Source organism: Oncorhynchus mykiss, chromosome 6, assembly GCF_013265735.2.
Source record: "Oncorhynchus mykiss isolate Arlee chromosome 6, USDA_OmykA_1.1, whole genome shotgun sequence".
NCBI classification, from domain to species: domain Eukaryota; kingdom Metazoa; phylum Chordata; class Actinopteri; order Salmoniformes; family Salmonidae; genus Oncorhynchus; species Oncorhynchus mykiss.
The window spans coordinates 16,321-88,409 of NC_048570.1; the positions used below are offsets into that span (position 1 = coordinate 16,321).

Below are 72,089 nucleotides of genomic sequence, written 5' to 3' on the forward strand. Positions count from 1 at the left end.
ACCAGCTAGATCTACTGTCTCTATTATATTATGACAGACCAGCTAGATCTACTGTCTCTATTATATTATGACAGACCAGCTAGATCTACTGTCTCTATTATATTATGACAGACCAGCTAGATCCACTGTCTCAATTATATTATGACAGACCAGCTAGATCTACAGTCTGTATTATATTATGACAGACCAGCTAGATCTACTGTCTCTATTATATTATGACAGACCGGCTAGATCTACTGTCTCTATTATATTATGACAGACCAGCTACATCTACTGTCTCTTATAGTATGACATACCAGCTAGATCTACTGTCTCTATTATAATATGACATACCAGCTAGATCTACTGTCTCTATTATATTATGACAGACCAGCTAGATCTACTGTCTCAATTATATTATGACAGACCAGCTAGATCTACAGTCTGTATTATTGTATGACAGACCAGCTAGATCTACTGTCTCTATTATATTATGACAGACCGGCTAGATCTACTGTCTCTAATATATTATGACAGACCAGCTACATCTACTGTCTCTATTATATTATGACATACCAGCTAGATCTACTGTCTCTATTATACTATGACAGACCAGCTAGATCTAATGTCTCTATTATATTATGACAGACCAGCTAGATTTACTGTCTCTATCTCTCTTTTATATTATGACAGACCAGCTAGATCTACTGTCTCTATTATATTATGACAGACCAGCTAGATCTACTGTCTCTATTATATTATGACAGACCAGCTAGATCTACTGTCTCTATTATATTATGACATACCAGCTAGATCTACTGTCTCTATTATATTATGACAGACCAGCTAAATCTACTGTCTCTATTATATTATGTCAGACCAGCTAGATCTACTGTCTCTATTATATTATGACAGACCAGCTAGATCTACTGTCTCTATTATATTATGACAGACCAGCTAGATCTACTGTCTTTATTATATTATGACAGATCAGCTAAATCTACTGTCTCTATTATATTATGACAGACCAGCTAGATCTACTGTCTCTATTATATTATGACAGACCAGCTAGATCTACTGTCTCTATTATATTATGACAGACCAGCTAGATCTACTGTCTTTATTATATTATGACAGATCAGCTAAATCTACTGTCTCTATTATATTATGACAGACCAGCTAGATCTACTGTCTCCATTATATTATGACAGACCAGCTAGATCTACTGTCTTTATTATATTATGACAGATCAGCTAAATCTACTGTCTCTATTATATTATGACAGACCAGCTAGATCTACTGTCTCCATTATATTATGACATACCAGCTAGATCTACTGTCTCTATTATATTATGACAGACCAGCTAAATCTACTGTCTCTATTATATTATGTCAGACCAGCTAGATCTACTGTCTCTATTATATTATGACAGACCAGCTAGATCTACTGTCTCTATTATATTATGAAAGACCAGCTAGATCTACAGTCTGTATTATTGTATGACAGACCAGCTAGATCTACTGTCTCTATTATATTATGACAGACCGGCTAGATCTACTGTCTCTAATATATTATGACAGACCAGCTACATCTACTGTCTCTATTATATTATGACATACCAGCTAGATCTACTGTCTCTATTATACTATGACAGACCAGCTAGATCTAATGTCTCTATTATATTATGACAGACCAGCTAGATTTACTGTCTCTATCTCTCTTTTATATTATGACAGACCAGCTAGATCTACTGACTCTATTATATTATGACAGACCAGCTAGATCTACTGTCTCTATTATATTATGACAGACCAGCTACATCTACTGTCTCTTATAGTATGACATACCAGCTAGATCTACTGTCTCTATTATAATATGACATACCAGCTAGATCTACTGTCTCTATTATATTATGACAGACCAGCTAGATCTACTGTCTCAATTATATTATGACAGACCAGCTAGATCTACAGTCTGTATTATTGTATGACAGACCAGCTAGATCTACTGTCTCTATTATATTATGACAGACCGGCTAGATCTACTGTCTCTAATATATTATGACAGACCAGCTACATCTACTGTCTCTATTATATTATGACATACCAGCTAGATCTACTGTCTCTATTATACTATGACAGACCAGCTAGATCTAATGTCTCTATTATATTATGACAGACCAGCTAGATTTACTGTCTCTATCTCTCTTTTATATTATGACAGACCAGCTAGATCTACTGTCTCTATTATATTATGACAGACCAGCGAGATCTACTGTCTCTATTATATTATGACATACCAGCTAGATCTACTGTCTCTATTATATTATGACAGACCAGCTAAATCTACTGTCTCTATTATATTATGTCAGACCAGCTAGATCTACTGTCTCTATTATATTATGACAGACCAGCTAGATCTACTGTCTTTATTATATTATGACAGATCAGCTAAATCTACTGTCTCTATTATATTATGACAGACCAGCTAGATCTACTGTCTCTATTATATTATGACAGACCAGCTAGATCTACTGTCTCTATTATATTATGACATACCAGCTAGATCTACTGTCTCTATTATATTATGACAGACCAGCTAAATCTACTGTCTCTATTATATTATGACAGACCGGCTAGATCTACTGTCTCTATTATATTATGACAGACCAGCTACATCTACTGTCTCTTATAGTATGACATACCAGCTAGATCTACTGTCTCTATTATAATATGACATACCAGCTAGATCTACTGTCTCTATTATATTATGACAGACCAGCTAGATCTACTGTCTCTATTATATTATGACAGACCAGCTAGATCTACTGTCTCTATTATATTATGACAGACCAGCTAGATCTACTGTCTCAATTATATTATGACAGACCAGCTAGATCTACAGTCTGTATTATATTATGACAGACCAGCTAGATCTACTGTCTCTATTATATTATGACAGACCGGCTAGATCTACTGTCTCTATTATATTATGACAGACCAGCTACATCTACTGTCTCTTATAGTATGACATACCAGCTAGATCTACTGTCTCTATTATAATATGACATACCAGCTAGATCTACTGTCTCTATTATATTATGACAGACCAGCTAGATCTACTGTCTCAATTATATTATGACAGACCAGCTAGATCTACAGTCTGTATTATTGTATGACAGACCAGCTAGATCTACTGTCTCTATTATATTATGACAGACCGGCTAGATCTACTGTCTCTAATATATTATGACAGACCAGCTACATCTACTGTCTCTATTATATTATGACATACCAGCTAGATCTACTGTCTCTATTATACTATGACAGACCAGCTAGATCTAATGTCTCTATTATATTATGACAGACCAGCTAGATTTACTGTCTCTATCTCTCTTTTATATTATGACAGACCAGCTAGATCTACTGTCTCTATTATATTATGACAGACCAGCTAGATCTACTGTCTCTATTATATTATGACAGACCAGCTAGATCTACTGTCTCTATTATATTATGACATACCAGCTAGATCTACTGTCTCTATTATATTATGACAGACCAGCTAAATCTACTGTCTCTATTATATTATGTCAGACCAGCTAGATCTACTGTCTCTATTATATTATGACAGACCAGCTAGATCTACTGTCTCTATTATATTATGACAGACCAGCTAGATCTACTGTCTTTATTATATTATGACAGATCAGCTAAATCTACTGTCTCTATTATATTATGACAGACCAGCTAGATCTACTGTCTCTATTATATTATGACAGACCAGCTAGATCTACTGTCTCTATTATATTATGACAGACCAGCTAGATCTACTGTCTTTATTATATTTTGACAGATCAGCTAAATCTACTGTCTCTATTATATTATGACAGACCAGCTAGATCTACTGTCTCCATTATATTATGACAGACCAGCTAGATCTACTGTCTTTATTATATTATGACAGATCAGCTAAATCTACTGTCTCTATTATATTATGACAGACCAGCTAGATCTACTGTCTCCATTATATTATGACATACCAGCTAGATCTACTGTCTCTATTATATTATGACAGACCAGCTAAATCTACTGTCTCTATTATATTATGTAAGACCAGCTAGATCTACTGTCTCTATTATATTATGACAGACCAGCTAGATCTACTGTCTCTATTATATTATGAAAGACCAGCTAGATCTACAGTCTGTATTATTGTATGACAGACCAGCTAGATCTACTGTCTCTATTATATTATGACAGACCGGCTAGATCTACTGTCTCTAATATATTATGACAGACCAGCTACATCTACTGTCTCTATTATATTATGACATACCAGCTAGATCTACTGTCTCTATTATACTATGACAGACCAGCTAGATCTAATGTCTCTATTATATTATGACAGACCAGCTAGATTTACTGTCTCTATCTCTCTTTTATATTATGACAGACCAGCTAGATCTACTGACTCTATTATATTATGACAGACCAGCTAGATCTACTGTCTCTATTATATTATGACAGACCAGCTAGATCTACTGTCTCTATTATATTATGACATACCAGTTAGATCTACTGTCTCTATTATATTATGACAGACCAGCTAAATCTACTGTCTCTATTATATTATGTCAGACCAGCTAGATCTACTGTCTCTATTATATTATGACAGACCAGCTAGATCTACTGTCTCTATTATATTATGACAGACCAGCTAGATCTACTGTCTTTATTATATTATGACAGATCAGCTAAATCTACTGTCTCTATTATATTATGACAGACCAGCTAGATCTACTGTCTCTATTATATTATGACAGACCAGCTAGATCTACTGTCTCTATTATATTATGACAGACCAGCTAGATCTACTGTCTTTATTATATTATGACAGATCAGCTAAATCTACTGTCTCTATTATATTATGACAGACCAGCTAGATCTACTGTCTCCATTATATTATGACAGACCAGCTAGATCTACTGTCTCTATTATAATATGTCAGACCAGCTAAATATACTGTCTCTATCTCTCTTTTATATTAAGACAGACCAGCTAGATCTGCTGTCTCTATTATATTATGACAGACCAGCTAGATCTAATGTCTCTATTATATTATGACAGACCAGCTAGATTTACTGTCTCTATCTCTCTTTTATATTATGACAGACCAGCGAGATCTACTGTCTCTATTATATTATGACAGACCAGCTATAACTACTGTTTCTATTGTATTATGACAGACCAGCGAGATCTACTGTCTCTATTGTATTATGACAGACCAGCTATATCTACTGTCTCTATTATATTATGACAGACCAGCTAGATCTATTGTATCTATTATATTATGACAGACCAGCTATATCTATTGTCTCTATTATATTATGACAGACCAAATAGAACTACTGTCTCTATTATATTGTGACAGACCAGCTATATCTACTGTCTCTATTATATTATGACAGACCAGCTAGATCTACTGTCTCTATTATATTATGACAGACCAGCTAGATCTACTGTCTCTATTATATTATGACAGACCAGCTAGATCTACTGTCTCTATTATATTAGGACATACCATCTAGATCTACTGTCTCTATAATATTATGAAAGACCAGCTAGATCTACTGTCTCTATTATATTATGACAGACCAGCTAGATTTACTGTCTCTATAATTTTATGACAGACCAGCTAGATCTACTGTCTCTATTATATTATGACAGACCAGCTAGATTTACTGCCTCTATTATATTATGAAGGACCAGCTAGATCTAGTGTCTCTATTATATTATGACAGACCAGCTAGAGCTACTGTCTCTATTATATTATGAAGGACCAGCTAGATCTACTGTCTCTATTATATTATGACAGACCAGCTAGATTTACTGTCTCTATTATATTATGAAGGACCAGCTAGATCTACTGTCTCTATTATATTTTGACATACCAGCTAGATCTACTGTCTCTATGTCTCAATTATATTATGACAGACAAGCTAGATCTTCTTTCTCTTTTATAATATGACGGACCAGCCTGAACTACTGTCTCTATTATATTATGACAGATCAGCTAGAGCTACTGTCTCTATTACAATATGACAGACCAGCTACATCTACTGTCTCTATTATATTATGACAGACCAGTTAGATCTACTGTCTCTATTATCTTATGTCAGACCAGGTAGATCTACTATCTCTATTATATTATGAAAGACCAGCTAGATCTACTGTCTCTATTAAATTATGACACACCAGCTATATCTACTGTCTCTATTACAATATGACAGACCAGCTAGATCTACTGTCTATATTATATTATGACAGACCAGCTAGATCTACTCTCTTTATTATATTATGACAGACCAGCTACATCTACTGTCTCTATAATATTATGAAGGACCAGCTAGATCTATTGTCTCTATTATATTATGACAGACCAGCTAGAGCTACTGTCTCTATTACAATATGACAGAGCAGCTAGATCTACTGTCTCTATTATATTATGAAGTACCAGCTAGATCTACTGTCTCTATTATATTATGACAGACCAGCTAGATCTACTGTCTCTATTATATTTTGACAGACCAGCTAGATTTACTGTCTCTATTATATTAGGACATACCAGCTAGATCTACTGTCTCTATGTCTCCATTATATTATGACAGACAAGCTAGATCTTCTTTCTCTTTTATAATATGACAGACCAGCCTGAACTACTGTCTCTATTATATTATGACAGATCAGCTAGAGCTACTGTCTCTATTACAATATGACAGACCAGCTAGATCTATTGTCTCTATTATATTTTGACAGACAAGCTAGATCTACTGTCTCTATTATATTAAGACATACCAGCTAGATCTACTGTCTCTATTATATTATGACAGACCAGCTAGATCTAATGTCTCTATTATATTATGACAGACCAGCTAGATCTGCTGTCTCTATTATATTATGACAGACCAGCTAGATCTAATGTCTCTATTATATTATGACAGACCAGCTAGATTTACTGTCTCTATCTCTCTTTTATATTATGACAGACCAGCGAGATCTACTGTCTCTATTATATTATGACAGACCAGCTATAACTACTGTTTCTATTGTATTATGACAGACCAGCTATATCTACTGTCTCTATTATATTATGACAGACCAGCTAGATCTATTGTATCTATTATATTATGACAGACCAGCTATATCTATTGTCTCTATTATATTATGACAGACCAAATAGAACTACTGTCTCTATTATATTGTGACAGACCAGCTATATCTACTGTCTCTATTATATTATGACAGACCAGCTAGATCTACTGTCTCTATTATATTATGACAGACCAGCTAGATCTACTGTCTCTATTATATTATGACAGACCAGCTAGATCTACTGTCTCTATTATATTAGGACATACCATCTAGATCTACTGTCTCTATAATATTATGAAAGACCAGCTAGATCTACTGTCTCTATTATATTAAGACAGACCAGCTAGATTTACTGTCTCTATAATTTTATGACAGACCAGCTAGATCTACTGTCTCTATTATATTATGACAGACCAGCTAGATTTACTGCCTCTATTATATTATGAAGGACCAGCTAGATCTAGTGTCTCTATTATATTATGACAGACCAGCTAGAGCTACTGTCTCTATTATATTATGAAGGACCAGCTAGATCTACTGTCTCTATTATATTATGACAGACCAGCTAGATTTACTGTCTCTATTATATTATGAAGGACCAGCTAGATCTACTGTCTCTATTATATTTTGACATACCAGCTAGATCTACTGTCTCTATGTCTCAATTATATTATGACAGACAAGCTAGATCTTCTTTCTCTTTTATAATATGACAGACCAGCCTGAACTACTGTCTCTATTATATTATGACAGATCAGCTAGAGCTACTGTCTCTATTACAATATGACAGACCAGCTACATCTACTGTCTCTATTATATTATGACAGACCAGTTAGATCTACTGTCTCTATTATCTTATGTCAGACCAGGTAGATCTACTATCTCTATTATATTATGAAAGACCAGCTATATCTACTGTCTCTATTATATTATGACAGACCAGCTAGAGCTACTGTCTCTATTACAATATGACAGAGCAGCTAGATCTACTGTCTCTATTATATTATGACAGACCAGCTAGATTTACTGTCTCTATTATATTATGAAGGACCAGCTAGATCTACTGTCTCTATTATATTTTGACATACCAGCTAGATCTACTGTCTCTATGTCTCAATTATATTATGACAGACAAGCTAGATCTTCTTTCTCTTTTATAATATGACAGACCAGCCTGAACTACTGTCTCTATTATATTATGACAGATCAGCTAGAGCTACTGTCTCTATTACAATATGACAGACCAGCTAGATCTATTGTCTCTATTATATTTTGACAGACAAGCTAGATCTACTGTCTCTATTATATTAAGACATACCAGCTAGATCTACTGTCTCTATGTCTCCATTATATTATGACAGACAAGCTAGATCTTCTTTCTCTTTTATAATTTGACAGACCAGCCTGAACTACTGTCTCTATTATATTATGACACACCAGCTATATCGACTGTCTCTATTACAATATCACAGACCAGCTAGATCTACTGTCTCTATTATATTATGACAGACCAGCTAGATTTGCTGTCTCTATTATATTATGAAGGACCAGCTAGATCTACTGTCTCTATTATATTTTGACAGACCAGCTAGATTTACTGTCTCTATTATATTAGGACATACCAGCTAGATCTACTGTCTCTATGTCTCCATTATATTATGACAGACGAGCTAGATCTTCTTTCTCTTTTATAATATGACAGACCAGCCTGAACTACTGTCTCTATTATATTATGACAGATCAGCTAGAGCTACTGTCTCTAATACAATATGACAGACCAGCTACATCTACTGTCTCTATTATATTATGACAGACCAGTTAGATCTACTGTCTCTATTATCTTATGTCAGACCAGGTAGATCTACTATCTCTATTATATTATGACAGACCAGCTAGAACTACTGTCTCTATTATATTATGACAGACCAGCTAGATCTACTCTCTTTATTATATTATGACAGACCAGCTACATCTACTGTCTCTATAATATTATGAAGGACCAGCTAAGTCTATTGTCTCTATTATATTATGACAGACCAGCTAGAGCTACTGTCTCTATTACAATATGACAGAGCAGCTAGATCTACTGTCGCTATTATATTATGAAGTACCAGCTAGATCTACTGTCTGCATTATATTATGACAGACCAGCTAGATCTACTGTCTCTATTATATTATGAAGTACCAGCTAGATCTACTGTCTCTATTATATTATGACAGACCAGCTAGATTTACTGTCTCTATTATATTATGAAGGACCAGCTAGATCTATTGTCTCTATTATATTATGACAGACCAGCTAGAGATACTTTCTCTATTACAATATGACAGACCAACTAGATCTACTGTCTCTATTATATTAGGACATACCAGATAGATCTACTGTCTCTATGTCTCCATTCTATTATGACAGACCAGCTAGATCTTCTTTCTCTTTTATAATATGACAGACCAGCCTGAACTACTGTCTCTATTAAATTATGACAGACCATCTAGAGCTACTGTCTCTATTACAATATGACAGACCAGCTAGATCTACTGTCTCTATTATATTATGACAGACCAGCTAGATCTACTGTCTCTATTATATTAGGACATACCAGCTAGATCTACTGTCTCTATTATATTATGACAGACCAGCTAGATCTACTGTCTCTATTATATTAGGACATACCAGCTAGATCTACTGTCTCTATTATATTATGACAGACCAGCTAGATCTACTGTCTCTATTATATTGTGACAGACCAGCTAGATCTACTGTCTCTATTATATTATGAAGTATCAGCTAGATCTACTGTCTCTATTATATTATGACAGACCAGCTAGATCTACTGTATTTATTATATTATAACAGACAAGCTAGATCTACTGTCTTTATTATATTATGACAGACCAGCTAGATCTACTGTCTCTATTATATTATGACAGACCAGTTAGATCTACTGTCTCTATTATCTTATGTCAGACCAGCTAGATCTACTGTCTCTATTATATTATGACAGACCAGCTAGATCTACTGTCTCTATTATATTATGAAGGACCAGCTAGATCTATTGTCTCTATTATATTATGACAGACCAGCTAGAGCTACTGTCTTTATAACAATATGACAGACCAGCTAGATCTACTGTCTCTATTATATTATGACAGACCAGCTAGATCTACTGTCTTTATTATATTTTGACAGACCAGCTAGATCTACTGTCTCTATTATATTTTGACAGACCAGCTAGATCTACTGTCTCTATTATATTATGACAGACCAGCTAGATCTACTGTCTCTATGTCTCCATTATATTATGACAGACCAGCTAGATCTTCTTTCTCTTTGATAATATGACAGACCAGCCTGAACTACTGTCTCTATTATATTATGACAGACCAGATAGAGCTACTGTCTCTATTACAATATGACAGACCAGCTAGATCTACTGTCTCTATTATATTATGACAGTCGAGCTAGATCTACTCTCTTTAATATATTATGACAGACCAGCTAGATCTACTGTCTCTGTTATATTATGACAGACCAGCTAGATCTACTGTCTCTATTATATTATGACAGAACAGCTAGATCTACTGTCTCTATTATATTATGACAGACCAGCTAGATTTACAGTCTCTATTATATTATGAAGGACCAGCTTGATCTATTGTCTCTATTATATTATGACAAACCAGCTAGAGCTACTGTCTCTATTACAATATGACAGACGTGCTAGATCTACTGTCTCTATTATATTATGACAGACCAGCTAGATCTACTGTCTCTATTATATTATGACAGACCAGCTAGATCTACTCTCTTTATTATATTATGACAGACCAGCTACATCTACTGTCTCTATGTCTCCATTATATTATGACAGACAAGCTAGATCTTCTTTCTCTTTTATAATATGACAGACCAGCCTGAACTACTGTCTCTATTATATTATGACAGATCAGCTAGAGCTACTGTCTCTATTACAATATGACAGACCAGCTACATCTACTGTCTCTATTATATTATGACAGACCAGTTAGATCTACTATCTCAATTATATTATGAAAGACCAGCTAGAACTACTGTCTCTATTATATTATGACAGACCAGCTAGATCTACTGTCTCTATTATATTATGACAGACCAGCTAGATCTACTCTCTTTATTATATTAGGACAGACCAGCTACATCTACTGTCTCTATAATATTATGAAGGACCAGCTAGATCTATTGTCTCTATTATATTATGACAGACCAGCTAGAGCTACTGTCTCTATTACAATATGACAGAGCAGCTAGATCTACTGTCGCTATTATATTATGAAGTACCAGCTAGATCTACTGTCTGTATTATATTATGACAGACCAGCTAGATCTACTGTCTCTATTATATTATGAAGTACCAGCTAGATCTACTGTCTCTATTATATTATGACAGACCAGCTAGATTTACTGTCTCTATTATATTATGAAGGACCAGCTAGATCTATTGTCTCTATTATATTATGACAGACCAGCTAGAGCTACTTTCTCTATTACAATATGACAGACCAACTAGATCTACTGTCTCTATTATATTATGACAGACCAGCTAGATCTACTGTCTCTATGTCTCCATTCTATTATGACAGACCAGCTAGATCTTCTTTCTCTTTTATAATATGACAGACCAGCCTGAACTACTGTCTCTATTAAATTATGACAGACCAGCTAGAGCTACTGTCTCCATTATATTATGACAGACCAGCTAGATCTTCTTTCTCTTTGATAATATGACAGACCAGCCTGAACTACTGTCTCTATTATATTATGACAGACCAGATAGAGCTACTGTCTCTATTACAATATGACAGACCAGCTAGATCTACTGTCTCTATTATATTATGACAGTCGAGCTAGATCTACTCTCTTTAATATATTATGACAGACCAGCTAGATCTACTGTCTCTGTTATATTATGACAGACCAGCTAGATCTACTGTCTCTATTATATTATGACAGACCAGCTAGATCTACTGTCTCTATTATATTATGACAGACCAGCTAGATTTACAGTCTCTATTATATTATGAAGGACCAGCTTGATCTATTGTCTCTATTATATTATGACAAACCAGCTAGAGCTACTGTCTCTATTACAATATGACAGACGAGCTAGATCTACTGTCTCTATTATATTATGACAGACCAGCTAGATCTACTGTCTCTATTATATTATGACAGACCAGCTAGATCTACTCTCTTTATTATATTATGACAGACCAGCTACATCTACTGTCTCTATGTCTCCATTATATTATGACAGACAAGCTAGATCTTCTTTCTCTTTTATAATATGACAGACCAGCCTGAACTACTGTCTCTATTATATTATGACAGATCAGCTAGAGCTACTGTCTCTATTACAATATGACAGACCAGCTACATCTACTGTCTCTATTATATTATGACAGACCAGTTAGATCTACTGTCTCTATTATCTTATGTCAGACCAGGTAGATCTACTATCTCTATTATATTATGAAAGACCAGCTAGAACTACTGTCTCTATTATATTATGACAGACCAGCTAGATCTACTGTCTCTATTATATTATGACAGACCAGCTAGATCTACTCTCTTTATTATATTATGACAGACCAGCTACATCTACTGTCTCTATAATATTATGAAGGACCAGCTAGATCTATTGTCTCTATTATATTATGACAGACCAGCTAGAGCTACTGTCTCTATTACAATATGACAGAGCAGCTAGATCTACTGTCGCTATTATATTATGAAGTACCAGCTAGATCTACTGTCTGTATTATATTATGACAGACCAGCTAGATCTACTGTCTCTATTATATTATGAAGTACCAGCTAGATCTACTGTCTCTATTATATTATGACAGACCAGCTAGATTTACTGTCTCTATTATATTATGAAGGACCAGCTAGATCTATTGTCTCTATTATATTATGACAGACCAGCTAGAGCTACTTTCTCTATTACAATATGACAGACCAACTAGATCTACTGTCTCTATTATATTATGACAGACCAGCTAGATCTACTGTCTCTATGTCTCCATTCTATTATGACAGACCAGCTAGATCTTCTTTCTCTTTTATAATATGACAGACCAGCCTGAACTACTGTCTCTATTAAATTATGACAGACCAGCTAGAGCTACTGTCTCTATTACAATATGACAGACCAGCTAGATCTACTGTCTCTATTATATTATGACAGACCAGCTAGATCTACTGTCTCTATTATATTAGGACATACCAGCTAGATCTACTGTCTCTATTATATTATGACAGACCAGCTAGTTCTACTGTCTCTATTATATTAGGACATACCAGCTAAATCTACTGTCTCTATTATATTATGACAGACCAGCTAGATCTACTGTCTCTATTATATTATGACAGACCAGGTAGATCTACTATCTCTATTATATTATGACAGACCTGCTAGATCTACTGTCTCTATTATATTATGACACACCAGCTATATCTACTGTCTGTATTATATTATGTCAGACCAGCTACATATACTGTCTCTATTATATTATGACAAACCAGCTAGATCTACTGTCTCTATTATATTATGACAGACCAGTTAGATCTACTGTCTCTATTATCTTATGTCAGACCAGCTAGATCTACTGTCTCTATTATATTATGACAGACCAGCTAGATCTACTGTCTCTATTATATTATGACAGACCAGCTAGAATTACAGTCTCTATTATATTATGAAGGACCAGCTTGATCTATTGTCTCTATTATATTATGACAAACCAGCTAGAGCTACTGTCTCTATTACAATATGACAGACGAGCTAGATCTACTGTCTCTATTATATTATGACACACCAGCTATATCTACTGTCTCTATTATATTATGTCAGACCAGCTACATCTACTGTCTCTATTATATTATGACAAACCAGCTAGATCTACTGTCTCTATTATATTATGACAGACCAGCTACATCTACTGTCTCTATAATATTATGACAGACCAGCTAGATCTACTGTCTCTGTGTCTCTATTATTTTATGAGAGACCAGCTAGATCTTATTTCTCTTTTATAATATGGCCGACCAGCCTGAACTGAGCCTCTACTGTCTCTATTATATTATGACATACCAGCTAGATCTACTGTCTCTAAAATATTATGACAGACCAGCTATATCTACTGTCTCTATTATATTATGAAGGACCAGCTAGATCTACTGTCTATATGTCTCCATTATATTATGACAGACCAGCTAGATCTACTGTCTCCATTACAATATGACAGACCAGCTAGATCTACTGTCTCTATTATATTATGACAGACCAGCTAGATCTACTCTCTTTCTTATATTATGACAGACCAGCTACATCTACTGTCTCTATAATATTATGAAGGACCAGCTAGATCTATTGTCTCTATTATATTATGACAGACCAGCTAGAGCTACTGTCTCTATTACAATATGACAGAGCAGCTAGATCTACTGTCTCTATTATATTATGAAGTACCAGCTAGATCTACTGTCTCTATTATATTATGACAGACCAGCTAGATCTACTGTCTCTATTATATTATGAAGTACCAGCTAGATCTACTGTCTCTATTATATTATGACAGACCAGCTAGATTTACTGTCTCTATTATATTATGAAGGACCAGCTAGATCTATTGTCTCTATTATATTATGACAGACTAGCTAGAGCTACTGTCTCTATTACAATATGACAGACCAACTAGATCTACTGTCTCTATTATATTATGACAGACCAGCTAGATCTACTGTATTTATTATATTATGACAGACCAGCTAGATCTACTGTCTCTATTACATTTTGACAGACCAGCTAGATCTACTGTCTCTATTATATTAGGACATACCAGCTAGATCTACTGTCTCTATGTCTCCATTCTATTATGACAGACCAGCTAGATCTTCTTTCTCTTTTATAATATGACAGACCAGCCTGAACTACTGTCTCTATTAAATTATGACAGACCAGCTAGAGCTACTGTCTCTATTATATTATGAAGGACCAGCTAGATCTACTGTCTCTATTATATTATGACAGACCAGCTAGATTTACTGTCTCTATTATATTATGAAGGACCAGCTAGATCTACTGTCTCTATTATATTTTGACAGACCAGCTAGATCTACTGTCTATATGTCTCCATTATATTATGACAGACAAGCTAGATCTTCTGTCTCTTTTTTAATATGACAGACCAGCCTGAACTACTGTCTCTATTATATTATGACAGATCAGCTAGAGCTACTGTCTCTATTACAATATAACAGACCAGCTACATCTACTGTCTCTATTATATTATGACAGACCAGTTAGATCTACTGTCTCTATTATCTTATGTCAGACCAGGTAGATCTACTATCTCTATTATATTATGACAAACCAGCTAGAGCTACTGTCTCTATTACAATATGACAGACGAGCTAGATCTACTGTCTCTATTATATTATGACACACCAGCTATATCTACTGTCTCTATTATATTATGTCAGACCAGCTACATCTACTGTCTCTATTATATTATGACAAACCAGCTAGATCTACTGTCTCTATTATATTATGACAGACCAGCTACATCTACTGTCTCTATAATATTATGACAGACCAGCTAGATCTACTGTCTCTGTGTCTCCATTATTTTATGAGAGACCAGCTAGATCTTATTTCTCTTTTATAATATGGCCGACCAGCCTGAACTGAGCCTCTACTGTCTCTATTATATTATGACATACCAGCTAGATCTACTGTCTCTAAAATATTATGACAGACCAGCTATATCTACTGTCTCTATTATATTATGAAGGACCAGCTAGATCTACTGTCTATATGTCTCCATTATATTATGACAGACCAGCTAGATCTACTGTCTCTATTACAATATGACAGACCAGCTAGATCTACTGTCTCTATTATATTATGACAGACCAGCTAGATCTACTCTCTTTCTTATATTATGACAGACCAGCTACATCTACTGTCTCTATAATATTATGAAGGACCAGCTAGATCTATTGTCTCTATTATATTATGACAGACCAGCTAGAGCTACTGTCTCTATTACAATATGACAGAGCAGCTAGATCTACTGTCTCTATTATATTATGAAGTACCAGCTAGATCTACTGTCTCTATTATATTATGACAGACCAGCTAGATCTACTGTCTCTATTATATTATGAAGTACCAGCTAGATCTACTGTCTCTATTATATTATGTCAGACCAGCCACATCTACTGTCTCTATTATATTATGACAAACCAGCTAGATCTACTGTCTCTATTATATTATGACAGACCAGCTAGTTCTACTGTCTCTATTATATTAGGACATACCAGCTAGATCTACTGTCTCTATTATATTATGACAGACCAGCTAGATCTACTGTCTCTATTATATTATGACAGACCAGGTAGATCTACTATCTCTATTATATTATGACAGACCTGCTAGATCTACTGTCTCTATTATATTATGACACACCAGCTATATCTACTGTCTGTATTATATTATGTCAGACCAGCTACATATACTGTCTCTATTATATTATGACAAACCAGCTAGATCTACTGTCTCTATTATATTATGACAGACCAGTTAGATCTACTGTCTCTATTATCTTATGTCAGACCAGCTAGATCTACTGTCTCTATTATATTATGACAGACCAGCTAGATCTACTGTCTCTATTATATTATGACAGACCAGCTAGAATTACAGTCTCTATTATATTATGAAGGACCAGCTTGATCTATTGTCTCTATTATATTATGACAAACCAGCTAGAGCTACTGTCTCTATTACAATATGACAGACGAGCTAGATCTACTGTCTCTATTATATTATGACACACCAGCTATATCTACTGTCTCTATTATATTATGTCAGACCAGCTACATCTACTGTCTCTATTATATTATGACAAACCAGCTAGATCTACTGTCTCTATTATATTATGACAGACCAGCTACATCTACTGTCTCTATAATATTATGACAGACCAGCTAGATCTACTGTCTCTGTGTCTCCATTATTTTATGAGAGACCAGCTAGATCTTATTTCTCTTTTATAATATGGCCGACCAGCCTGAACTGAGCCTCTACTGTCTCTATTATATTATGACATACCAGCTAGATCTACTGTCTCTAAAATATTATGACAGACCAGCTATATCTACTGTCTCTATTATATTATGAAGGACCAGCTAGATCTACTGTCTATATGTCTCCATTATATTATGACAGACCAGCTAGATCTACTGTCTCTATTACAATATGACAGACCAGCTAGATCTACTGTCTCTATTATATTATGACAGACCAGCTAGATCTACTCTCTTTCTTATATTATGACAGACCAGCTACATCTACTGTCTCTATAATATTATGAAGGACCAGCTAGATCTATTGTCTCTATTATATTATGACAGACCAGCTAGAGCTACTGTCTCTATTACAATATGACAGAGCAGCTAGATCTACTGTCTCTATTATATTATGAAGTACCAGCTAGATCTACTGTCTCTATTATATTATGACAGACCAGCTAGATCTACTGTCTCCATTATATTATGAAGTACCAGCTAGATCTACTGTCTCTATTATATTATGACAGATCAGCTAGATTTACTGTCTCTATTATATTATGAAGGACCAGCTAGATCTATTGTCTCTATTATATTATGACAGACTAGCTAGAGCTACTGTCTCTATTACAATATGACAGACCAACTAGATCTACTGTCTCTATTATATTATGACAGACCAGCTAGATCTACTGTATTTATTATATTATGACAGACCAGCTAGATCTACTGTCTCTATTACATTTTGACAGACCAGCTAGATCTACTGTCTCTATTATATTAGGACATACCAGCTAGATCTACTGTCTCTATGTCTCCATTCTATTATGACAGACCAGCTAGATCTTCTTTCTCTTTTATAATATGACAGACCAGCCTGAACTACTGTCTCTATTAAATTATGACAGACCAGCTAGAGCTACTGTCTCTATTATATTATGAAGGAACAGCTAGATCTACTGTCTCTATTATATTATGACAGACCAGCTAGATTTACTGTCTCTATTATATTATGAAGGACCAGCTAGATCTACTGTCTCTATTATATTTTGACAGACCAGCTAGATCTACTGTCTATATGTCTCCATTATATTATGACAGACAAGCTAGATCTTCTGTCTCTTTTTTAATATGACAGACCAGCCTGAACTACTGTCTCTATTATATTATGACAGATCAGCTAGAGCTACTGTCTCTATTACAATATAACAGACCAGCTACATCTACTGTCTCTATTATATTATGACAGACCAGTTAGATCTACTGTCTCTATTATCTTATGTCAGACCAGGTAGATCTACTATCTCTATTATATTATGAAAGACCAGCTAGAACTACTGTCTCTATTATATTATGACAGACCAGCTAGATCTACTGTCTCTATTATATTATGACACACCAGCTATATCTACTGTCTGTATTATATTATGTCAGACCAGCTACATATACTGTCTCTATTATATTATGACAAACCAGCTAGATCTACTGTCTCTATTATATTATGACAGACCAGCTAGATCTACAGCCTCTATTATATTATGACAGACCAGCTAGATCTACTGTCTCTATTATATTGTGACAGACCAGCTAGATCTACTGTCTCTATTATATTATGAAGTATCAGCTAGATCTACTGTCTCTATTATATTATGACAGACCAGCTAGATCTACTATCTTTATTATATTATAACAGACCAGCTAGATCTACTGTCTCTATTATATTATGACAGACCAGCTAGATCTACTGTCTCTATTATATTATGACAGACCAGCTAGATCTACAGCCTCTATTATATTATGACAGACCAGCTAGATCTACTCTCTCTATTATATTATGACACACCAGCTATATCTACTGTCTCTATTATATTATGTCAGACCAGCTACATCTACTGTCTCTATTATATTATGACAAACCAGCTAGATCTACTGTCTCTATTATATTATGACAGACCAGCTACATCTACTGTCTCTATAATATTATGACAGACCAGCTAGATCTACTGTCTCTGTGTCTCCATTATTTTATGAGAGACCAGCTAGATCTTATTTCTCTTTTATAATATGGCCGACCAGCCTGAACTGAGCCTCTACTGTCTCTATTATATTATCACATACCAGCTAGATCTACTGTCTCTAAAATATTATGACAGACCAGCTATATCTACTGTCTCTATTATATTATGAAGGACCAGCTAGATCTACTGTCTATATGTCTCCATTATATTATGACAGACCAGCTAGATCTACTGTCTCTATTACAATATGACAGACCAGCTAGATCTACTGTCTCTATTATATTATGACAGACCAGCTAGATCTACTGTCTCTATTACAATATGACAGACCAGCTACATCTACTGTCTCTATAATATTATGAAGGACCAGCTAGATCTATTGTCTCTATTATATTATGACAGACCAGCTAGAGCTACTGTCTCTATTACAATATGACAGAGCAGCTAGATCTACTGTCTCTATTATATTATGAAGTACCAGCTAGATCTACTGTCTCTATTATATTATGACAGACCAGCTAGATCTACTGTCTCCATTATATTATGAAGTACCAGCTAGATCTACTGTCTCTATTATATTATGACAGACCAGCTAGATTTACTGTCTCTATTATATTATGAAGGACCAGCTAGATCTATTGTCTCTATTATATTATGACAGACTAGCTAGAGCTACTGTCTCTATTACAATATGACAGACCAACTAGATCTACTGTCTCTATTATATTATGACAGACCAGCTAGATCTACTGTATTTATTATATTATGACAGACCAGCTAGATCTACTGTCTCTATTACATTTTGACAGACCAGCTAGATCTACTGTCTCTATTATATTAGGACATACCAGCTAGATCTACTGTCTCTATGTCTCCATTCTATTATGACAGACCAGCTAGATCTTCTTTCTCTTTTATAATATGACAGACCAGCCTGAACTACTGTCTCTATTAAATTATGACAGACCAGCTAGAGCTACTGTCTCTATTATATTATGAAGGAACAGCTAGATCTACTGTCTCTATTATATTATGACAGACCAGCTAGATTTACTGTCTCTATTATATTATGAAGGACCAGCTAGATCTACTGTCTCTATTATATTTTGACAGACCAGCTAGATCTACTGTCTATATGTCTCCATTATATTATGACAGACAAGCTAGATCTTCTGTCTCTTTTTTAATATGACAGACCAGCCTGAACTACTGTCTCTATTATATTATGACAGATCAGCTAGAGCTACTGTCTCTATTACAATATAACAGACCAGCTACATCTACTGTCTCTATTATATTATGACAGACCAGTTAGATCTACTGTCTCTATTATCTTATGTCAGACCAGGTAGATCTACTATCTCTATTATATTATGAAAGACCAGCTAGAACTACTGTCTCTATTATATTATGACAGACCAGCTAGATCTACTGTCTCTATTATATTATGACACACCAGCTATATCTACTGTCTGTATTATATTATGTCAGACCAGCTACATATACTGTCTCTATTATATTATGACAAACCAGCTAGATCTACTGTCTCTATTATATTATGACAGACCAGCTAGATCTACAGCCTCTATTATATTATGACAGACCAGCTAGATCTACTGTCTCTATTATATTGTGACAGACCAGCTAGATCTACTGTCTCTATTATATTATGAAGTATCAGCTAGATCTACTGTCTCTATTATATTATGACAGACCAGCTAGATCTACTATCTTTATTATATTATAACAGACCAGCTAGATCTACTGTCTCTATTATATTATGACAGACCAGCTAGATCTACTGTCTCTATTATATTATGACAGACCAGCTAGATCTACAGCCTCTATTATATTATGACAGACCAGCTAGATCTACTGTCTCTATTATATTGTGACAGACCAGCTAGATCTACTGTCTCTATTGTATTATGAAGGACCAGCTAGATCTATTGTCTCTATTATATTATGACAGACCAGCTAGAGCTACTGTCTCTATAACAATATGACAGACCAGCTAGATCTACTGTCTCTATTATATTATGACAGACCAGCTAGATCTACTGTCTTTATTATATTATGACAGACCAGCTAGATCTACTGTCTCTATTATATTTTGACAGACCAGCTAGATCTGCTGTCTCTATTATATTATGACAGACCAGCTAGATCTACTGTCTCTATGTCTCCATTATATTATGACAGACAAGCTAGATCTTCTTTCTCTTTGATAATATGACAGACCAGCCTGAACTACTGTCTCTATTATATTATGACAGACCAGCTAGAGCTACTGTCTCTATTACAATATGACAGACCAGCTAGATCTACTGTCTCTTTTATATTATGACAGACGAGCTAGATCTACTCTCTTTAATATATTATGACAGACCAGCTAGAGCTACTGTCTCTGTTATATTATGACAGACCAGCTAGATCTACTGTCTCTATTATATTATGACAGACCAGATAGATTTACTGTCTCTATTACATTATGAAGGACCAGCTAGATCTATTGTCTCTATTATATTATGACAAACCAGCTAGAGCTACTGTCTCTATTACAATATGACAGACCAGCTAGATCTACTGTCTCTATTATATTATGACACACCAGCTATATCTACTGACTCTATTATATTATGTCAGACCAGCTACATCTACTGTCTCTATTATATTATGTCAGACCAGCTACATCTACTGTCTCTATTATATTATGACAAACCAGCTAGATCTACTGTCTCTATTATATTATGACAGACCAGCTACATCTACTGTCTCTATAATATTATGACAGACCAGCTAGATCTACTGTCTCTGTGTCTCCATTATTTTATGACAGACCAGCTAGATCTTATTTCTCTTTTATAATATGGCCAACCAGCCTGAACTACTGTCTCTATTATATTATGACATACCAGCTAGATCTACTGTCTCTATTATATTATGACAGACCAGCTAGATCTACTGTCTCTATTATATTTTGACAGACCAGCTAGATCTACTGTCTTTATTATATTATGACAAACCAGCTAGATCTACTGTCTCTATTATATTATGACAGACCAGCTAGATCTACTGTCTCTATTATATTATGACAGACCAGCTAGATCTACCGTCTCAATGTCTCCATTATATTATGACAGACCAGCTAGATCTTATTTCTCTTTTATAATATGACCGACCAGCCTGAACTACTGTCTCTATTATATTATGACATACCAGCTAGATCTACTGTCTCTATTATATTATGACAGACCAGCTAGATCTACTGTCTCTATTATATTATGACAGACCATCAAGATCAATTAAAATCAAATCAAATGTATTTATATAGCCCTTTGTACATCAGCTGATATCTCAAAGTGCTGTACAGAAACCCAGCCTAAAACCCCAAACAGCAAGCAATGCAGGTGTAGAAGCATGGTGGCTAGGAAAATCTCCCTAGAAAGGCCAAAACCTAGGAAGAAACCTAGAGCGGAACCAGGCTATGAGGGGTGGCCAGTCCTCTTCTGGCTGTGCCGGGTGGAGATTATAACAGAACATGGCCAAGATGTTCAAATGTTCATAAATGACCAGCATGGTCGAATAATAATAAGGCAGAACAGTTGAAACTGGAGCAGCAGCACGGCCAGGTGGACTGGGGACAGCAAGGAGTCATCATGCCAGGTTGTCCTGAGGCATGGTCCTAGGGCTCAGGTCCTCCGAGAGAGAGAAAGAAAGAGAGAATTAGAGAGAGCATACTTAAATTCACACAGGACACTGGATAAGACAGGAGAAGTACTCCAGATATAACAAACTGACCCTAGCCCCCTGACACATAAACTACTGCAGCATAAATACTGGAGGCTGAGACAGGAGGGGTCAGGAGACACTGTGGCCCCATCCGAGGACACCCCCGGACAGGGCCAAACAGGAAGGATACAACCCCACCCACTTTGCCAAAGCACAGCCCCCACACCACTAGAGGGATATCTTCAACCACCAACTTACCATCCTGAGACAAGGCCGAGTATAGCCCACAAAGATCTCCGCCACGGCACAACCCAAGGGGGGGGCGCCAACCCAGACAGGAAGATCACATCAGTGACTCAACACACTCAAGTGACGCACCCCTCCTAGGGATGGCATGAAAGAGCACCAGTAAGCCAGTGACTCAGCCCCTGTAATAGGGTTAGAGGCAGAGAATCCCAGTGGAAAGAGGGTTAACCGGCCAGGCAGAGACAGCAAGGGCGGTTCGTTGCTCCAGAGCCTTTCTGTTCACCTTCACAATCCTGGGCCAGACTACACTCAATCATATGACCCACTGAAGAGATAAGTCTTCAGTAAAGACTTAAAGGTTGAGACCGAGTTTGCATCTCTCACAAGGGTAGGCAGACCATTCCTTAAAAATGGAGCTCTATAGGAGAAAGTCCTGCCTCCAGCTGTTTGCTTAGAAATTCTAGGGACAATTAGGAGGCCTGCGCAATGTGACCGTAGCGTATGTGTAGGTATGTACGGCAGGACCAACTCAGAGAGATAGGTAGGAGCAAGCCCATGTAATGCTTTGTAGGTTAGCAGTACAACCTTGAAATCAGTCCTTGCCTTGACAGTAAGCCAGTGTAGGGAGGCTAGCACTGGAGTAATATGATCAAATTTGTTGGTTCTAGTCAGGATTCTAGCAGCCGTATTTAGCACTAACCAAAGTTTATTTAGTGCTTTATCCGTGTAGCCGGAAAGTAGAGCATTGCAGTAGTCTAACCTAGAAGTAACAAAAGCATGGATTAATTTTTCTGCATCATTTTTGGACAGAACGTTTCTGATTTTTGCAATGTAGATGGCAAAAAGCTGTCCTCTAAACAGTCTTGATATGTTCGTCAAAAGAGAGATCAGGGTCCAGAGTAACGCCAAGGTCCTTCACAGTTTTATTTGAGACGACTGTACAACCATTAAGATTAATTGTCAGATTCAACAGAAGATCTCTTTGTTTCTTGGGACCTAGAACAAGCATCTCTGTTTTTTCCGAGTTTAAAAGTAGAAAGTTTGCAGCCATCCACTTCCTTATGTCTGAAACACAGGCTTCTAGCGAGGGCAATTTTGGGTCTTCAACATGTTTCATTGAAATGTACAGCTGTGTGTCATCCGCATAGCAGTGAAAGTTAACATTATGTTTTCGAATGACATCCCCAAGAGGTAAAATATCTAGTGAAAACAATAGTGGTCCTAAAACGGAACCTTGAGGAACACCGACATTTACAGTTGATTTGTCAGAGGACAAACCATTCACAGGGACAAACTGATATCTTTCCGACAGATAAGATCTAAACCAGGCCAGAACTTGTCCGTGTAGACCAATTTGGATTTCCAATCTCTCCAAAAGAATGTGGTGATCGATGGTATCAAAAGCAGCACTAAGGTCTAGGAGCACGAGGACAGATGCAAAGCCTCGGTCTGATGCCATTAACATGAGTCTTCAATATTCCCAGTTAAGAAGTTTTAGGTTGTAGTTATTATAAGAATTATAGGACTATTTCTCTCTATACCATTTGTATTTCATTTACCTTTGACTAATGGATGTTCTAATAGGCACTATAGTATTGCTAACCTAATCTCGGGAGTTGATAGGCGTGAAGTCATAAACAGCGCTGTGCTTCAAGAATTGCGAAGAGCTGCTGGCAAACGGAGGAAAGTGAGGTTTCAAATCAAATCAAATCAAATCAAATGTATTTATATAGCCCTTCGTACATCAGCTGATATCTCAAAGTGCTGTACAGAAACCCAGCCTAAAACCCCAAACAGCAAGCAATGCAGGTGTAGAAGCACGGTGGCTAGGAAAAACTCCCTAGAAAGGCCAAAACCTAGGAAGAAACCTAGAGAGGAACCAGGATATGTGGGGTGGCCAGTCCTCTTCTGGCTGTGCTGGGTGGAGATTATAACAGAACATGGCCAAGATGTTCAAATGTTCATAAATGACCAGCATGGTCCAATAATAATAAGGCAGAACAGTTGAAACTGGAGCAGCAGCACGGCCAGGTGGACTGGGGACAGCAAGGAGTCATCATGTCAGGTAGTCCTGATGCATGGTCCTAGGGCTCAGGTCCTCCAAGAGAGAGAAAGAAAGAGAGAAAGAGAGAATTAGAGAGAGCACACTTAAATTCATACAGGACACCGAATAGGACAGGAGAAGTACTCCAGATATAACAAACTGACCCTAGCCCCCCAACACATAAACTACTGCAGCATAAATACTGGAGGCTGAGACAGGAGGGGTCAGGAGACACTGTGGCCCCATCCGAGGACACCCCCGGACAGGGCCAAACAGGAAGGATACAACCCCACCCACTTTGCCAAAGCACAGCCCCCACACCACTAGAGGGATATCTTCAACCACCAACTTACCACCAAGGTTTGAATGAATGCTTACGAGCCTGCTGCTGCCTCCCACTGCTCAGACTGCTCTATCAAATATCAAATCATAGACTTAATTATAATATAATAACACACAGAAATATGAGCCTTAGGTCATTAATATGGTCAAATCCGGAAACTATTTTTTCGAAAACAAAACGCTTATTATTTCAGTGAAATACAGAAGCGTTCCGTATTTTATATAACGGATGGCATCCATAAGTCTAAATCTTGCTGTTACATTGTACAACCTTCAATGTTATGTCATAATTATTTACAATTCTTGCAAATTAATTACGGTCTTTGTTAGGAAGAAATGGTCTTCACACAGTTCGCAACGAGCCAGGCAGCCCAAACTGCTGCATATACCCTGACTCTGCTTACACAGAGCGTAACAGAAGTGACACAATTTCAGGTACCACATTGATTATTTGCAACGCAGGACAAGTTAGTTAAACTAGTAATATCATCAACCATGTGTAGTTAACTAGTGATTATGTTAAGATTGATTGTTTATTATAAGATAAGTTTGATGCTAGCTAACAACTTACCAACTTACCGGGGCGGCAGCGTAGCCTAGTGGTTAGAGCGTTGGACTAGTAACCGGAAGGTTGCGAGTTCAAACCCCCGAGCTGACAAGGTACAAATCTGTCGTTCTGCCCCTGAACAGGCAGTTAACCCACTGTTCCCAGGCCGTCATTGAAAATAAGAATTTGTTCTTAACTGACTTGCCTGGTTAAATAAAGGTAAAATAAAAAATAAAAAAACCATGTCTCCTTGCTGCCTGCACTCGCGTAACAGGTGGTCAACCTGCCACGCAGTCTCCTGGTGGATTGCAATATAATCGGCCATAATCGGCGCCCAAAAATGACGATTACCGGTTTGTTATGAAAACTTGAAATTATTATTTCGTTTTTAACCTGGATTTTAGAATTGTCCCTGAAACAAATTGGGACTATTGATAATGATTGACAGCTTGTATTAAAATTTCCCTAAATGCCATAACATCCAAAGATGGTAACTAGCTGGAGCCTTCCTGCCCCCTCTTAACACATTGTGTTTGTAGTGCTGTCATTGCAGTGACTATTTGGGCAGAGTCATATACTGAAAATGTGTCTCTGTATCTGGGGTTGCCTGGGGTTGCCTGGGGTTGCCTGGGGTTGCCTGGGGTTGCCTGTACCTAAATGGACCACTAACTCCCATGTGTGTAGATCTGAGAGGATTGGACAGCTGTAGTAATATGGTGAAACATTAAATTCCACTTATATTGCTTATGCGTACCAAATTAATTATCCTTATCACTCTACACTCTCGAACACTGGAAAAGGGATCGGGCTGAGGGTTGATTTGGGGTTCTGCTTACATCGGTGAAGTATTTGGGGTGGTGTGGGGGGGTTGATGGAAAACGGGAAATATGCTTTTGTTAATGCGTTTCATGGCCAGTGCCTTGGATTGGTGAGACTGTTTGCTGTAATGTGAAGGTCTGCCCCCCTGCCCCCCTGCCCTGGGCTAATGCTAATGTTCATTAAAGTGAATTAATGTCCAGATATTTTGGGGGGTTAATATCTTTCTGTCATTAGTTTAGAAAATAAACCCTCACACTGGCTTTCTTTTGGAATGACTCAATTTTAGGTTGAATCTCATTTCTATGTAGCCTCCTCAAATTGTATACTGGCAGCCCCCAGTGCTTGTACAGTTTGTACTCAAGCAGCATTTCTGCTGAGACTATTCACTCGGTGTAGCTACATACATAAAAGGGGGTACTACAATGTTATGGTTTTAAATGACCTTGTGTCTCTGTTGTGTTGCTCATGTTTTTGGAGGTTTCATAACTGTACTTTGTCTATTGGCTGAACTGCCTGTCAACTAATAAAAATCCTCCTATCGTGGCTCTGTATCTGATATCGGCCCCTTTCGCACGCATGCGCAGACAGGTGTTTTCATGTTAGCTAACGGGGCTACATTTAATGTTTCTGTTGACTGCTGAACATGTCTGCCTCAATGGTGGCGAGAGCGACAGTCAGAGCTGTCAGTAAAAGAAAGATATTAGCTACAAGAGCTGCTTTAACTCTGGTAAGTGTGTAGAAGTATTCGACATTGCTATTTTCCTCTCTAAACTGACGGTTTGTGGTATGACCGCTAGCTCCGAAGGTACATTAAAGTGAGCTAGCTAGCTAATGTTACGCCGCTCCGGCTAACGGGGGTCCTAGTTGTTGTTGTCTGTAGTTTTAAAGATGTCGTTGTTCTCTGGTGAATCTCATAACGTGTGGTATGCATGTTTCCTAATGATTTTGACGAACAGTGATTGAGTTGCGTGTGAGAGTTAGCTAAACTAGCTAATATCGTTAACGATTAGGAATACACTAGCTTTAGCTAGTTACAGATATGTTGTGATATAATCAAATATTTTTTGGTATCATTTACTGGTAGACTGGACATTTCTAAAAAATAAATACATCTGATTAAAATTAGTATATTGCATCCGCCATGGAGCCCACTTTCATAATATTACTGTGTCCAATCTGCTTGCCTTTAGTTTATGTAATCGCCGAAAAACCCAGGCCTCATTTTAGTGCATTTTTTCACCCTGCCAGTTTCTGTTGTTTTGAGCACCAACTCGCCTTCCGGAAGTTCTATTCCCAGACCACTGTTCTGATTAACAATGCCATCTTCACTATGCTGGCAATGAGATTAACCTTGAAGATTTACCTCCGGTAATTTCATATTAACATGGTTATGCTACTTAGTGAGCGATATCACTATTCGCCTGGGTACACGTTGTGGTGACCCACGGTGCCAGAGATGGCTTGCGCCTACCTTTCAAAAGTTACACATGTTCTGGTCATTGACCAGGGCCTAAAATTAATAACACTTGCCACCTGCCAAATGTGGGTAGGTTTTTGAATTCGCGGGTAAAACCGCTGCTTGGTCAATCCGGTGTTTGCATTGGCCGTGCAGCATTTACGGTGATACAGTGCCTTGCGAAAGTATTCGGCCCCCTTGAACTTTACGACCTTTTGCCACATTTCAGGCTTCAAACATAAAGATATAAAACTGTATTTTTTTGTGAAGAATCAACAACAAGTGGGACGCAATCATGAAGTGGAACGACATTTATTGGATATTTCAAACTTTTTTAACAAATCAAAAACTGAAAATTGGGCGTGCAAAATTATTCAGCCCCCTTAAGTTAATACTTTGTAGCGCCACCTTTTGCTGCGATTACAGCTGTAAGTCGCTTGGGGTATGTCTCTGGTTAAAGCCAGCGGTGGGGATGCAGGGTGGTATGCTGCTGGTTAAAGCCAGCGGTGGGATGCAGGGTGGTATGCTGCTGGTTAAAGCCAGCGGTGGGATGCAGGGTGGTATGCTGCTGGTTAATGCCAGCGGTGGGATGCAGGGTGGTACGCTGCTGGAAGACTGCCATTGACTGCACTGTCATAACTGTTGTGAATGATCATTAACTCCTTTCCTCTGTTTGTTCTTCCAGACTCCTCCTGCTGTGAATAGGATCCGGACCCTCCTGGAGAACAAGCCAGAATATGTAAGTATCCTTCTAACTTACCCTCCTCTATCCCCCTGAGATAATATGTAACCCTCCTCTATCCCCCTGAGATAATATGTAACCCTCCTCTATCCCCCTGAGATAATATGTAACCCTCCTCTATCCCCCTGAGATAATATGTAACCCTCCTCTATCCCCCTGAGATAATATGTAACCCTCCTCTATCCCCCTGAGATAATATGTAACCCTCCTCTATCCCCCTGAGATAATATGTAACCCTCCTCTATCCCCCTGAGATAATATGTAACCCTCCTCTATCCCCCTGAGATAATATGTAACCCTCCTCTATCCCCCTGAGATAATATGTAACCCTCCTCTATCCCCCTGAGATAATATGTAACCCTCCTCTATCCCCCTGAGATAATATGTAACCCTCCTCTATCCCCCTGAGATAATGTAACCCCCCTCTATCCCCCTGAGATAATATGTAACCCCCCTCTATCCCCCTGAGATAATATGTAACCCTCCTCTATCCCCCTGAGATAATATGTAACCCTCCTCTATCCCCCTGAGATAATATGTAACCCTCCTCTATCCCCCTGAGATAATATGTAACCCTCCTCTATCCCCCCGAGGAGATAATATGTAACCCTCCTCTATCCCCCCGAGGAGATAATGTAACCCTCCTCTATCCCCCTGAGATAATATGTAACCCTCCTCTATCCCCCTGAGATAATATGTAACCCTCCTCTAATCCCCCTGAGATAATATGTAACCCTCCTCTATCCCCCTGAGATTATATGTAACCCTCCTCTCTCCCCCTGAGGAGATAATGGTGTTTGTGTTCCAGATTGGTCTGAAGGTGGGTGTGAGGACACGGGGCTGTAACGGTATGACCTACACTCTGGACTTCACCAAGCAGAAGGATCAGGCTGATGAGGAGGTGCTGCAGGATGGTGAGCAACGTTATCGTCTTCCTTCCTTATCACTGAAATGTTTTCCTCAGAATGATGTATGTAATTGATTGTCTGTCGTTGAATTGTGTAACTTTACCATCAACATCTCCCCGATGTAATGTTGAATTTTTTTTTTCAAAACATGATATGTATTAAGAGATATGTATATGGAGTGATTTCAGTGAGAATAAAACATGTATTCAATATTTTTGCATTTTTAATGCTCAAATTGGATCTTATTTTTTGCCATTTAAAATGGTCCTTCGTCTGGTTGTGGACTGGGTACACTGGTCCTTGGTCTGGTTGCGGACTGGGTACACTGGTCCTTGGTCTGGTTGTGGACTGGGTACACTGGTCCTTGGTCTGGTTGCGGACTGGGTACACTGGTCCTTGGTCTGGTTGCGGACTGGGTACACTGGTCCTTGGTCTGGTTGCGGACTGGGTACACTGGTCCTTGGTCTGGTTGCGGACTGGGTACACTGGTCCTTGGTCTGGTTGCGGACTGGGTACACTGGTCCTTGGTCTGGTTGCGGACTGGGTACACTGGTCCTTGGTCTGGTTGCGGACTGGGTACACTGGTCCTTGGTCTGGTTGCGGACTGGGTACACTGGTCCTTGGTCTGGTTGCGGACTGGGTACACTGGTCCTTGGTCTGGTTGCGGACTGGGTACACTGGTCCTTGGTCTGGTTGCGGACTGGGTACACTGGTCTGGTTGCGGACTGGGTCCTTGGTCTGGTCTGGTTGCGGACTGGGTCCTTGGTCTGGTCTGGTTGCGGACTGGGTCCTTGGTTTGGTTGTGGACTGGTGCAAACATTGTAGAGTATTGTGATACATGGCCAGCAAGGGGCTCTATTCCCTCCAAGAGTGACTTGACGTCAGGCCCAAACTCACTCAACTTCATTGGCTCACACTAGCCATGACGTTTACGATATCAATTTAATTTATTATGCATTTAAAGATCTTTGTGTATAGCTGCTGTACACCAAGTTTCTGAGAAATCCATTTAGCAGTGTCTGAGGAGATGCTGTTTAAAAATGTTGGAAGAATTTACACTATTTTCAAAATGGCTGATCTATCAAGTTTGTAGCGCCACCGTTTGGCCGGGTTGCACCACGTGTAAGTTTGGTCTCTGTTGGTCGTACCATTTCAGGGCTATTGCTCTCCAAAATAACCCTAACAATTAGAATAGGTTTCCAGCCCCTACAAGAGGGGTTCACCAGTCCCTAATGATAAGGAACCACAACAAATTCAAATTAATTATAATTCATTCTTAATACCAAATATTATGGAATTAAAATACAATTTCTGTTTGCTCTGAAATCACTCCATATGTGTTAAGTGATATTGTGTGTTTAATACTGAGTGGTGGGTGGGGTTGGATGGTGTATAATACTGGATGGTTGGTGGGGTTGGATGGTGTATAATACGGAATGGTGGGTGGGGTTGGGTGGTGTATAATACGGAATGGTGGGTGGGGTTGGGTGGTGTATAATACGGAGTGGTGGGTGGGGTTGGGTGGTGTATAATACGGAGTGGTGGGTGGGGTTGGGTGGTGTATAATACTGAGTGGAGGGTGGGGTTGGGTGGTGTATAATACTGAGTGGTGGGTGGGGTTGGGTGGTGTATAATACTGAGTGGAGGGTGGGGTTGGGTGGTGTATAATACTGAGTGGAGGGTGGGGTTGGGTGGTGTATAATACTGAGTGGAGGGTGGGGTTGGGTGGTGTATAATACTGAGTGGAGGGTGGGGTTGGGTGGTGTATAATACTGAGTGGTGGGTTGGGTGGTGTATAATACTGAGTGGTGGGTGGGGTTGGGTGGTGTATAATACAGAGTGGTGGGTGGGGTTGGGTGGTGTATAATACTGAGTGGTGGGGTTGGATGGTGTATAATACTGAGTGGTGGGTGGGGTTGGATGGTGTATAATACGGAATGGTGGGTGGGGTTGGATGGTGTATAATGTTGGGTGGTGTATAATGTTGGGTGGTGTATAATACTGAATGATGGGATTGGGTGGTCCTGCAGGTGTCCGTGTATTTATAGAGAAGAAGGCCCAGCTCACTCTGCTGGGGACAGAGATGGACTTTGTGGAGTCCAAGCTGTCCAGTGAGTTTGTCTTCAACAACCCCAATATCAAGGGCACCTGTGGCTGTGGAGAGAGCTTCAACATCTGACAGGGCTTCCTGCTGTGGAGAGGGCTTCAACATCTGACAGGGCTTCCTGCTGTGGAGAGAGCTTCAACATCTGAGAGGGCTTCAGCATCTGAGAGGGCTTCCTGCTGTGGAGAGGGCTTCAACATCTGAGAGGGCTTCCTGCTGTGGTGGCCTCCCAACACACACACACCGCCCAACCCCGCCTCCTTCCCTCTCTCACACAGCCCATCTCTTCCCTCCCTCCCTCTCTCTCAATTCAATTCAAGGGCTTTATTGGCATGGGAAACATGTGTTAACATTGCCAAATCAAGTGAGGTAGATAATATATAAAGTGAATATGTAAAGTGAAATAAACAATAAAAATTAACAGTAAACATCACACATACAGAAGTTTCAAAACAATAAAGACATTCTCTCTCACAGCCCGTCTCTTCCCCGCCTCCCTCCCTCTCTCACACAGCCCATCTCTTCCCCCCCTCCCTCTCTCTCTCTCAAAGCCCGTCTCTTCCCCGCCTTCCTCTCTCTCCCTCTCACAGCCCGTCTCTTCCCCGCCTCCCTCTCACAGCCCGTCTCTTCCCCGCCTCCCTCTCACAGCCCGTCTCTTCCCCGCCTCCCTCTCACAGCCCGTCTCTTCCCCGCCTCCCTCTCACAGCCCGTCTCTTCCCCGCCTCCCTCTCTCTCTCTCTCTCTCACAGCCCGTCTCTTCCCCGCCTCCCTCTCTCTCTCTCTCCCACAGCCCGTCTCTTCCCCGCCTCCCTCCCTCTCTCTCTCTCCCACAGCCCGTCTCTTCCCCGCCTCCCTCTCACAGCCCATCTCTTCCCCGCCTCCCTCTCTCTCTCTCCCACAGCCCGTCTCTTCCCCGCCTCCCTCTCTCTCTCTCCCACAGCCCATCTCTTCCCAGCCTCCCTCTCTCTCTCTCTCTCCCACAGCCCGTCTCTTCCCCGCCTCCCTCTCACAGCCCATCTCTTCCCCGCCTCCCTCCCTCTCTCTCTCTCCCACAGCCCGTCTCTTCCCCGCCTCCCTCTCACAGCCCATCTCTTCCCCGCCTCCCTCTCTCTCTCTCCCACAGCCCGTCTCTTCCCCGCCTCCCTCTCTCTCTCTCCCACAGCCCATCTCTTCCCAGCCTCCCTCTCTCTCCCTCTCACAGCCCGTCTCTTCCCGGCCTCCCTCCCTCTCTCTCTCTCTCCCACAGCCCATCTCTTCCCCGCCTCCCTCCCTCTCTCTCTCTCCCACAGCCCGTCTCTTCCCCGCCTCCCTCTCACAGCCCGTCTCTTCCCCGCCTCCCTCTCTCTCTCTCCCACAGCCCATCTCTTCCCCGCCTCCCTCCCTCTCTCTCTCTCCCACAGCCCGTCTCTTCCCCGCCTCCCTCTCACAGCCCGTCTCTTCCCCGCCTCCCTCTCTCTCTCTCCCACAGCCCATCTCTTCCCAGCCTCCCTCTCTCTCCCTCTCACAGCCCGTCTCTTCCCGGCCTCCCTCCCTCTCTCTCTCTCTCTCCCACAGCCCGTTTCTTCCCCGCCTCCCTCTCTCTCTCTCACAGCCCGTCTCTTCCCCGCCTCCCTCCCTCTCCCTCTCTCTCTCTCTCACAACCCATCTCTTCCCTAGCCAGAGGCCTGTGAGGTGAATAAAGAAGTGGAGAGCAGGACAGTAAAGCTGTGGGCCTTGAAGCATGGTGCAGTCCTTAGACCTTGTAGCTAAACACTGAGCAATAGACTTCCCCCTGAAGTCCTGTCTGCCCTCTTCTTAGACTAAAGAGCACATAGACACACCAGGGTTCTGACAGGCTATACTGTATCAGTACCCAGAAGACTTGGACAGCTAGGCTGAAAATACAGTAGACAGCAAAGGAAATGTTGGTTAGCCAATGGAACGCAGCACAGGAAATAGTTATCCATCCACATGATGGGGGGGGTGCAACATTTACACAACATTCTGATAGAAATGTGTTTTATAGAACATGTATGATTTGTCTTTCAATCATAGAAGAATATACAGTAGAGTAATGTCTGCTCTATTTGTTACATTTCTGTCTGCAACGCTGAGAACGTTTCACCTTACTGAATACACCCCTGGGGTTGAAGAGTTCCCGACCGACTGTTTTTGAAACTTGATTTTGCAGTTTGTAAATTATTTTAGTTTTACTTGGTTGTTTTTGTGTGTGTGTGTGTGTGTGTGAATAAGAATGTACAAAACCCTGTAAACTGTATAAACGCACAAAACCATATTCCTCACCCACAGGGGGTTCGTTCTGCTCCATGCCAGAACACGTGTTTGAAATGTATGTACAGTGCCTTGCGAAAGTATTCAGCCCCCTTGAACTTTGCGACCTTTTGCCACATTTCAGGCTTCAAACATAAAGATATAAAACTGTATTTTTTTGTGAAGAATCAACAACAAGTGGGACACAACCATGAAGTGGAATGACATTTATTGGATATTTCAAACTTTTTTAACAAATCAAAAACTGAAAAATTGGGCGTGCAAAATTATTCAGCCCCCTTAAGTTAATACTTTGTAGCGCCACCTTTTGCTGCGATTACAGCTGTAAGTCGCTTGGGGTATGTCTCTCAGTTTTGCACATCGAGAGACTGACATTTTTTTCCCATTCCTCCTTGCAAAACAGCTCGAGCTCAGTGAGGTTGGATGGAGAGCATTTGTGGACAGCAGTTTTCAGTTATTTCCACAGATTCTCGATTGGATTCAGGTCTGGACTTTGACTTGGCCATTCCATTGTAGATTTTGCTTTAGGTTTTGGATCATTGTCTTGTTGGAAGACAAATCTCCGTCCCAGTCTCAGGTCTTTTGCAGACTCCATCAGGTTTTCTTCCAGAATGGTCCTGTATTTGGCTCCATCCATCTTCCCATCAATTTTAACCATCTTCCCTGTCCCTGCTGAAGAAAAGCAGGCCCAAACCATGATGCTGCCACCACCATGTTTGACAGTGGGGATGGTGTGTTCAGCTGTGTTGCTTTTACGCCAAACATAACGTTTTGCATTGTTGCCAAAAAGTTCAATTTTGGTTTCATCTGACCAGAGCACCTTCTTCCACATGTTTGGTGTGTCTCCCAGGTGGCTTGTGGCAAACTTTAAACAACACTTTTTATGGATATCTTTAAGAAATGGCTTTCTTCTTGCCACTCTTCCATAAAGGCCAGATTTGTGCAATATACAACTGATTGTTGTCCTATGGACAGAGTCTCCCACCTCAGCTGTAGATCTCTGCAGTTCATCCAGAGTGATCATGGGCCTCTTGGCTGCATCTCTGATCAGTCTTCTCCTTGTATGAGCTGAAAGTTTAGAGGGACGGCCAGGTCTTGGTAGATTTGCAGTGGTCTGATACTCCTTCCATTTCAATATTATCGCTTGCACAGTGCTCCTTGGGATGTTTAAAGCTTGGGAAATCTTTTTGTATCCAAATCCGGCTTTAAACTTCTTCACAACAGTATCTCGGACCTGCCTGGTGTGTTCCTTGTTCTTCATGATGCTCTCTGCGCTTTTAACGGACCTCTGAGACTATCACAGTGCAGGTGCATTTATACGGAGACTTGATTACACACAGGTGGATTGTATTTATCATCATTAGTCATTTAGGTCAACATTGGATCATTCAGAGATCCTCACTGAACTTCTGGAGAGAGTTTGCTGCACTGAAAGTAAAGGGGCTGAATAATTTTGAACGCCCAATTTTTCAGTTTTTGATTTGTTAAAAAAGTTAAAATGTTGTTCCACTTCATGATTGTGTCCCACTTGTTGATTCTTCACAAAAAAATACAGTTTTATATCTTTATGTTTGAAGGCTGAAAGGTCGCAAAGTTCAAGGGGGCCGAATACTTTCGCAAGGCACTGTAACTAGTGCAATACGTCTATGTACAGTTGGTGTGATGTGTCTCAACTAGAATAAATAGGAAATATAAAGTGTTTTGTCTTCTTTTAACCAGGTCAGTTGGCTGACAACACATTCTCATTTACACTAACAGCCTGGGGGAATAGTTACAGGGGAGAGGATAGGGGATGAATGAACCATTTGGAAGCTGGGGATGATTAGGTGACAGGTTGGTAATTTAGTCAGGACACCAGGGTTAACACCCCTACACTTACGATAAACACCATGGGATCTTTAGTGACCATAGAGATTCAAGACACCCGTTTAACGTCCCATCCGAAAAACGGCACCCTACACAGGGCAATGTCCCCAGTCACTGCCATGGGGCACTGGGCTATTCCTGCTCCAATACCTCTTCCAGCCACATCTGGTCTCCCATCCAAGGACCGAACAGGACCAACCCTGCTTAGCTTAAGAAGCAAGCCAGCAGTGGGATGCAGGGTGGTATGCTGCTGGTATTAGGGCTGCTGGAGGGAGAGATGCAGGGTGGTATGCTGGTGGTATTAGGGCTGCTGGAGGGAGAGAGAGATGTAGGGTGGTATGCTGCTGGTATTAGGGCTGCTGGAGGGAGAGATGCAGGGTGGTATGCTGGTGGTATTAGGGCTGCTGGAGGGAGAGAGAGATGTAGGGTGGTATGATGCTGGTATTAGGGCTGCTGTAGGGAGAGATGCAGGGTGGTATGATGCTGGTATTAGGGCTGCTGGAGGGAGAGATGCAGGGTGGTATGATGCTGGTATTAGGGCTGCTGGAGGGAGAGATGCAGGGTGGTATGATGCTGGTATTAGGGCTGCTGGAGGGAGAGATACAGGGTGGTATGATGCTGGTATTAGGGCTGCTGGAGGGAGAGAGAGATGCAGGGTGGTATGATGCTGGTATTAGGGCTGCTGGAGGGTGAGATGCAGGGTGGTATGCTGCTGGTATTAGGGCTGCTGGAGGGTGAGATGCAGGGTGGTATGCTGCTGGTATTAGGGCTGCTGGAGGGTGAGAGAGATGCTGCTGGTATGAGGAATGCTGGGAATGCTGACATATCTACCACTCCAGAAACCTGTAGACATATCTACCACTACAGTAACCTATATACATATCTACCACTCCATTAACCTGTAGACATATCTACCACTCCAGTAACCTGTAGACATATCTACCACTCCAGAAACCTATAGACATATCTACCACTCCAGTAACCTGTAGAAATATCTACCACTACAGTAACCTGTAGACATATCTACCACTCCATTAACCTGTAGACATATCTACCACTCCAGTAACCTGTAGACATATCTACCACTCCAGAAACCTATAGACATATCTACCACTCCAGAAACCTATAGACATATCTACCACTCCAGTAACCTGTAGACATATCTACCACTCCAGAAACCTATAGACATATCTACCACTCCAGTAACCTGTAGACATATCTACCACTCCAGTAACCTGTAGACATATCTACCACTCCAGAAACCTATAGACATATCTACCACTCCAGTAACCTATAGACATATCTACCACTCCAGTAACCTGTAGACATATCTACCACTCCAGTAACCTGTAGAAATATCTACCACTACAGTAACCTGTCGACATATCTACCACTCCAGAAACCTATAGACATATCTACCACTCCAGAAACCTGTAGACATATCTACCACTCCAGAAACCTATAGACATATCTACCACTCCAGTAACCTGTAGACATATCTACCACTCCAGAAACCTATAGACATATCTACCACTCCAGAAACCTATAGACATATCTACCACTCCAGTAACCTGTAGACATATCTACCACTCCGGAAACCTATAGACATATCTACCACTCCAGTAACCTGTAGACATATCTACCACTCCAGTAACCTGTAGAAATATCTACCACTACAGTAACCTGTCGACATATCTACCACTACCACTCCAGAAACCTGTAGACATATCTACCCCTCCAGTAACCTGTAGACATATCTACCACTCCAGAAACCTGTAGACATATCTACCCCTCCAGTAACCTGTAGAAATATCTGCCACTACAGTAACCTATAGACATATCTACCACTCCAGAAACCTATAGACATATCTACCACTCCAGTAACCTGTAGACATATCTACCACTCCAGAAACCTGTAGACATATCTACCACTCCGGTAACCTGTAGACATATCTACCACTCCAGTAACCTATAGACATATCTACCACTCCAGTAACCTGTAGACATATCTATCACTCCAGTAACCTGTAGACATATCTACCACTACAGTAACCTGTAGACATATTTACCACTCCAGTAATCTATAGACATATCTACCCCTCCAGTAACCTATAGACATATCTACCCCTCCAGTAACCTGTAGACATATCTACCACTCCAGTAACCTATAGACATATCTACCACTTCCACTCCAGTAACCTGTAGACATATCTACCACTCCAGTAACCTGTAGACATATCTACCACTTCCACTCCAGTAACCTGTAGACATATCTACCCCTCCAGTAACCTATAGACATATCTATCACTCCAGTAACCTGTAGATATATCTACCACTACAGTAACTGACCGTACATATAACTACTGACCATGGAACTGGCCATGTATATACTGTAACTACTGTCACTGTATATAGTAGGTACTAACTAACCCTGTATATAGTATGGTATTAACTGACCCTGTATATAGTATGGTATTAACTGACCCTGTATATAGTATGGTATTAACTGACCCTGTATATAGTATGGTATTAACTAACCCTGTATATAGTATGGTATTAACTGACCCTGTATATAGTATGGTATTAACTGACCCTGTATGTAGTATGGTATTAACCTGACCCTGTATATAGTATGGTATTAACTGACCCTGTATATAGCATGGTATTAACTGACCCTGTATAAAGTATGGTATTAACTGACCCTGTATATAGTATGGTATTAACTGACCCTGTATATAGTATGGTATTATCTGACCCTGTATATAGTATGGTATTAACTGACCCTGTATATAGTATGGTATTAACTTACCCAGTATATAGTATGGTATTAACTGACCCAGTATATAGTATGGTATTAACTGACCCTGTATATAGTATGGTATTAACTGACCCTGTATATAGTATGGTATTAACTGACCCTGTATATAGTATGGCACTGAACTGACCCTGTATATAGTATGGTATTAACTGACCCTGTTTATAGTATGGTACTATCTGACCCTGTATATAGTATGGTATTAACTGACCCTGTATATAGTATGGTATTAACTGACCCTGTATATAGTATGGCACTGAACTGACCCTGTATATAGTATGGTATCTACCCCCTCCCCTCTCCCCTATCTACCCCCTCCCCTCTCCCCTCTCTTCTCTCTACCCCTTCCCCTCCCCTCTCTTCTCTCTACCTCCTCTCTTCTCTCTTCCCCCTCCCCTCTCTTCTCTCTACCCCCTTCCCCTCCCCTCCCCTCTCTTCTCTCTACCCCCTCCCCTCTCTTCTCTCTACCCCCTTCCCCTCCCCTCTCTTCTCTCTACCCCCTCTCTTCTCTCTTCCCCCTCCCCTCTCTTCTCTCTACCCCCTTCCCCTCCCCTCCCCTCTCTTCTCTCTACCCCCTTCCCCTCCCCTCCCCTCTCTTCTCTCTACCCCCTCCCCTCTCTTCTCTCTACCCCCTTCCCCACCCCTCTCTTCTCTCTACCTCTGAAGTCAGTGCTGTCTTTCTGTCCATTGCTGTGGCTTTGACAGAGTGCTTTGAACTGAGAGCTGATATTCTACAGATTGACCAGGGTGAAGGAGGACACGAGCGAACATTGACCGTCTCCTGTGTGAGATCTGAACTGGCCGTCGAGTGTCCTCAACATCTTGGTAGGAGTGAGCTAAAAGAGGAATACTCCGAACAGGTGACTCGACCTCTAGCTTTGATAAATTATTCTAACCACAGATCAAACAGAAATTAGATATTATGTTCACCTTTATTTATAGAACAAATATTTTAACATCCTTTTTCCACTGTTGCTTATTTTAGATTAGGGCAGCGGACTAGCTGCAGTACTTTTGCATAATGACAGACAGCCCTGTGGAGACCGGTCCCAGCAGCCTCCGTCCCCTGGCCGTAACGGACCTCTCAGGCTTACTGTGTAACCAGTCAGCCTCTCTGGAGGACCAGGATGTCCAGGGACCCCCGGTGCTGGTGGATGCCTGGCTGGTGCCCACCATGTTCAGCCTCATCATGCTGGTCGGCCTGGTGGGGAACTCTCTGGTCATCCACGTTATTACCAGGCACCAGCAGATGAGGACCGTCACCAACTTCTATATAGGTACTGTTCTGTATGTCAACTCTGTTATATCAACTCTGTTATGTCAACTCTGTTATATCAACTCTGTTACGTCAACTCTGTTATGTCAACTCTGTTATGTCAACTCTGTTATATCAACTCTGTTATGTCAACTCTTATGTCAACTCTCTTACGTCAACTCTGTTACATCAACTCTCTTACGTCAACTCTGTTACGTCAACTCTGTTATGTCAACTCTGTTACATCAACTCTGTTATGTCAACTCTTATGTCAACTCTCTTACGTCAACTCTGTTACATCAACTCTCTTACGTCAACTCTGTTACATCAACTCTCTTACGTCAACTCTCTTACGTCAACTCTGTTACGTCAACTCTCTTATGTCAACTCTGTTACGTCAACTGTCTTATGTCAACTCTGTTACGTCAACTCTCTTATGTCAACTCTGTTAGGTCAACTCTCTTATGTCAACTCTGTTACGTCAACTCTGTGACCATTCTGTTATATCAACCTCTACTACGTGTCTGTACTCGTTGTGCCGTGTTGCTGCAGTGAAACAAAGACATCTTGTTCCTGGTGTGTTGTGTCCCCTTCAACGCTACCCTAACCTCTAACCTCTAACCTCTCTGTCCTGTGTTCCTGGCTAACCTCTCTGTCCTGTGTTCCTGGCTACCCTCTAACCTCTCTGTCCTGTGTTCCTGGCTACCCTCTACCCTCTAACCTCTCTGTCCTGTGTTCCTGACTATCCTCTACCCTCCAACCTCTCTGTCCTGTGTTCCTGGCTACCCTCTAACCTCTCTGTCCTGTGTTCCTGGCTACCATCTAACCTCTCTGTACTGTGTTCCTGGCTAACCTCTAACCGCTAACCTCTCTGTCCTGTGTCCTTGGCTACCCTCTAACCTCTCTGTCCTGTGTTTCTGGCTACCCTCTACCCTCTAACCTCTCTGTCCTGTGTTCCTGGCTACCCTCTACCCTCTAACCTCTCTGTCCTGTGTTCCTGGCTACCCTCTAACCTCTAACCCCTCTGTCCTGTGTCCTTGGCTACTCTCTACCCTCTAACCTCTCTGTCCTGTGTTCCTGGCTACCCTCTAACCTCTCTGTCCTGTGTCCCTGGCTACCCTCTAACCTCTCTGTCCTGTGTTCCTGGCTACCCTCTAACCTCTCTGTCCTGTGATCCTGGCTACCCTATAACCTCTCTGTCCTGTGTTCCTGGCTACCCTCTAACCTCTAACCTCTCTGTCCTGTGTTGCTGCAGTGAACCTGGCCACCACAGACATAATGTTCCTGGTGTGTTGTGTTCCCTTCACCGCTACCCTGTACCCTCTGCCAAGCTGGGTGTTCGGAGATCTCATGTGTCGTCTGGTCAGCTACCTACAACAGGTGGGTCACACACACAAACCACTGACTGTCAGCTACCTACAACAGGTGGGTCACACACAAACCACAGACTGTCAGTTACCTACAACAGGTGGGTCACACACAAACCACAGACTGTCAGTTACCTACAACAGGTGGGTCACATAAAAGACACACACAGGGGTCAGAGTTGGACTCTGCAGGGTCTGTATCGTTTTTGTCTAAAAATAGAAGCTCAAAGGTGATTTTTGTGCTTTTAACGAAATTATTGTAAAAATTCAATAGTGATTAGTGTGTTCCAGGTGACCTGTATAACAGTGTGTTCCAGGTGACCTGTATAACTGTGTGTTCCAGGTGACCTGTATAACTGTGTGTTCCAGGTGACCTGTATAACTGTGTGTTCCAGGTGACCTGTATAACGGTGTGTTCCAGGTGACCTGTATAACTGTGTGTTCCAGGTGACCTGTATAACTGTGTGTTCCAGGTGACCTGTATAACAGTGTGTTCCAGGTGACCTGTATAACTGTGTGTTCAGGTGACAGGCCAGGCAACCTGTTTATCTGTGTGTTCCAGGTGACAGGCCAGGCAACCTGTTTATCTGTGTGTTCCAGGTCAAAGGCCAGGCAACCTGTTTATCTGCGTGTTCAGGTGACAGGCCAGGCAACCTGTTTATCTGCGTGTTCAGGTGACAGGCCAGGCAACCTGTTTATCTGTGTGTTCCAGGTGACCTGTATAACTGTGTGTTCCAGGTGACCTGTATACCTGTGTGTTCCAGGTGACCTGTATAACAGTGTGTTCCATGTGACCTGTATAACAGTGTGTTCCAGGTGACCTGTATAACTGTGTGTTCCAGGTGACCTGTATAACTGTGTGTTCCAGGTGACCTGTATAACTGTGTGTTCCAGGTGACCTGTATAACTGTGTGTTCAGGTGACAGGCCAGGCAACCTGTTTATCTGTGTGTTCCAGGTGACAGGCCAGGCAAGGCAACCTGTTTATCTGTGTGTTCCAGGTCACAGGCCAGGCAAGGCAACCTGTTTATCTGTGTGTTCCAGGTGACAGGCCAGGCAAACTGTTTATCTGTGTGTTCCAGGTGACAGGCCAGGCAACCTGTTTATCTGTGTGTTCCAGGTGACAGGCCAGGCAACCTGTTTATCTGTGTGTTCCAGGTGACCTGTATAACTGTGTGTTCCAGGTAACCTGTATAACTGTGTGTTCCAGGTGTAAGCTCAGGTCGACCTGTTTATCTGTGTGTTCCAGGTGACAGCCCAGGTCGACCTGTTTATCTGTGTGTTCCAGGTGACAGCCCAGGTCGACCTGTTTATCTGTGTGTTCCAGGTGACAGCCCAGGTCGACCTGTTTATCTGTGTGTTCCAGGTGACAGCCCAGGCGACCTGTATCACTCTGTCTGCTATGAGTGTTGACCGTTGCTATGTGACCGTCTACCCTCTACAGTCCCTACGCCACCGCACCCCTCGCATGGCCGTGACGGTCTCTGTTTCCATCTGGATAGGTACACACACACCACACACACACACCACACACACACACCACACACACACCACACACACACACCACACACACACCACACACACACACACCACACACACACCACACACACACACCACACACACACACACCACACACACACCACACACACACCACACACCACACACACAACACACACACACACCACACACACACACCACACAAACCACGCACACATACCACACACACCACACCACACACACCACACCACACACACACCACACACACACACCACACACACACACACCACACACACACACACCACACACACCACACAAACCACGCACACACACCACACACACACACACACCACACAAACCACGCAGACATACCTCACACACCACACCACACACCACACACACACACACACCACACACACACACCACACAAACCACACACACATACCAAACACACCACACACACACACCACACACACATACCACACACACCACACACACCACAAACACACACCACACAAACCACACACACCACACCACACACACCACACACACATACCACACACACATACCACACACACCACACACCACACCACACACACCACAAACACACACCACACAAACCACACACACATACCACACACCACACCACACGCACCACACACACCACACCACACGCACCACACCACTCACCACACACACCACAAACCACACACCACACACACATACCACACACACACACACACACCACACAAACCACACACACATACCACACACACCACACCACACGCACCACACACACCACACCACTCACCACACACACCACAAACCACACACCACACACACATACCACACACACACACACACACCACACAAACCACACACACATACCACACAAACCACACACACATACCACACAAACCACACACACACCACAAACACACACCACACAAACCACACACACATACCACACACACATACCACACACACCACACACACACCACACACACCACACGCACACACACACACCACAAACACACACCACGCAAACCACACACACCACACACACATACCACACACACCACACCACACACACCACACCACTCACCACACACACCACAAACCACACACACACACACCACACACACACACACCACACACCACATACACACACCACACACACTCCATCTCCCTCTCTCAATCTCCTTCTCACCATCTCTCCTTCTCTCCATCTCCATCTCTCCTTCTATATTTGTCCTGCTCTCCATCTCCCCATCTTTATCAATCTATATCTCCATCTCTATCTCTCTATCTATCTCTACATCTATTTTTCTCTCCATCTCCATCTCTATTCAATTCAATTCAAGGGGTTTTATTGGCATGGGAAACGTGTTAACATTGCAAAAGCAAGTGAGGTAGATAATATACAAAAGTGAAATAAACAATACAAATCAAAAACTGAAAAATTGGGCGTGCAAAATTATTCAGCCCCTTTACTTTCAGTGCAGCAAACTCTCTCCAGAAGTTCAGTGAGGATCTCTGAATGATCCAATGTTGACCTAAATGACTAATGATGATAAATACAATCCACCTGTGTGTAATCAAGTCTCCGTATAAATGCACCTGCACTGTGATAGTCTCAGAGGTCCGTTAAAAGCGCAGAGAGCATCATGAAGAACAAGGAACACACCAGGCAGGTCCGAGATACTGTTGTGAAGAAGTTTAAAGCCGGATTTGGATACAAAAAGATTTCCCAAGCTTTAAACATCCCAAGGAGCACTGTGCAAGCGATAATATTGAAATGGAAGGAGTATCAGACCACTGCAAATCTACCAAGACCTGGCCGTCCCTCTAAACTTTCAGCTCATACAAGGAGAAGACTGATCAGAGATGCAGCCAAGAGGCCCATGATCACTCTGGATGAACTGCAGAGATCTACAGCTGAGGTGGGAGACTCTGTCCATAGGACAACAATCAGTTGTATATTGCACAAATCTGGCCTTTATGGAAGAGTGGCAAGAAGAAAGCCATTTCTTAAAAATATCCATAAAAAGTGTCGTTTAAAGTTTGCCACAAGCCACCTGGGAGACACACCAAACATGTGGAAGAAAGTGCTCTGGTCAGATGAAACCAAAATTGAACTTTTTGGCAACAATGCAAAACGTTATGTTTGGCGTAAAAGCAACACAGCTGAACACACCATCCCCACTGTCAAACATGGTGGTGGCAGCATCATGGTTTGGGCCTGCTTTTCTTCAGCAGGGACAGGGAAGATGGTTAAAATTGATGGGAAGATGGATGGAGCCAAATACAGGACCATTCTGGAAGAAAACCTGATGGAGTCTGCAAAAGACCTGAGACTGGGACGGAGATTTGTCTTCCAACAAGACAATGATCCAAAACATAAAGCAAAATCTACAATGGAATGGTTCAAAAATAAACATATCCAGGTGTTAGAATGGCCAAGTCAAAGTCCAGACCTGAATCCAATCGAGAATCTTTTTATTTTTTATTTTTATTTCACCTTTATTTAACCAGGTAGGCTAGTTCTCATTTGCAACTGCGACCTGGCCAATATAAAGCATAGCAGTGTGAACAGACAACACAGAGTTACACATGGGGTAAGAGCATACAAGTCGCAGTGGTGGGTGGTATAAGGTGCTTTAGTGACAAAACGGATGGCACTGTTATAAACTGCATCCAGTTTGCTGAGTAGAGTGTTGGAAGCAATTTTGTAGATGACATCGCCAAAGTCGAGGATCGGTAGGATAGTCAGTTTTACTAGGGTAAGTTTGGCGGCGTGAGTGAAGGAGGCTTTGTTGCGGAATAGAAAGCCGACTCTTGATTTGATTTTCGATTGGAGATGTTTGATATGAGTCTGGAAGGAGAGTTTACAGTCTAGCCAGACACCTAGGTACTTATAGATGTCCACATATTCAAGGTCGGAACCATCCAGGGTGGTGATGCTGGTCAGGCGTGCGGGTGCAGGCAGCGAACGGTTGAAAAGCATGCATTTGGTTTTACTAGCGTTTAAGAGCAATTGGAGGCCACGGAAGGAGTGTTGTATGGCATTGAAGCTTGTTTGGAGGTTAGATAGCACAGTGTCCAAGGACGGGCCGGAAGTATATAGAATGGTGTCGTCTGCGTAGAGGTGGATCAGGGAATCGCCCGCAGTATGAGCAACATCATTGATATATACAGAGAAAAGAGTCGGCCCGAGAATTGAACCCTGTGGCACCCCCATAGAGACTGCCAGAGGACCGGACAGCATGCCCTCCGATTTGACACACTGAACTCTGTCTGCAAAGTAATTGGTGAACCAGGCAAGGCAGTCATCCGAAAAACCGAGGCTACTGAGTCTGCCGATAAGAATATGGTGATTGACAGAGTCGAAAGCCTTGGCAAGGTCGATGAAGACGGCTGCACAGTACTGTCTTTTATCGATGGCGGTTAGGATATCGTTTAGTACCTTGAGCGTGGCTGAGGTGCACCCGTGACCGGCTCGGAAACCAGATTGCACAGCGGAGAAGGTACGGTGGGATTCGAGATGGTCAGTGACCTGTTTGTTGACTTGGCTTTCGAAGACCTTAGATAGGCAGGGCAGGATGGATATAGGTCTGTAACAGTTTGGGTCCAGGGTGTCTCCCCCTTTGAAGAGGGGGATGACTGCGGCAGCTTTCCAATCCTTGGGGATCTCAGACGATATGAAAGAGAGGTTGAACAGGCTGGTAATAGGGGTTGCGACAATGGCGGCGGATAGTTTCAGAATCTGTGGAAAGAACTGAAAACTGCTGTTCACAAATGCTCTCCATCCAACCTCACTGAGCTCGAGCTGTTTTGCAAGGAGGAGTGGGAAAACATTCTTAGTCTCTCGATGTGCAAAACTGATAGAGACATACCCCAAGCGACTTACAGCTGTAATCGCAGCAAAAGGTGGCGCTACAAAGTATTAACTTAAGGGGGCTGAATAATGTTGCACGCCCAATTTTTCAGTTTTTGATTTGTTAAAAAAGTTTGAAATATCCAATAAATGTCGTTCCACTTCATGATTGTGTCCCACTTGTTGTTGATTCTTCACAAAAAAACTACAGTTTTATATCTTTATGTTTGAAGCCTGAAATGTGGCAAAAGGTCACAAAGTTCAAGGGGGCCGAATACTTTCGCAAAGTGCCTTGGCACTCGGCCCCCTTGAACTTTGCGACCTTTTGCCACATTTCATTTATGCTTATTTATTTTCTCTTTTGTACATGAACCATTTGTACATCGTTACAAAACTATATATATATATAAATAATATTATATATATATAGTTTTGTAACGATGTACAAATGGTTCATGTACAAAAGGGAAAATAAATAAGCATAAATATGGGTTGTATTTACAATGGTGTTTGTTCTTCCCTGGTTGCCCTTTTCTTGTGGCAACAGGTCACAAATCTTGCTGCTGTGATGCCACACTGTGGAATTTCACCCAGTAGATATGGGAGTTCATCAAAATCGGGTTTGTTTTCTAATTCTTTGTGGATCTGAGGGAAATATGTGTCTCTAATATGGTCGTACATTGGACAGGAGGTTAGGGGAAGTGCATCTCAGTTTCCACCTCATTTTGTGGGCAGTGAGCACATAGCCTGTCTTCTCTTGAGAGCCAGGTCTGCCTACCACAGCCTTTCTCAATAGCAAGGCTACGCTCACTGAGTCTGTACATAGTCAAAGCTTTCCTTAAATTTGGGTCAGTCATAGTGGACAGGTATTCTGCCACTGTGTACTCTGTTTACCGTCAAATAGCATTCTAGTTTATTCAGTTTTTTGGTAATTCTTTCCAATGTGTCAAGTTATATTATCTTTTTGTTTTCCCATGATTTGGTTGCGTCTAATTGTGCTGATGTCCTGGGGCTCTGTGGGATGTGTTTGTGTTTGTGAACAGAGCCCCAGGACCAGCTTGCTTAGGGGACTCTTCTCAAGGTTCATCTCTCTGTAGGTGATGGCTTTGTTATGGAAGGTTTGGGAACGCTTCCTTTTAGGTGGTTGTAGAATTTAATGGCTCTTTTCTGGATTTTGATAATTAGTGGGTATCGGCCTAATTCTGCAGTCTCAATTTGGTGTTTGTCCCATTTTGTGAATTATTGGTTGGGGAGCGGACCCCAGACCTCACAACCATAGAGGGCAATGGGTTCTATAACTGATTCAAGTATTTTTTGCCAGATCCTAATTGGTATGTTGAATTTTATGTTCCTTTTGATGGCATAGAATGCCCTTCTTGTCTTGTCTCTCAGGTCGTTCACAGCTTTGTATATCTCCATCTCCATCACTCCATGTCCATCTCTCCATCTATCCTGCTCTCCATCTCTCCCTCTCTCTCTCTCCATCTCCATCTCTATCTCTATCTATCCTGCTCTCCATCTCTCTCTCTCGCCATCTCTATCTCTCCATCTCTCCACCTCTCCATCTCTCATCTCTCCATCTCTCCACCTCTCCATCTCTATCTCTCATCTCTCTATCTCTCTATCTCCATCTCTCCACCTCTCCATCTCTCATCTCTCCATCTCTCCACCTCTCCATCTCTATCTCTATCTATCCTGCTCTCCATCTCTCTCTCTCGCCATCTCTATCTCTCCATCTCTCCACATCTCTATCTCCATCTCTCCACCTCTATCTCTCATCTCTCCATCTCTCCCTCTCCATCACTCTGTCTCCATATCTCTCCATCTCTCCATCCTTCCCCCAGGTTCTCTCCTGCTGTCAGTGCCTATAGCTCTGTATCAGCGTTTAGAAGAAGGCTGTTGGTTCGGTCCCCAGACCTACTGCAGCGAAGTGTTTCCTTCAGCCCGCCTCCAGAGAGCGTTTATCCTTTACAGCTTCCTGGCTGTCTACCTGTTACCTCTCGTCACCATCTGCTTCTGTTACGCCTTCATGATCAAACGCATGGGACAGCCCTCGGTACAGCCCACCGACAGCAACTACCAGGTAGTTAGACAACACAACCTGTCTACCTCTTACCCTAACCCCATCCTCTAACCCTCCCCTAACCCCGTCCTCTATCCTTACCCTAACCCCATCCTCTAACCCTCCCCTAACCCCATCCTCTAACCCTCCCCTAACCCCATCCTCTAACCTTCCCCTAACCCCATCCTCTAACCCTCCCCTAACCCCATCCTCTAACCCTCCCCAACCCCATCCTCTAACCCTCCCCTAACCCCATCCTCTAACCCTCCCCCAACCCCGTCCTCTATCCTTACCCTAACCCCATCCTTTAACCCTCCCCTAACCACATCCTCTAACCCTCCCCTAACCCCATCCTCTAACCCTCCCCCAACCCCATCCCCTAACACTCCCCTAACCCCATCCCCTAACCCCATCCTCTAACCTTCCCCTAACCCCATCCTCTAACCCTCCCCTAACCCCATCCCCTAACCCTCCCCTAACCCCATCCTCTAACCTTCCCCTAACCCCATCCTCTAACCCCATCCTCTAACCTTCCCCTAACCCCATCCTCTAACCCTCCCCTAACCCCATCCCCTAACCCTCCCCTAACCCCATCCTCTAACCTTCCCCTAACCCCATCCTCTAACCCCATCCTCTAACCTTCCCCTAACCCCATTTTCTAACCCTCCCCTAACCCCATCCCCTAACCCCATCCTCTAACCCTCCTCTAACCCTCCCCTAACCCCATCCTCTAACCCTCCCCTAACCCCATCCTCTAACCCCATCCCCTAACCCCATCCCCTAACCCTCCCCTAACCCCATCCTCTAACCCTCCCCTAACCCCATCCTCTAACCCTCCTCTAACCCCATCCTCTAACCCTCCCCTAACCCCATCCTCTAACCCCATCCTCTAACCTTCCCCTAACCCCATCCTCTAACCTTCCCCTAACCCCATCATCTAACCCTCCTCTAACCCCATTCTCTAACCCTCCCCTAACCCCATCCTCTAACCCTCCCCTAACCCCATCCTCTAACCCCATCCTCTATCCCTCCCCTAACCCCATCCTCTATCCCTCCCCTAACCCCATCCTCTATCCCTCCCCTAACCCCATCCTCTAACCCTCCCCTAACCCCATCCTCTAACCCGCCCCTAACCCCATCCTCTAACCCTCCCCTAACCCCATCCTCTAACCCTCCCCTAACCCCATCCTCTAACCCTCCTCTAACCTTCCCCTAACCCCATCCCCTAACCTTCCCCTAACCCCATCCTCTAACCCCATCCTCTAACCCTCCCCTAACCCCATCCCCTAACCTTCCCCCAACCCCATCCCCTAACCCTCCCCTAACCCCATCCCCTAACCCCATCCTCTAACCTTCCCCTAACCCCATCCTCTAACCCTCCCCTAACCCCATCCCCTAACCCTCCCCTAACCCCATCCCCTAACCCTCCGCTAACCCCATCCTCTAACCTTCCCCCAACCCCATCCTCTAACCCCATCCCCTAACCCTCCCCTAACCACATCCTCTAACCCTCCCCTAACCCCATCCCCTAACCCTCCCCTAACCCCATCCTCTAACCCTCCTCTAACCCTCCCCTAACCCCATCTTCTAACCCTCCCCTAACCCCATCCCCTAACCCTCCCCTAACCCCATCCTCTAACCCTGCCCTAACCCCATCCTCTAACCCTCCTCTAACCCCATCCTCTAACTCTCCCCTAACCCCATCCTCTAACCCCATCCTCTAACCTTCCCCTAACCCCATCCTCTAACCTTCCCCTAACCCCATCATCTAACCCTCCTCTAACCCCATCCTCTAACCCTCCCCTAACCCCATCCTCTAACCCCATCCTCTAACCTTCCCCTAACCCCATCCTCTAACCTTCCCCTAACCCCATCCTCTATCCTTCCCCTAATCCCATCCTCTATCCCTCCCCTAACCCCATCCCCTAACCCTCCCCTAACCCCATCCTCTAACCCTCCCCTAACCCCATCCTCTAACCCTCCTCTAACCCCATCCTCTAACCCTCCCCTAACCCCATCCTCTAACCCCATCCTCTAACCTTCCCCTAACCCCATCCTCTAACCTTCCCCTAACCCCATCATCTAACCCTCCTCTAACCCCATTCTCTAACCCTCCCCTAACCCCATCCTCTAACCCTCCCCTAACCCCATCCTCTAACCCCATCCTCTATCCCTCCCCTAACCCCATCCTCTATCCCTCCCCTAACCCCATCCTCTATCCCTCCCCTAACCCCATCCTCTAACCCTCCCCTAACCCCATCCTCTAACCCGCCCCTAACCCCATCCTCTAACCCTCCCCTAACCCCATCCTCTAACCCTCCCCTAACCCCATCCTCTAACCCTCCTCTAACCTTCCCCTAACCCCATCCCCTAACCTTCCCCTAACCCCATCCTCTAACCCCATCCTCTAACCCTCCCCTAACCCCATCCCCTAACCTTCCCCCAACCCCATCCCCTAACCCTCCCCTAACCCCATCCCCTAACCCCATCCTCTAACCTTCCCCTAACCCCATCCTCTAACCCTCCCCTAACCCCATCCCCTAACCCTCCCCTAACCCCATCCCCTAACCCTCCGCTAACCCCATCCTCTAACCTTCCCCCAACCCCATCCTCTAACCCCATCCCCTAACCCTCCCCTAACCACATCCTCTAACCCTCCCCTAACCCCATCCCCTAACCCTCCCCTAACCCCATCCTCTAACCCTCCTCTAACCCTCCCCTAACCCCATCTTCTAACCCTCCCCTAACCCCATCCCCTAACCCTCCCCTAACCCCATCCTCTAACCCTGCCCTAACCCCATCCTCTAACCCTCCTCTAACCCCATCCTCTAACTCTCCCCTAACCCCATCCTCTAACCCCATCCTCTAACCTTCCCCTAACCCCATCCTCTAACCTTCCCCTAACCCCATCATCTAACCCTCCTCTAACCCCATCCTCTAACCCTCCCCTAACCCCATCCTCTAACCCCATCCTCTAACCTTCCCCTAACCCCATCCTCTAACCTTCCCCTAACCCCATCCTCTATCCTTCCCCTAATCCCATCCTCTATCCCTCCCCTAACCCCATCCTCTAACCCTCCCCTAACCCCATCCTCTATCCCTCCCCTAACCCCATCCTCTAACCCTCCCCTAACCTTAACCCCTAACCCCATCCTCTAACCCTCCCCTAACCCCATCCTCTAACCCTCCCCTAACCCCATCCTCTAACCCTCCCCTAACCCCATCCTCTAACCCCATCCTCTAACCCCATCATCTAACTTTCCCCTAACCTTAACCCCTAACCTTACCCTAACCCCATCCTCTAACCTTACCCTAACCCCATCCTCTAACCCTCCCCTAACCCCATCCCCTAACCCCATCCTCTAACCCTCCCCTAACCCCATCTTCTAACCCTCCCCTAACCCCATCCTCTAACCCTCCCCTAACCCCATCCTCTAACCCTCCCCTAACCCCATCCTCTAAACCTCCCCTAACCCCATCCTCTAACCCTCCTCTAACCCCATCCTCTAACCCTCCCCTAACCCCCTCCTCTAACCTTCCCCTAACCCCATCCCCTAACCCACCTCTAACCCCGTCCTCTAACCCCATCCTCTAACCCTCCCCTAACCCCATCCTCTATCCTTCCCCTAACCCCATCCCCTAACCCCATCCTCTAACCCTCCCCTAACCCTCCCCTAACCCCATCCTCTAACCCTCCCCTAACCCCATCCTCTAACCCCATCCCCTAACCCCATCCTCTAACCCTCCTCTAACCCCGTCCTCTAACCCTCCCCTAACCCCATCCTCTAACCCTCCCCTAACCCCATCCTCTAACCTTCCCCTAACCCCATCCCCTAACCCACCTCTAACCATGTCCTCTAACCCCATCCTCTAACCCCATCCTCTAACCCTCCCCTAACCCCATCCTCTAACCTTCCCCTAACCCCATCCCCTAACCCCATCCTCTAACCCTCCCCTAACCCTCCCCTAACCCTCCCCTAACCCCATCCTCTAACCCTCCCCTAACCCTCCCCTAACCCCATCCCCTAACCCACCTCTAACCATGTCCTCTAACCCCATCCTCTAACCCCATCCTCTAACCCTCCCCTAACCCCATCCTCTAACCTTCCCCTAACCCCATCCCCTAACCCCATCCTCTAACCCTCCCCTAACCCTCCCCTAACCCCATCCTCTAACCCTCCCCTAACCCTCCCCTAACCCCATCCTCTAACCCCATCCCCTAACCCCATCCTCTAACCCTCCTCTAACCCCATCCTCTAACCCTCCCGTAACTCCCATCTCCCTGCCCATTCCTCTGAGCCTTGTAGGAACCTATGGCCAACACACAGAACAGCATAACCTCTAGCTCATTCTGCATGTTTCCATGGAAACATTAGCAATCCGCAAGCATTAGCTCTAACCCTCCCCTAACCCCATCCTCTAACCTTCCCCTAACCCCATCCTCTAACCCCGTCATCTAACCCCATCCTCTAACCCCATCCTCTAACCCTCCCCTAACCCCATCCTCTAACCTTCCCCTAACCCCATACCCTAACCCCATCCTCTAACCCTCCCCTAACCCTCCCCTAACCCTCCCCTGACCCCATCCTCTAACCCTCCCCTAACCCTCCCCTAACCCCATTCTCTAACCCTCCCCTAACCCCATCCTCTAACCCTCCTCTAACCCTCCCCTAACCCTCCCCTAACCCCATCCTCTAACCCTCCCCTAACCCTCCCCTAACCCCATCCTCTAACCCTCCCCTAACCCCATCCCCTAACCCCATCCTCTAACCCTCCCCTAACCCCATCCTCTAACCCTCCCCTAACCCCATCCTCTAACCCCATCCTCTAACCCCATCCCCTAACCCCATCCTCTAACCCTCCCCTAACCCCATCCTCTAACCCTCCCCTAACCCCATCATCTAACCTTCCCCTAACCTTAACCCCTAACCTTACCCTAACCCCATCCTCTAACCCTCCCCTAACCCCATCCTCTAACCCTCCCCTAACCCCATCCCCTAACCCTCCCCTAACCCCATCCTCTAACCCTCCCCTTACCCCATCCTCTAACCCTCCCCTAACCCCATCCTCTAACCCTCCCCTAACCCCATCCTCTAACCCCATCCCCTAACCTTAACCCCTACCCCTACCCCCTGTAGGTAATAGCCCAAGCAGAACGTGGTGCAACAGTCAGGGCTCGTGTCTCTAGGATGGTGGTGGTGATGGTGGCTCTGTTCACTGTGTGCTGGGGGCCCATCCAGATCTGCATCCTGCTCCAGGCCTTCGGACCACACCTGCGCTCCTACACACTCTACAAGGTAACTCTGTCTGCCCTACACACTCTACAAGGTAACTCTGTTTGTCTGTCTACCCTATGCACGCTACAAGGTAAGTAAGTCTGTCTGTCTGTCTGTCTGCCCTACACACTCTTCAAGGTAAAGGTCTGTCTGCCCTACACACTCTAAAAGGTAAGTCTGTCTGTCTGTCTGTTAGTCTGTCTGCCCCACACACTATAAAAGGTAAGTATGTCTGTCTGTCTGTTAGTCTGTCTGCCCTATGCACACTACAAGGTAACTCTTTCTGTCTTTCTGTCTGCCTTACGCACTCTAAAAGGTGTCTCTGTCTGTCTGCCCTACACACTCTTCAAGGTAAGTCTGTCTGTCTGTCCTATGCACTCTACAAGGTAACTCTGTCTGTCTGCCCTACGCACTCTACATGTTAACTCTGTCTGTCTGCCCTACGCACTCTAAAAGGTAAGTCTGTTTGTCTGTCTGTCCTACATACTCTACAAGGTAACTATGTCTGTCTGTCTGTCTGTCTGTCTGTCTGCCCTATTCCAATATTCCGCCATATTCCAAATGCGATCTACCCCAGCCTTGTATTAGTCCCTTCTCCTTTAGCCAACCTGATTAGTTCCCACTAGAGTTATCCTGCTGCCTATTCATTAAATTGAGTTCTATAGCTATTCTATGGTAACAAGCCACCCGTCATCACAGTGGACAAATAGCAGGCTTGAGGTTAACTCCATTTAATGTCTCTTCAATTCAGGAAGTACACTGAAATTACAACTCAAATAATTTTCAATGCGTTTCAATGACAGAAAATGTGGCGTTAGAATTTGAATTTGGTTTACTTTCTGAATATATTGGAATTTCAATGGAATTTGACCCCAACCCTGGCAGTCACTGAACAGAGATGGTGGAGCGCTGAACAGAGATGGTGGAGCACTGAACAGAGATGGTGGAGCGCTGAACAGAGATGGTGGAGCACTGAACAGAGATGGTGGAGTACTGAACAGATATGGTGGAGCACTGAACAGAGATGGTGGAGCGCTGAACAGAGATGGTGGAGCGCTGAACAGAGATGGTGGAGCGCTGAACAGAGATGGTGGAGCACTGAACAGAGATGGTGGAGCGTTGAACAGAGATGGTAGAGCACTGAACAGAGATGGTGGAGCGCTGAACAGAGATGGTGGAGCGCTGAACAGAGATGGTGGAGCACTGAACAGAGATGGTGGAGTACTGAACAGATATGGTGGAGCGCTGAACAGAGATGGTGGAGCGCTGAACAGAGATGGTGGAGCGCTGAACAGAGATGGTGGAGCGCTGAACAGAGATGGTGGAGCGCTGAACAGAGATGGTGGAGCACTGAACAGAGATGGTGGAGCGTTGAACAGAGATGGTAGAGCACTGAACAGAGATGGTGGAGCGCTGAACAGAGATGGTGGAGCGCTGAACAGAGATGGTGGAGCGATGAACAGAGGACTTGGTTGGGTTGTGTTTCGGAGGACACATGGCTCTCAACCTTCGTCTCTCCCGAGTCCGTACGGGAGTTGCATCGATGAGACAATTACTAACAATTGGATACCACGAAATTGGGGAGAAAAAAGGGGTAAAAAATAATATGTGGACAACTACAAATACCTAGGTGTCTCTATAGACTATAAACTCTCCTTCCACACTCACATCAAACATATCCAATCCAAAGTTAAATCTAGAATTGGCTTCCTATTTCGCAACAAAGCATCACACTCACACTGCCAAACATACCCTCGTAAAACTGACTATCCTACTGATCCATGACTTCAGCGATGTCATTTACAAAATAGCCTGGATTCACTCTACTCAGCAAATTGGATGTATTCTATTTGTAACCAAAGCCCCATATACGACCCACCACTGTGACCTGTACTCTCTCGTTGGTTGGCCCTCGCTTCATACTCGTCGATAAACCCACTGGCTCCATGGCATCTATAAGTCTTTGCCCCACCTTATCCCAGCCTTATCTCAGCTCACTGGTCACCATAGCAGCACCCACCCGTAGCACACTCTCCAGCAGGTATATTTCACTGGTCATCCCCAAAGCCAATTCCTCCTTTGGCCGCCTCTCCTCCCAATTCTCTGCTGCCAATGACTGGAACGAACTGCAAAAATCACTGAAGCTGGTCTCATATCTCCCTCACTAGCTTTAAGCATCAGCTGTCAGAGCAGCTTACCGATCATGGCACCTGTACATAGCCCATCCGTAAATAGCCTACCCAACTACCTCATCCCCATACTGTTATTTGTTTTTTGCTCCTTTGCACTCCGGTATCTCTACCTACACATCATCATCTGCACATCTATCACTCCAGTGGTAATGCTAAATTGTAATTATTTTCGCCTCTATGGCCTAGTTATTGCCTTACCTCCCTAATCTTACTACATCTGCACACACTGTATATAGATATTTATATTGTGTTATTGACTTATTCCATGTGTAACTCTGTGTTGTTTCTGTCGCACTGCTTTGCTTTATCTTGGCCAGGTCGCAGTTGCAAATGAGCACTTGTTCTCAACTAGCCTACCTGGTTAAATAAAGGGGAAATATATATAATTTTTTAAGTGCACGTGTAAATAAAGTGCTGGTTTTGTTTTGTTTTATAACGTGAAAATAAAGTGTTTGTTTGATTGGTTTCGTTTTGGTTAATTACATGTAAATAAAGTGATGTTTTGTTTGCCAGGTGAAGATCTGGGCCCACTGCATGTCCTACTCCAACTCTTCTGTCAACCCTCTGGTCTACGCTTTCATGGGCAACAACTTCAGAAAGGCCTTTAAAAATGCCTTCCCCTCTGTCTTCAGCCCGCAGGGCCAAGGGAGAGGGGGGGGCAGGGGGAGGGTGGGGGAGGCAGGGAGGGAAGGGGGGGGGGCAGAGTGCCAGGCCCCCAACGTGGACACAGAGATGCACTTTCTTTCATCTGGGACCTGAAGGCCAAACGTCTCATTATTTATTTACAGGTGCGTGTGTCTGTTAGCTAATGCCTGTCGTGATCTCTGAGACTGAGGTCCCAATGTGTCATGTGATTTCTGTAACTCATGTAATATGTCCCAATGGGTCATGTGATTTCTGTAACTCATGTAATATGTCCCAATGTGTCATGTGATTTCTGTAACTCATGTTACATGTCCCAATGTGTCATGTGATTTCTGTAACTCATGTCCCAATGTGTCATGTGATTTCTGTAACTCATGCTACATGTCCCAATGTGTCATGTGATTTCTGTAACTCATGTTACAGGTCCCAATGGGTCATGTGATTTCTGTAACTCAGGTAATAGGTCCCAATGTGTCATGTGATTTATGTAACTCATGGTACATCTCCCAATGTGTCATGTGATTTCTGTAACTCATGTAATATGTCCCAATGTGTCATGTGATTTCTGTAACTCATGTTACATGTCCCAATGTGTCATGTGATTTCTGTAACTCATGTTACATGTCCCAATGTGTCATGTGATTTCTGTAACTCATGTTACAGGTCCCAATGTGTCATGTGATTTCTGTAACTCATGTTACAGGTCCCAATGTGTCATGTGATTTCTGTAACTCATGTTACATGTCCCAATGTGTCATGTGATTTCTGTAACTCATGTTACAGGTCCCAATGTGTCATGTGATTTATGTAACTCATGTTACATGTCCCAATGTGTCATGTGATTTCTGTAACTCATGTTACAGGTCCCAATGTGTCATGTGATTTCTGTAACTCATGTTACATGTCCCAATGTGTCATGTGATTTCTGTAACTCATGTTACATGTCCCAATGTGTCATGTGATTTCTGTAACTCATGTTACATGTCCCAATGTGTCATGTGATTTCTGTAACTCATGTTACATGTCCCAATGTGTCATGTGATTTCTGTTACTGATGTTACAGGTCCCAATGTGTCATGTGATTTCTGTAACTCATGTTACATGTCCCAATGTGTCATGTGATTTCTGTAACTCATGTTACATGTCCCAATGTGTCATGTGATTTCTGTAACTCATGTTACATGTCCCAATGTGTCATGTGATTTCTGTAACTCATGTTACATGTCCCAATGTGTCATGTGATTTCTGTAACTCATGTTACAGGTCCCAATGTGTCATGTGATTTCTGTAACTCATGTTACATGTCCCAATGTGTCATGTGATTTCTGTAACTCACGTTACAGGTCCCAATGTGTCATGTGATTTCTGTAACTCATGTCCCAATGTGTCATGTGATTTCTGTAACTCATGTTACATGTCCCAATGTGTCATGTGATTTCTGTAACTCATGTTACATGTCCCAATGTGTCATGTGATTTCTGTAACTCATGTTACATGTCCCAATGTGTCATGTGATTTCTGTTACTCATGTTACAGGTCCCAATGTGTCATGTGATTTCTGTAACTCATGTTACATGTCCCAATGTGTCATGTGATTTCTGTAACTCATGTTACATGTCCCAATGTGTCATGTGATTTCTGTAACTCATGTTACATGTCCCAATGTGTCATGTGATTTCTGTAACTCATGTTACATGTCCCAATGTGTCATGTGATTTCTGTAACTCATGTTACAGGTCCCAATGTGTCATGTGATTTCTGTAACTCATGTTACATGTCCCAATGGGTCATGTGATTTCTGTAACTCATGTTACATGTCCCAATGTGTCATGTGATTTCTGTAACTCATGTTACATGTCCCAATGGGTCATGTGGTCTTTTATGTCTTTGTTCAGTTTTTTTTTACTGTCTGATATTCCTATTAATTATGTTAATATGTATTCCTATTCATTATATACATTTGATATATATTAATTATGTTAATCTTTATTTCAATTTATTATTATGTAAATGTTTTCTTCCAATTCATTATGTAGATTTTTATTTCTATATTTGGTCTCTCTAGTCTAGAACATAGTAGTAGTGTAGTACTGTAATACTCTAGTACTGTAGTACTGTAATACTCTAGTACTGTAATACTGTAATACTCTAGTACTGTACTACTGTAGTACTGTAATACTATAGTACTGTAATACTGTAGTACTATAATACTGTAATACTCTAGTACTGTAATACTGTAATACTCTAGTACTGTAATACTCTAGTACTGTAATACTGTAATACTGTAGTACTATAATCCTGTAATACTCTAGTACTGTAATACTCTAGTACTGTAATACTGTAATACTCTAGTACTGGGATACTGTAATACTGTAGAACTGTAATACTGTAATACTCTAGTACTGTAATACCGTAGTACTATAATACTGTAATACTCTAGTACTGTAATACGGTAGAAGTATAATACTGTAATACTGTAGTACTATAATACTGTAATACTCTAGTACTGTAATACTGTAGTACTATTATACTGTAATACTCTAGTACTGTAGTACTGCAATACTCTAGTACTGTACTACTGTATAACTGTAATACTGTAATACTCCAGTACTGTAATACTTTAATACTCCAGTACTGTAATACTGTAATACTCTAGTACTGTAATACTGTAGTACTGTAATACTGTAATTCTGTAGTACTGTAGTACTATAATGCTGCAATACTCTAGTACTGTAGTACTCTAGTACTGTAATACTGTAGAACTCTAATACTGCAATACTGTAGTACTATAATACTGTAATACTCTAGTACTGTAATACTGTAGTACTATTACACTGTAATACTGTAATAATGTAATACTCCAGTACTGTAGTACTGTAATACTCTAGTACTGTAATACTGTAATACTCCAGTACTGTAATACTGTAATACTCTAGTACTGTAATACTCTAGTACTGTAATACTGTAATTCTGTAGTACTGTAGTACTATAATGCTGCAATACTCTAGTACTGCAGTACTGTAATACTGTAATACTCTACTACTGTAGTATTGTAACACTGTAATACTCTACTACTGTAGTACTGTAGTATTGTAATACTGTAATACTCTAGTACTGTAATACTCTTGTACTGTAATACTGTAATTCTGTAGTACTGTAGTACTATAATGCTGCAATACTCTACTACTGTAGTACTGTAATACTGTAATACTCTAGTACTGTAATACTGTAATACTCTACTACTGTAGTACTGTAATACTGTAATTCTGTAGTACTGCAGTACTATAATGATGCAATACTCTAGTAATGTAATACTGTAATACTCTACTACTGTAGTACTTTAGTATTGTAATACTGTAATACTCTAGTACTGTAATACTGTAATACTCTAGTACTGTAGTAACGTAGTACTGTAGTACTACAACAATGTTGTAGTGTGTGCATGCGTGTTCATGCACTGATCACGTTTTAGAAAAACCAATCGTGGTTGTAAAAATTGATATCAACTGCAAGCACAGTCATTGGTCCCCTGAGATTGCCCAATAGGAAGCCGACCCATGCTGCTACAAAAAAACAGAGCAAACTAGAATGCTATTTGGCCCTGAACAGAGAGTACAGAGTGGCAGAATACCTGACCACTGTGACTGACCCAAATTTAAGGAAATCTTTGACTATGTACAGACTCAGTCAGCATAGCCGTGCTATTGAGAAAGGCCGCCGTAGGCAGACATGGCTCTCAAGAGAAGACAGACTATGTGCTCACTGCCCACAAAATGAGGTGGAAACCGAGCTGTACTTCCTAACCTCCTGCCCAATGTATGACCATATTAGAGAGACATACTTCCCTCAGATTATACAGACCCATATAAAATTTTATAACAAACCCAAATTTGATGAACTCCCACATCTACTGGGTGAAATACCAGTGTGACATACCAGCAGCAAGAGTTGTGACCTGTTGCCACAAGAAAAAGACTGAATTTACAATGGTGAATAACAAACACCATTGTAAATACAACCCATATTTATGCTTATTTATTTTCCCTTTTGTACATGAACCATTTGTACATCGTTTACAACACTGTATATATATAATATGACATTTGAACTTTTGTGTAATTGTTACTGTTATTTTTCATTGTTTATTTAACTTTTGTTTATTATCTATTTCACTTACTTTGGCAACGTTAACATGTTTCCCATGACAATAAAGCCTCTTTAATTGAAATTGAAATTTAGAGAGAGACTTTTTGTCTTTCTTTAATGACACATCCTCATTTCATTTCATTAAAACCCCACCCCCCTTTAAAACAAATATCCCCTGTGATGCATCCTCACCTTGCCCTCTACCCCACGATACAGAACAACACCACACACCACAATAACCAAAACCTCACCACTTCTACAACTGTATATCCAACCCATCTTCCCTAGCTGTACAGACACCCCCTATTCCCCGTGGTTCCTGGTCAAATGGCCGCCTATTCCCCGTTGGTCTTGGTCAAATAGCCCCCTATTCCCTGTGGGTCCTGGTCAAATAGCCCCCTATTCCCCGTGGTTCCTGGTCAAATGGCCCCCTATTCCCCGTGGTTCCTGGTCAAATGGCCGCCTATTCCCCGTGGGTCCTGGTCAAATAGCTCCCTATTCCCTGTGGGTCCTGGTCAAATAGCCCCCTATTCCCCGTGGTTCCTGGTCAAATGGCCCCCTATTCCCCGTGGGTCCTGGTCAAATGGCCCCCTATTCCCCGTGGGTCCTGGTCAAATGGCCCCTATTCCCTGTGGGTCCTGGTCAAATGGCCCCCTATTCCCCGTGGGTCCTGGTCAAATAGCCCACTATTCCCTGTGGGTCCTGGTCAAATAGCCCACTATTCCCTGTGGGTCCTGGTCAAATAGCCCACTATTCCCGTCGGTCCTGGTCAAATGGACCCTATTCCCCTGTGGGTCCTGGTCAAATGGCCCACTATTCCCCTGTGGGTCCTGGTCAAATGGCCCCTATTCCCCTGTGGGTCCTGGTCAAATGGCCCCTATTCCCCTGTGGGTCCTGGTCAAATAGCCCACTATTCCCCGTGGGTCCTGGTCAAATGGCCCCTATTCCCCTGTGGGTCCTGGTCAAATGGCCCCCTATTCCCCCGTGGGTCCTGGTCAAATGGCCCCCTATCCCCCGTGGGTCCTGGTCAAATTGCCCCCTATTCCCCATGGGTCCTGGTCAAATGGCCCCCTATTCCCCGTGGGCCCTGGTCAAATGGCCCCCTATCCCCCGTGGGCCCTGGTCAAATGGCCCCCTATTCCCAGTGGGCACAGATCAAATGGCCGCCTATTCCCTTAGGGTCCTGGTAAAATGGCACCATATTCCCTGTGGGCCCTGGTCAAATGGCCCCTTATTCCCCGTGGGTCTTTGTTAAATGGCCCCCTATTCCCCGTGGGTCCTTGTTAAATGGCCCCTTTTCCCCGTGGGCCCTGGTCAAATAGCCCCTAGGTCACATGGTCCGCTAATCCCCTAGGGTCCTGGTCAAATGGCCCCCTATTCCCCGTGGGCCCCGGTCAAATATCCCCCTATTCCCTGTGGGCCCCGGTCAAATGGCCCCTATTCCCCTTGGGTCCAGGTTAATGGCCCCCTATTGCCCGTAAGCCCTTGTCAAATGGCCCCTATTCCCCATTGGCCCTGGTTACATTTTTATTTATTTATTTCACCTTTATTTAACCAGGTAGGCTAGTTGAGAACAAGTTCTCATTTGCAACTGCGACCTGGCCAAGATAAAGCATAGCAGTGTGAACAGACAACAACAGAGTTACACATGGAATAAACAATGAACAAGTCAATAACACAGTAGGAAAAAAAGAGGTCAAATGGCCCCCTATTCCCTGTGGGTCTTGGTTAAATGGCCCCTATTCCCCTTGGGTCCAGGTTAATTGGCCCCCTATTCCTCGTAGGCCCTGGTCAAATTTCCCTCGTAGGCCCTGGTTAAATGGCCCCTATTCCCCTTGCGTCCAGGTTAATGGCCCTCTATTGCCCGTAAGCCCTGGTCAAATGGCCCCTATTCCCCGTGGGCCCTGGTTACATTTTTATTTATTTATTTCACCTTTATTTAACCAGGTAGGCTAGTTGAGAACAAGTTCTCATTTGCAACTGCGACCTGGCCAAGATAAAGCATAGCAGTGTGAACAGACAACAACAGAGTTACACATGGAGTAAACAATTAACAAGTCAATAACACAGTAGAAAAAAAAGAGAGTCTATATACATTGTGTGCAAAAGGCATGAGGAGGTAGGCGAATAATTACAATTTTGCAGATTAACACTGGAGTGATAAATGATCAGATGGTCATGTACAGGTAGAGATATTGGTGTGCAAAAGAGCAGAAAAGTAAATAAATAAAAACAGTATGGGGATGAGGTAGGTAAAATTGGGTGGGCTATTTACCGATTGACTATGTAAATGGACCCTATTCCCCATGGGCCCTGGTCAAATGGCCCTTATTCCCCGTGGGCCCTGGTAAAATGGCCCCCTATTCCCTGTGGGCCCTAGTCAAATGGCCCCCTATTCCCCGTGGGTCTTGGTTAAATGGCCCCTATTCGCCTTGGGTCCAGGTTAATTGGCCCCTAATCCCCATGGGCCCTGGTCAAATGGCCCTCGTAGGTCCTGGTTAAATGGCCCCTATTCCCCTTGGGTCCAGGTTAATGGCCCCCTATTGCCCGTAAGCCCTGGTCAAATTGCCCCTATTCCCTGTGGGCAGTGGTCAAATAGCCCCCTATTCCCCATGGGCCCTGGTCAAATGGCCCCTATTCCCCGTGGGCCCTGGTCAAATGGCCCCCTCCTAGCTCTGAGGAGAGAGGACAATCAGCTGTGTTATATTAGCTCTGAGGAGAGAGGACAATCAGCTGTATTAAATTAGCTCTGAGGAGAGAGGACAATCAGCTGTGTTATATTAGCTCTGAGGAGAGAGGACAATCAGCTGTATTATATTAGCTCTGAGGGAGTGGAAAATCAGCTGTGTTATATTAGCTCTGAGGAGAGAGGGAGATTAGCTGTGTTATATTAGCTCTGAGGAGAGAGGACAATCATCTGTGTTATATTAGGTCTGAGGAGAGAGGACAATCAGCTGTGTTATATTAGCTCTGAGGAGAGAGGACAATCAGCTGTTTTATATTAGCTCCGAGGAGAGAGGACAATCAGCTGTGTTATATTAGCTCTGAGGAGACAGGACAATCAGCTGTGTTATATTAGCTCTGAGGAGACAGGACAATCAGCTGTGTTATATTAGCTCTGAGGAGAGAGGACAATCAGCTGTGTTATATTAGCTCTGAGGAGAGAGGACAATCAGCTGTGTTATATTAGCTCTGAGGAGAGAGGACAATCAGCTGTGTTATATTAGCTATGAGGAGAGAGGACAATCAGCTGTGTTATATTAGCTATGAGGAGAGAGGACAATCAGCTGTGTTATATTAGCTCTGAGGAGAGAGGACAATCAGCTGTGTTATATTAGCTCTGAGGGAGTGGACAATCAGCTGTGTTATATTAGCTCTGAGGAGAGAGGACAATCAGCTGTGTTATATTAGCTCTGAGGAGAGAGGACAATCAGCTGTGTTATATTAGCTCTGAGGAGAGAGGACAATCAGCTGTGTTATATTAGCTCTGAGGAGAGAGGACAATCAGCTGTGTTATATTAGCTCTGAGGAGAGAGGACAATCAGCTGTGTTATATTAGCTCTGAGGAGAGAGGACAATCAGCTGTATTATATTAGCTCTGAGGAGAGGACAATCAGCGGTGTTATATTAGCTCTGTCTGAGGAGAGAGGACAATCAGCTGTGTTATATTAGCTCTGAGGAGAGAGGACAATCAGCTGTGTTATATTAGCTCTGAGGAGAGAGGACAATCAGCGGTGTTATATTAGCTCTGTCTGAGGAGAGAGGACAATCAGCTGTGTTATATTAGCTCTGAGGAGACAGGACAATCAGCTGTGTTATATTAGCTCTGAGGAGAGAGGACAATCAGCGGTGTTATATTAGCTCTGGGGAGAGAGGACAATCAGCTGTGTTATATTAGCTCTGAGGGAGTGGACAATCAGCTGTGTTATATTAGCTCTGAGGAGACAGGACAATCAGCTGTGTTATATTAGCTCTGAGGAGAGAGGACAATCAGCTGTATTAAATTAGCTCTGAGGAGAGAGGACAATCAGCTGTGTTATATTAGCTCTGAGGAGAGAGGACAATCAGCTGTGTTATATTAGCTCTGAGGAGAGAGGACAATCAGCTGTGTTATATTAGCTCTGAGGAGAGAGGACAATCAGCTGTGTTATATTAGCTATGAGGAGAGAGGACAATCAGCTGTGTTATATTAGCTCTGAGGAGAGAGGACAATCAGCGGTGTTATATTAGCTCTGTCTGAGGAGAGAGGACAATCAGCTGTATTATATTAGCTCTGAGGAGAGAGGACAATCAGCTGTGTTATATTAGCTCTGAGGAGAGAGGACAATCAGCTGTATTATATTAGCTCTGAGGAGACAGGACAATCAGCGGTGTTATATTAGCTATGAGGAGAGAGGACAATCAGCTGTGTTATATTAGCTCTGAGGAGACAGGGAGATTAGCATATGGTGCATGTGGAAGGTCTTTCTATACATCTTACTCTCTCCTTCCGCTAAAAACAAAACTAGGTCTGTAAAAAGAAAGGAGAAGGTCAGATGTTTGTCTTACAGGCTATTTGTGTCTATTTGCACAGAAGTTGATTAGACAGAGCAGACTCCCGCATTAATCCACGTGTCTAAGAGGATGGCCTTTTCCCTGTAATGAAGCATTTACTTTGTATCACAGTCCACACACGTACACAGAGAGTTAGAACAAGCTTTTGCTTTAGTTGTTGGAGAGAGCTTAAAAGCAGTGATAAAACAACCTCTCCAGCCACGAGTGCTCTGTAGTGCTCTGTTCACAAGTGGAGTCCGCCGGACAGAAAGAGGAGAGGACGAGAGGAGAGGAAGAGTGGCGAGGATAAGAGATACGATGAGAGACATTCAGCACAATATCTTTTAGTTCATTTAGTGTTGAAAGAGATTCATGTTTTTTCAGAAACACTCCCATTATCTATGATCCTGTTGGTATGCATGGAATCTGCCGCGACCCCCACTCAAATCTACGCTCCTGTTTTACAGAATTACAGAATCGTCCACTCTCCTCCCTGCCCTCTGACCACCCCAGCTATCGTCTCTCCCTGGTGACCTCTGACCCCTCTGTGTCGATGCCGTGGTAGACTCCAGCAGAGAGAATCTCATTTACAAACAGGTAACAGTGTACCACTATATAGGGAATAGGGCTCTGGTCTATAGTAGTACCACTATATAGGGAATAGGGCCCTGGTCTAAAGTAGTGCCACTATATAGGGAATAGGGCTCTGGTCTAAAGTAGTGCACTATATAGGGAATAGGGCTCTGGTCTATAGTAGTGTACCACTATATAGGGAATAGGGCTCTGGTCTATAGTAGTGTACCACTATATAGGGAATAGGGCTCTGGTCTAAAGTAGTGCACTATATAGGGAATAGGGCTCTGGTCTAAAGTAGTGCACTATATAGGGAATAGGGCTCTGGTCTAAAGTAGTGCACTATATAGGGAATAGGGCTCTGGTCTAAAGCAGTGTACTATATAGGGAATAGGGCTCTGGTCTAAAGTAGTGTACTATATAGGGAATAGGGCTCTGGTCTAAAGTAGTGTACTATATAGGGAATAGCGTGCCATTTGGGACAGGTCAGAGATATGAATGAATCATGGTCACACCTCGTTAGGAGGAAGACTCTGGCTGCTTCTCCCAGGAGGAAGACTCTGGCTGCTTCTCCCAGGAGGAAGACTCTGGCTGCTTCTCCCAGGAGGAAGACCGTGGCTGCTTCTCCCAGGAGGAAGACTCTGGCTGCTTCTCCCAGGAGAAAGACTCTGGCTGCTTCTCCCTGGAGGAAGACTCTGGCTGCTTCTCCCTGGAGGAAGACTCTGGCTGCTTCTCCTAGGAGGAAGACTCTGGCTGCTTCTCCCAGGAGGAAGACTGGCTGCTTCTCCCTGGAGGAAGACTCTGGCTGCTTCTCCCAGGAGGAAGACCGTGGCTGCTTCTCCCAAGAGGAAGACTCTGGCTGCTTCTCCCAGGAGGAAGACTCTGGTTGCTTCTCCCAGGAGGAAGACCGTGGCTGCTTCTCCCAGGAGGAAGACCGTGGCTGCTTCTCCCTGCATACACAGACATACTTCCATGAAAGCTAGCATGCTTATTCCTGCCTTTCCCCCTGTCCAAAGTGGCTGATGTGGATAGCATTTATACATCTATACATGATACAGTATTAAATATGGAGCTGTAGATTACATACGCTATATTACTAAAAGTATGTGGACACCTGCTAGTCGAACATCTCAGTCCAAAATCCTGGACATTAATATGGAGTTGGTCCCCCCTTTGCTGCTATAACAGCCTCCACTCTTCTGGGAAGGCTTTCCACTAGATGTTGGAACATTGCTGCTATAACAGCCTCCACTCTTCTGGGAAGGCTTTCCACTAGATGTTGGAACATTGCTGCGTAGACTTGCTTCCATTCAGCAACAAGAACATTAGTGAGGTCGGACACTGATGTTGGGCGATTAGGCCTGGGTCGCAGTCGGCCTTCCAATTCATCCCAAAGGTGTTCGATGGAGTTGAGGTCAGGGCTCTGTGCAGGCCAGTCAAGTTCTTCAACACACTTGTTGTTTGAGGGCATTTACAGTTGGCACTGTTCATTCAAGCAGGTAGCATTCTCCTGGCATCCACAAAACTCAGATTCATTCGCCAGAGAACGCCTTTCCATTAGTCCTCCCGATGAACAGTTCTTGTGCTGACGTTTCTTCCAGAGGCAGTTTGGAACTCGGTAGTGAGCGTTGCAACCAGGAACAGACATTTTTTTAGAGCTACGCGCTTCATCACTCTGCGGTCTCGTTCTGTGAGCTTGTGTGGCCTACCACTTCGCGGCTGAGCCGTTGTTGCTCCTAGACGTTTCCACTTCACAATAACAGCACTTACAGTTGACTGGGGCAGCAATAGCAGGGATGAAATTTGACAAACTGACTTGTTGGAAAGGTGGCTTCCTATGACGGTGTCAGGTTTAAGGTCACTGAGCTCTCCATTCTACTGCCAATGTCTGTCTATGGAGATTGCATGGCTGTGTGTGTCACATACACATGGTTAGCAGATGTTAATGCGAGGGTAGCGAAGTGCTTGTGCTTCTAGTTCCAACAGTGCAGTAATATCTAACAAGTAATCTAACAATTCCCCAACAACTACCTAATACACACAAATCTAAAGGGATGAATGAGAATATGTACATATGGATGAGCGATGCCGTGTGGCATAGGCAAGATGCAGTAGATGGTATAAAAAACAGTATATGCATGTGATATTTTTTTTATTTTTTTTATTTCACCTTTATTTCACCAGGTAGGCCAGATCACCTTTATTTAACCAGGTAGGCTAGTTGAGAACACCTTTATTTAACCAGGTAGGCCAGTTGAGAACACCTTTATTTAACCAGGTAGGCCAGTTGAGAACACCTTTATTTAACCAGGTAGGCTAGTTGAGAACAAGTTCTCATGTACAACAGCGACCATGTACAACAGCGACCTGGCCAAGATAAAGCAAAGCAATGTGACACAGACAACAACACAGAGTTACACATGGAGTAAACAATAAACAAGTCAATAACACAGTAGAAAAAAAGAAAAATGAGTCTATATACATTGTGTGCAAAAGGCATGAGGAGGTAGGCAAATAATTACAATTTTGCAGATTAACACTGGAGTGATAAATGATCAGATGGTCATGTGCAGGTAGAGATACTGGTGTGCAAAAGAGCAGAAAAGTAAATAAATAAAAACAGTATGGGGATGAGGTAGGTAGATTGGGTGGGCTATATACCGATGGACTATGTACAGCTGCAGCGATCGGCTAGCTGCTCAGATAGCAGATGTTTAAAGTTGGTGAGGGAGATAAAAGTCTCCAACTTCAGCGATTTTTGCAATTCGTTCCAGTCACAGGCAGCAGAGAACTGGAAGGAAAGGCGGCCAAATGAGGTGTTGGCTTTCGGGATGATCAGTGAGATACACATGCTGGAGCGCGTGCTACGGGTGGGTGTTGCCATCATGACCAGTGAACTGAGATAAGGCGGAGCTTTACCTAGCATGGACTTGTAGATGACCTGGAGCCAGTGGGTCTGGCGACGAATATGTAGCGAGGGCCAGCCGACTAGAGCATACAGGTCGCATTGGTGGGTGGTATAAGGTGCTTTAGTAAGCTATTTTGTAGATGACATCGCCGAAGTCGAGGATCAGATCGAGGATCAGATAGTCAGTTTTTTTTAAAAGTTTTTTTTATTTATTTATTTTTTTTTTTTTTGAATTTTACCCCTTTTTCTCCCCAATTTCGTAGTATCCAATTGTGTAGTAGCTACTATCTTGTCTCATCGCTACAACTCCCGTACGGGCTCGGGAGAGACGAAGGTTGAAAGTCATGCGTCCTCCGATACACAACCAACCAAGCCGCTGCTTCTTTAACACAGCGCACATCCAACCCGGAAGCCAGCCGCACCAATGCGCCGGAGGAAACACCGTGCACCTGGCCACCTTGGCTAGCGTACACTGCGCCCAGCCCGCCACAGGAGTCGCTGGTGCGCGATGAGACAAGGACACCCCTACCGACAAGCCCTCCCTAACCCGGGCGACGCTAGGCCAATTGTGCGTCGCCCCACGGACCTCCCGGTCGCGGCCGGTTACGACAGAGCCTGGGCGCGAACCCAGGACTCTGATGGCACAGCTGGCGCTGCAGTACAGCGCCCTTAACCACTGCGCCACCCGGGAGGCCGGATAGTCAGTTTTACTAGGGTAAGTTTGGTGGCCTGAGTGAAGGAGGCTTTGTTGCGGAATAGAAAGCCGACTCTAGATTTGATTTTAGATTGGATGTTTAATATGAGTTTGGAAGGAGAGTATACAGTCTAGCCAGACACCTAGGTACTTAGAGATGTCCACATATTCTAGGTCGGAACCATCCAGGGTGGTGATGCTAGTCGGGCGTGCGGGTGCAGGCAGCGAACGGTTGAAAAGCATGCATTTGGTTTTACTAGCGTTTAAGAGCAGTTGGAGGCCACAGAAGGAGTGTTGTATGGCATTGAAGCTCATTTGGAGGTTAGATAGCACAGTGTCCAAGGAAGGGCCAGAAGTATACAGAATGGTGTCGTCTGCGTAGAGGTGGATCAGGGAATCGCCTGCAGTAAGAGCAACATCATTGATATATACAGAGAAAAGAGTAATGCAAGATATGTAAACATTATTAAAGTGACATTATTTAATGTGGCATTGTATAAAGTGACTAGTGATCCATGTATTAAAGTGGCCAGTGATTGGGTCTCAATGTAGGCAGCAGCCTCTCTGAGTTCGTGATGGCTATTTAACAGTCTGATGGCCTTGAGAAAGAAGCTGTTTTTCAGAATCTCAGTCCCTGCTTTGATGCACCTGTACTTCGGATGGGATGTTAAACTGGTGTCTTCCCTCTAAGTGGTCACTAAAGATCACATGGCACTTTTTGTAAGAGTAGTGTCCTAGCTAAATTCCCAATCTAGCCCTCGTACCACCATGGGAGGGAAGGGAGGGAGGGAGAGAAGGGAGGGATGGAGAGAGGGTGGGAGGGATGGAGAGAGTGAGGGATGGAGGGAGGGAGGGAGGGAGGGAGGGAGGGAGGGAGGGAGGGAGGGAGGGAGGGAGGGAGGGAGGGAGGGAGGGAGGGAGGGAGGGAGGGAGGGAAAAGTGGAGGGAGGGATGGAGAGAGTGAGGGAGGGATGAAAGGGGGAGGGATATGTAGAGAGAGATAGGAGGAGGGATGGAGAGAAGGAGGGGAGGGAGGGAGGGATGAGAGAGGGAGGGAGGGATGGAAAGGGGAGGGATATGTAGAGAGAGATAGGAGGAGGGATGGAGAGAGGGAGGGGAGGGAGGGATGGAAAGGGGGAGGGATATGGAGAGAGAGATGGGATGGAGAGAAGGGAGGGATGAAGAGAGGGAGGGAGGGACGGAAAGGGGGAGGGATATGGAGAGAGAGGAAGGGAGGAGTAATGGAGAGAGGGAGGGGAAGGAAGGATGGAAAGGGGAGGGATATGGAGTTAGAGAAAGGAGGAGGGATGGAGAGAGGGAGGGGAGGAAGGGATGGAAAGGGGAGAGATATGGAGTTAGAGATAGGAGGAGGGATGGAGAGAGGGAGGGGAGGGAGGGATGGAAAGGGAGGGATGGAAAGGGGAGGGACATGGAGTTAGAGATAGGAGGAGGGATGGAGAGAGGGAGAGGAGGAGTAATGGAAAGAGAGGGTAATACCTCTTCCATATTCACCTCCACGTATCAATCAATGAAATGTATAAATCCCTTTTTACATCAGCATACGTCACAAAGTGCTTTACAGAAACCCAGCCTAAAATCCCCAACAGCAGAAACCCAGCCTAAAATCCTCAACAGCAGAAACCCAGCCTAAAATCCCCAACAGCAGAAACCCAGCCTAAAATCCCCAACAGCAGAAACCCAGCCTAAAATCCCCAACAGCAGAAACCCAGCCTAAAATCCCCAACAGCAGAAACCCAGCCTAAAATCCCCAACAGCAGAAACCCAGCCTAAAATCCCCAACAGCAGAAACCCAGCCTAAAATCCTCAACAGCAGAAACCCAGCCTAAAATCCCCAACAGCAGAAACCCAGCCTAAAATCCCCAACAGCAGAAACCCAGCCTAAAATC

General features: G+C 43.1%; 2 protein-coding genes across 4 annotated transcripts; both read left to right on the forward strand.

Moving 5' to 3' along the window:
* Positions 1 to 27,575: 27,575 nt before the first annotated feature.
* LOC118964799 (iron-sulfur cluster assembly 1 homolog, mitochondrial) lies at positions 27,576 to 32,681 on the forward strand. 2 transcript variants are annotated; one of them, XM_036979168.1, is made up of 5 exons: positions 27,576 to 27,723; positions 29,138 to 29,191; positions 30,003 to 30,108; positions 32,133 to 32,311; positions 32,367 to 32,507. In XM_036979168.1, exons 1-4 carry the CDS (start codon positions 27,640 to 27,642, stop codon positions 32,279 to 32,281), a joined length of 393 nt encoding a protein of 130 aa, XP_036835063.1. In that variant the 5' UTR covers positions 27,576 to 27,639; the 3' UTR covers positions 32,282 to 32,311; positions 32,367 to 32,507. The 2 variants fall into 2 exon arrangements, with proteins under 2 accessions (XP_036835063.1, XP_036835062.1); XM_036979167.1 differs by having other exon boundaries at positions 32,133 to 32,681.
* Positions 32,682 to 39,752: 7,071 nt separating this feature from the next.
* Positions 39,753 to 59,544, forward strand: LOC118964800 (G-protein coupled receptor 54-like). Of its 2 annotated transcripts, XR_005051976.1 has the most exons (8): positions 39,753 to 40,018; positions 40,144 to 40,435; positions 41,669 to 41,793; positions 43,146 to 43,281; positions 48,998 to 49,236; positions 54,354 to 54,512; positions 57,197 to 58,631; positions 58,865 to 59,544. XR_005051976.1 is itself a non-coding variant. In XM_036979169.1 (7 exons), the coding sequence occupies exons 2-7, from the start codon at positions 40,180 to 40,182 to the stop codon at positions 57,440 to 57,442; spliced, it is 1,161 nt and encodes a 386-aa protein (XP_036835064.1). In that variant the 5' UTR covers positions 39,753 to 40,018; positions 40,144 to 40,179; the 3' UTR covers positions 57,443 to 59,544. The 2 variants fall into 2 exon arrangements, 1 of the variants encoding a protein (XP_036835064.1); XM_036979169.1 differs by having other exon boundaries at positions 57,197 to 59,544.
* The last annotated feature ends 12,545 nt before the right edge of the window (positions 59,545 to 72,089 follow it).

Excerpts from the sequence above, each read along its gene's own strand:
- LOC118964799 (XM_036979167.1), top strand. The coding sequence starts at position 27,640 with ATGTCTGCCTCAATGGTGGCGAGAGCGACAGTCAGAGCTGTCAGTAAA. Across the intron at positions 27,724-29,137 it reads CAAGAGCTGCTTTAACTCTG|ACTCCTCCTGCTGTGAATAG; the intron begins GTAAGTGTGTAG and ends TTGTTCTTCCAG. Across the intron at positions 30,109-32,132 it reads TGAGGAGGTGCTGCAGGATG|GTGTCCGTGTATTTATAGAG; the intron begins GTGAGCAACGTT and ends GTGGTCCTGCAG.
- LOC118964800 (XM_036979169.1), top strand. The coding sequence starts at position 40,180 with ATGACAGACAGCCCTGTGGAGACCGGTCCCAGCAGCCTCCGTCCCCTG. Across the intron at positions 40,436-41,668 it reads CGTCACCAACTTCTATATAG|TGAACCTGGCCACCACAGAC; the intron begins GTACTGTTCTGT and ends GTGTTGCTGCAG. Across the intron at positions 49,237-54,353 it reads CCACCGACAGCAACTACCAG|GTAATAGCCCAAGCAGAACG; the intron begins GTAGTTAGACAA and ends TACCCCCTGTAG.